Raw genomic sequence first — 72089 nt, 5'->3', positions numbered from 1 at the left:
ACTTTCGTGAGTTTTACTACTTGATGCGACCTGGTACACTTGCCGGTTAGTTTGTGTCGAATCGATTTTCCCTCATCAATTATCTGGATTCTAAGTTCCTAAAGATGTCAACACTTCTGAGTTTTAATGGATAGTGAGATGCCAAAACTGTTCAGAAGCAAAAAGCTACTAAGTCCCGCTCATCTAATTGAAACTAAGCTTCATTGAATACTCTGAGATTTATTGTACCTTACTCTTCTTTTTATCCTACTTTATTTTTAGTTTCTTAGGGACAAGCAACAGTTTATGTTAGGTGTTGCGATGAGCGGATATCTTATACGCGTTTTGGCATAATTTTCATATAGTTTTTGGTATATTTTATTTATGTTTTATTAATTTTTCATAGATTTTAGTGTAAAATTTACATTTTTGGATTCTACTTTGAGTTTGTGTGCTTTTATGCAATTTCAGGTATTTTCTGGCTGAAATTTAGAAGCTGGAGCAAAAGTCTGATTTAGAGGCACAGAAAGCATTGCAGATGCTATCTGGATTTGACCTCCTTGCACTTGAAAGAGCTTTTCTGGAGCTACAGACATCCAAATGGAGTGTTCTTAACAGCTATGGAAAGCTAACATTCAGGGCTTTCCAGAAATATATAATGGATCATACTTTGCTTCAGAATTAAAGGTCCAAAACTGGCGTTCAACACCAACCATCTACCCCAATCCAGGCGTCTAGCGCCCACAAGGGGGTAGCCAGCGTTCAAACGCCCAAGAAGGACCCCCAAGCTAGCATTCAATGCCCAAGGAGCATCTTAGCACGTATATCTCAATCAAGCTCAGCCCAAACACTGACCAAGTGGGCCCCATAAGTGGATTTTAGCACTAAAAGACTGTTTTACCCTTCTTATGTAATTCTTAGTCATTAGCTTAGTATTTATTTGAGAACTTTTACACTTTTCGGGAGACATCAGCCATATTTCGTTTTTTACATTGTATTTTCTATCAGTATGAGTTTCTAAACCTCCTAGTTTGAGGGGAGGAGCTCTGCTGAGTTTTATGGATTAATAAAAGTACTATTGTTTCCTTTTAACTCGTGTTTTATTCTCTATTCTGAAATGTATCTTTGTTCTTCATCCTTATGAATGCGTTGAACCGGCACAAGGTTATCTCATTCTAGATGGGTTCAGAGTGAGTCTTTTATTGGACAACAATCAACCACTAGCTTGATCATACATCTCTTTGACGGCTATTCCACGACTTCGTTGGGGACTTCTCGAGACACCAATTCAGCCGAGGTACGGGAAGATTAGAGTCTTTGTGGTAGAGGATAGAACCAAAGGTGCAACATTCTCTAATCTAGATGATTCGATCTTGTCTGTGGCATTTTGAGTAAGATCACTAAGGAGAATGAACTGCAGGAGCTTAACCCTCAATCAGAATGGATCCGCACTAACCCTGGGGTTCAGATCTGGAGGAGCATTGGCGACTTCTCAACCGGCGTTGATCACATACAGCCTGCCATAGAAGAAATCATTCACAGTTGAAGAAGATAGTAAGTTGGCATGGTGTGAAAATCTACTCAAAATCTAAAGTTGGCATTTTCACAAACACCTTGTGTGCATAAAAGGAAAACATGGAAAATTGCAAAGTAAAATAGAAAACTTTAACCAACTATCAACAAAACCAAATATAAACAAGCAATCAAACAACGGAGGCAAGAAACATAAAATTCATTGATCAAAACTTCAAGAAACACAAAATTGCAAGTATGACCAAGTAACTTGAACCAAAAGGGAATGAAAGTAAAAGTGCTATAATTAAAGATGAAATTGAGAGTACTTAGAATTAAAGAAGAAAAATCCAAAATCAAGGCTTGCTATAAAATGCTATAATGAAAATGGAAATAAAAATGAAACCCTAAGAGAGTAAAGCTACACCACTCCTACTCCTACTCCTAATTACTCCCTAAAATCGTCTAACTGAGCTCTTCATAATGCATCCTTCATAAGTGTTGAATTCTTCTTTATATAGCACTCCCATGCAGCATTTCAGCTTTCCAAAAATGAACCAAGGGCCTCCAAATACGCACAGCACGTGTTTCATTAATGCAATCACGTGCAGGGACCTATGCGGACGCACAAACGTGTGCATCCGCACACTCGGCTGAAAGTTGACCTGTGCGTACACACAGGTGCTTGTGCGCATGCACACTTCGCTGTGTGTGATTTCCTTGTTTTCTTCATGTTTTCTCCCTTGTACATGCTTTCTTCCATTTTTAGCCATCCATTCTTACCTCTAAGGCCTGAAATCACTCACAAACCATATCACGGCATCGAATAACCTAAAAGTGGAATTAAAAATCACTAATCTAAGTATTAAAATGCATGTTTTCACATTTAGAATCAAATTGGGGATCAAACACAAAAGCATGCTATTTTGGTGATTAAGTGTGAGTTCATGTGCTAGAATCTATTCAAATCAAGCCGAAATACATCGGAAAAATATGGACTCATCAATTCCCCCACACTTAAACAGTAGCATGTCCTCATGCTAAACCAACAAGGAGAGTGATCAAAGGGGTAATCAACTTATTAAATGCAACTATCTATATGCATGCAAGTATGGATATACTATATATACCTTTATATCTATAATGTCCTATTGATTTGGTGAAAACAAATAATTAAATTCCAAGCATGTATATATGTATAGGGCTAAGCAAAGAATTAGTTCAATGCAACAAAATCTAAAGAATTGATTCAACTCATCAAAATTAGGCACTTGCAAGAATGCATGATAGGAGAAGTGAAAACATAGAATTGAGTAATTAAACCCTCACTAGGTGTGTATACACTCTAAGCACTCGGTGTTTAGGGTCAATTCACTCAAATCTCCTTCCAATCATGCTTTCAAGGATTTGCTTTTCATCTAATAATCAACAAACAAGTGATGTATGAATGTAATTATCATGAGGACTTCATATGGTTGTAATGGGGTTAGGGTAAAGGTGGGCTAAATATGGCCAGTGGACTAAAATGATTGAATCCTTGATTAGTTTAAGTTCCCACTCAACCTATATCAACCAAATCAAACAAAAAATGCAACCTAACTTCCCATCACACTTTTTATACACATTCATGTATGCCTTTCTCACCAGAAACATCACATATGCAATTCCTTTATCCATTTGTTTACTCTTTAGGGTGCCTTTGTGCCCTTTTTATGATGAAGAGTTTTTTTTTTTTTTTAGAATTGCATATGGTTAAGTAGTTCATACATGAATGTTCCTATTTTCCATAATTTTCAATGAATACCTGAATTAAACATTTTCTTTTGCTACCAAAGTTTCCCAAAAGATTCCCCCACACTTAAATGAAACACACTTCTTCAACCTAAGCTGATCAAGGATACAATCCAAGGTAAATTATGGTTTTCCACTTAAGGTTGTGATGTGCTAATATCAAGAACAATGGGGTAAATAAAGCTCAAAGGGGTTAACAATGGTAAATGCAAAGGGTAGGCTATATGGGAAAAGTAAGCTTTTAAACAAAGATGGCCTCAATCATGCTCAATGCATTTCAAAACATCAATCATTAGAAATAAAGAATCAAGCAGAAATAAGATTACAATCATAGAAGAGATATAGCACACAATGAACAAAATTAGTGGTTAAAATGTGCAACCACTCAATATAGCCCAAAAGCTCACAAGGTAATTGTTCTTTACTCTTCTATGTTCCATAAGAAATCCATTCAAGCAAGTTTGAAAAACAATTTTTCCATTCAATTCAATTCACCAAAATTATTTCCTATATATGTTTGTATGTATGTTGTGATGGATGCAAAATTTTTTAAAATTTCCTAGTTCTTTCCCTAGTTTTCAACAAGCAAAAAGTAACATGAACAATTAGGATCAAACCGAGCTAGGCATAAGCTATTCACATCATCGAATCACAATCCATATCTATACTATATACCAAGCAATATAAAATGAAATATGCATGTATATACCAAAATGAAAGTGCAATACTAGATATAACTAGAAGCAACTAATATATATATACCAAAGTAAAATGCACAGGAGAGAATGTTTACACCCAAAATGTCGTAGATCCTCCCCCACACTTAAGTCATGCACTATCCTCAGTGCTTAAAATAATCAATCGGGGGGGGATCATCCATGAGAAGCTCCACCGTCAGATGGTGGTGGGTGATGATGATGATGGTGATACACGATGATGGCTTGGGATGTCACTGGGGTGGTCTCAACTGCCGGCTGCTCAACTGCCTGGTTAGCTGTGTCGGCTGCTTGCTCCTCAGATGCTGGCTCCTCGGCCTCAGGCTCTGGTGTATCTGGAGGAGGTGGCCCAAGGTCTCTACCCTCAATCTTCGCCACTATCCACTAGAAGAGGCAGGCGTTGCGGCGCTCGAGGTGGTGGAGAGTCTCCAAGAACTCCCGACCCAGCTCATAGGGTGTCTGGAGTCGGGGTGTGGGCACAGGAGGTGCTGGAGGTGCCGAGGGCTCTGCTGAGGATGATGGTGGCTCAGTGGTCTTCCTCTTCTTCTGTGGCGGTCCATCGTAGTCGCCGTATGGTAGAAATGGCTATTTACTGATGTAAATAGATGTCCGGTCTGTTGGGCGTCGGTCCACTCTAGATAGAGCTGCTAATCTAGTGATCAACGATGGGAAGTGTTCTTACCCTGGGTCAAGCTATCCGACCCGGACTAATTAAAGACAAAGCGACCGACCTCTTCAGGTCGGGACCCCCGATCTCTTCTTTAAAAGAGTTCAGCCAAATCAACATAAGAAGCCCAAGCAAGCCCAAACAAAGGGACACAACCCAATCTAAATGCAGCCAAAGCCTAGAAAGATAAAGGCGGTCCCCCTAAAGATAAGATAACTTCACTAAAAGATAACATAAGATAACTAACTTATCTTATCTAAGAAGGTCAGCCCACACTACTATAAATACACTGGAGCACCCAGGTATAACTAATACTCTGATTCTACACATAAACCTGCTTAAAGCCCATGCTAACTGAAGCATCGGAGTCTCTTGCAGGTACCACCACCCTCCGGTGACAAAGGATTAGTAGCATCTCCAACACCACCATGGCCAACAAGTCGGACACGACAGCTCCGGACACCACAGCAGATCTCATTCGAGATCAACCTTCAGTTTCAGGGAACCCTCAAAATATTGGCGCCATTGCCGGGGAACCCGGATGTCATCCCATCATTATGGCGGACAACATTGACAATGACCATGAGTCTGATCTAGAAAACAGGACCCCACACAAGGACGCGGACATCACCTCCAAGGACACACCTCAAAACGGAGGAGATAAGCAACCCCCAAACACAGAAATTCTGCATGCCCTACAAGCTCAACAGGAACGTCTCAAACAACTTAAAAAAGAAGATGAACACCAGCGCGAAGCCGAGAGGGACCTCCGGAGAGAAACTAGATGACGCCGAGAGTTAGAAGACAAACTCCTAAAGCTCGAAGTTGACCTCAAAGCTAAAACAGTTCAGACCAATCACGATGACAACTATCACAGAGATCAAGACCCATTCACCAAAGAAATCATGAAGACTAAAATCCCAAAGGACTTTAAAGCTCTTGACATCATCTTGTACGACGACACATCAGACCCAAGCCACCACCTCAGCAACTTCCGAAGCCGAATGTACCTCACCAATGCCTCGGATGCCCTTCGATGCAAGGCCTTCCCAACCACCTTAACAAAGACAGCCATAAAATGGTTTGACAGCTTACCCCCTAGATCCATCACTAGTTTTGATGACTTAGCCAAAAAATTCCTCGCCAGATTCTCCATCCAAAAGGACAAAGCCAAACATACCCCAAGCCTACTAGGAATCAAGCAAGGAGATCGAGAAAGTCTTCGCAACTACATGGAAAGATTCAACAAAGCATGTCTGGAAATACAAAGTCTGCCCACAAAAGCAGCCATTATGGGTCTTCTCAATGGCTTGAAAGAGGGACCTTTTAGTCACTCCATATCAAAAAAGCATCCCTGAACGAAGTATAAGAACGGGCAGAGAAGTATACTAACATGGAGGAGAACTCTCGATTAGGAGGAACATCAAAATCTGGATTCTCCTACCCCCCCTCGAGACAAGGATAAAGAGTCCAAGAAAAAAGAAGAATAATCCAGTGAAAAACCCAGAAAATACCATAATTACACCCCTCTTCGGGTGTCCCTTGTGGATCTTTACCGAGAAATATGCAACACTAAAAAGATCCCACCACCTCGCTCAATTAAAAGCAAGAAAGGAGGGGCAAATTGGACAGAGTACTGCGAATACCATCGAATTTACGGACACTCTACTAACGAATGCTTCGACTTAAAGAATGTCATAGAAAAATTGGCGAGAGAAGGGCGACTAGACTGATACTTAGTCAACAAAGCAGATGAGCCAAGAAAAAGAAGAAGAGACGAAGAGGTTGGACGGGCGGAATGACCACTTTACACTCCTGAGAGACATATTCATATGATAAATGAGGATTTGCAAGAGGAGGAATCTCTAAATCATCTCGTAAAAGACACCTCAAAAAGGTACATCATGTTGGGGAAGGAGGGAGGTCATCCGACCTCCCCACTATTACTTTTACCCGAGAAGACGCAGCAGGCATCATCCCAGGACATGATGATCCCATGGTCATTACTATCATATTAGCCAATGCAAATCTCCATCAGACTCTAATAGACAAAGGAAGCTCTGCGGATATCTTGTTTAAATCCAAGTTCGACAAACTCGGCCAACAAGATAAAGAGCTCATAGGATATCTGAACAGCTTGTTCGGACTAGAGACACTCCAATCCAACCCCTTGGATATCTTTCACTACACACGACCTTCGGAAAGGGAACTCGATCAAGGACACTTAGCATAGACTACATCGTAGTCAACGTAAGCTCAGCTTATAACGCCTTAATAGGTCAGACAATACTGAACTAGCTCGCCATAGTAGTCTCAACTCCACATCTATGTATGAAGTTCCGAATCCCAGAAGGGATCGTCACGATAAAGGGTGACCAGAAAATCACGCGATGCTGTTACAACAAAAGTTTGAACCTTAGAGGCAAAGGAGAAGAGATCAACACAGTCGAACTCGCAGAAATATAGTAAAAATACATAAAAATAGCAATGTATAAGTACTGAGAAAATAAAAATAAAATAAAGAGAAAAATACAAAAAAATAATAAAGTAAAAAGAGTCTGTAGTGGTTCACCAAAAAATATACGCTAGAGATGGCGACCTCCCCACACTTAATATGAAGCATCGTCCCTGATGCTCACTCAAGCAGGGTGTGAAGGGGGTGTCATCACTAGAAGGATGGGTAGCTGGAGTCTCTGTGGTGGTGGTCTGAGGATCTGCCTGCTGCAGAGGAGGTGCTGACTGAATAAGGATCTCTGGGTCTGCAGCCTGAATCTGAGGTGAAGCCTCCTGATGTGAAGCAGCTTGCTCTGTGCCTGCCTGCGCAGCCCCTCTCTGTGGATGGGTCTCCGCCTCGTGATGGCTCTGATGGTGTGTCAGGCTCGGAAGGGATGTTGCTGCCAGAACGGATCATCAGCTTCAGGTGCTCATAGCGTCGCTTACTGCAACACTCAGATCTCTCGTATCGTCGCCGGTTGCGGAACTCCATCTGGTCTAGCTACTGAAACAGACGGTGCACTAAGTGATAAACTGGCTCTGAGGCAGGTGGAGGTGTAGTGGTGATAGTAGGGGTAGCTGTAGAAAAAGAGGGGCCGGCAGATGGTGTGGCTGTCTCATCAGTAGGAGTGGAGAATGGAGGTCTGTAGCCCAAAGCCAGAAAGTTCCTGCTGTGAGGGATAATTTTCTTGCATTCTGCAGTAGGTGGCTTCTCATCAGCATCCTCCCAAGTCATGTCAGCTCGACGGCCAAGCTGTGTAATCAGATATGGAAAGGGGAGAGTGCCTCGGACGTAGACCCTGGCCATGTAGTACCGAATGAAGCATGGCAGGTACAGGTCCTTACCCTCCACCACACACCATAGGAGGGTGATCATAGCGGCAGGTAGCTCCGTCTCGTGAGTACTCGGCATAATAAAGTTGCTTAGGATCTGATGCCATAGCCGAGCCTCATCGTTCAAGTATGCCCGCTTGATTTCTTTAGGCATGGTGGTGTTCTGACCCATGACCCATGGAACAGTCGGGTCAAGGGCTAGCCTTGCCTTGACGGCATCCCAGTCAAATTTCTTGAAGCGCATGTCCTCCTCAGCCTTTTGATAACCATCTGGCTGATCGGATTTAGGCAGGACATCCTCTATGGCCTCTTCAGTGACCAATATCTGCTTCCTTCTTAGGTTTACTGCATCTAGGGAAGTTTTGAAGTAATTGCAGTAAAATTCCCTTACCTAAGATGCATTGACCTCAGTCAGGTGTCTCTCCAGGAAGAACGAGCCTCTTTGTTTGATCTGATCAGAGGTGTATTGCTGGAGTTCTTCTGGCATCTTCAGAGTCTTCTCGAGGTACAGGTTCCTGGAGGTTGCAAACACCGGATACTTCAGCTCGCAGTATCGGTTTGCAAACTTAATTGGATCAGTAGCAGGGAGTAGCTGGTCAGCCTTCTCCTGCGGGGTAAAGTGTTTCTCCCGTCAGGAGTCATCGTGCATGATGTCAAGGATGGACATGGAGGATTCTCCTCTTTTCCGTTTGCCAGTTGTTGCCTTTCCCTTTCCTTTTCTTTGGGTGTCAGACATCTTAAAAAATAGAAAACCAGGATATAATAAAAGTAGAAAAAACATGTATGCAAATCACAAAATAAACATATAGTGGCAAAGGAGCAGTGGAGTAATGAAAATGAGTTAAGTAAATGTGCATTAAGGATTAAATAGGAGTTAAAAGTCCGAGAAGAAAAATTAATAATCCAAAATGTATTAGAAATCATGTTAATTAGGAAAAATTATCATCATGTCTTGGTTAGAAGGTTAAAGAGAAAAGTGAAAAACCAGAAGAGATGTTTTGAAAGGTTAGGTTGGTTAGGAATGAAAAAAGAGTTTAGGAAGTTAAAATTAGTGAATTAGTAAAAAGTGGGTTAGAGTAAGTGGCATGATGATCATTTTCTAAGTAACAAGCATTCTCAAGTAGAAGCTACAGTTAACTCATATCCAAACAAGGGAATTAGGTTGATGATGAATCAAAAATTGGAAGCTAAACATCAAAATGTAGATTATGAACCAGGAAATCAAAAAGAATAAGAAAGCTTGCCCTGGTATTTATGAATTGGTTTGGTAAAAGCAGAGTTTAAAGTGCCAAAACCAAGACATGAATGGAAACAAAACAGTTTACAGAAAATTGGGCAGCATTCCGGCTAAAATTGGATGTTCCTGGAAAATAAACAGTAAGTAGGATAGTTCATATGAATTAAAAAAAACTGCAATTAGATATAATTAGCGTGAACAGGAAAGAACATTTGCAATAGCAGCATGAACAGTAAGAACATTATATGAAAAATACTAACATCACAGCAACAGCAGAATTGCGAAAATTATAAAAAAAGAAGCACAAACAGCGCAATTAATCAGGCCTAAATCCACTAACCACATCCTAGGCTACCTAACCACCTAGAATCCACTACAACATGCATATCTAACTAGCCTAATTAATAACATAAATAGAAAAATATGTAATTAACTGGGAATTGAAAGAAGGGTGGCGTTCGGCGGAACCTGGTAGGCGTATGAATGAGAGTGGGTCAAAGAGATGGCTGGGGGATGGTGGTGGTGGCGGACGACGCGGCGGTTGAGGGTGGTTTGTGCGGCGGTGGTTGTTCGGAGGCAGGGGGTTTTGGGTAGGTTAATGGGGGTAGGGGTTAAGGGGGAAGGAGGGGGGGTTGTGGGTGGTGGGTGGAGGCGCGGCGGTGACGGCGGCGCGGTGGGGGTGATTATCCGCGGTGGTGGCAGCGGTGGTTAAGGGAAGAAGAGAGAGAGAAAAAGAAGAAAGAGAGGGAAGGGAGAAGGGGTGGTGCGGCGGTGGTGGGGTCTGGGTGGTCGACGGTAGGGCGGTGGTCGGTGGTGGTGGCTGGAAGTGGATGGTGGTGGGTGCAGAGAAGAGAGGAAGGAAAAGGGGGTTGGGGGGCGCGAATGGGTAGGGTTCGCGTGGCTTGGGGGGTTATCGAATTTGAATCCACGCGATCACGTAGGGAACGCGGTCGCGTGGCTGGGGTGGAATGGGGGGGGTGATGCGATCGCGTTAGTGATGCGATCGCATGGAATGGGTAAAAGGATGAATGACGCAGTCGCGTGAGGCATGCGACCGCGTCGCTGGAAAATGTGCTAAATGTGCAATTCCAGCATCATTTCAGCGCAACTCTCTGTCTCCTTTGGTGTGTTGTGCAATCCACGCGACGCAATCGCGTCGCTCACGCTGTCGCGTGGGATTGGTGTTGTGCAAGTGACGCGATCACGTCATGGACGCGACCGCGTGGATGGTTTTGTGCGAAACGCACAACAGCCGCACGATTCCAGCCCAACTTTCTGGGCATTGGATCCTTACGCCGATTTTCAGGTCACGCGGCCGCCGGAATGACGAGGACGCGTGGGGGTTGTTTTTCGCAACTGACGCGATCGCATGAGTGATGCGGTCGCGTCGCACGCCTACTCTCTCTCTTTTTTGTGTGCAGGTATGCAATTATGCAGTATGCAATACGAATGAATAATATTCAGGTTCAGTTGAAAAGGAAAACAAAAATAAATAACACGAAATAAAACTGAAAAAGAAACGACCATACCATGGTGGGTTGTCTCCCACCTAGCACTTTTAGTTAAAGTCCTTAAGTTGGACATTAGACGAGCTTCCTGTTATGGCGGCTTGTGCTTAAATTCGTCCAGAAATCTCCACCAATGTTTGGAATGCCAATGGCCTCCAGGGTCCCAAACTAGACATGTAAAGCTTCTGAGTGTCTTCAAGCAGATTGTCAGGCTCCCGGGGTGACGAATGTCAGAATAGATTCCAGGATCCGAAACTTTGCTTTTAAATCCGCCTTTGTCTTGATCTATATTTTTCCATCCGGGCGGATCAGAAAGTAGAATTTTACCAAGATGACCAAACGTTTTCCAAGATCCATTCGATTGATCATGATGCCAATCCGTGCACTTCGAATTGAAGCATGAAACCTTATTGAACCTTGTGCACCAGCTCTGAGTGCGAGCAATTTCCCTCTTACTCTTAAAGCCGCAAAGAGATCTAAGCTGGCCATCTGTTTCAAGCAACCCATATTCAAGTGGAAAAATAAAGCTAAGGGTTAAGGATTGTACCCATTTGAAGCTTGTATTGGGTGGTAATGGCCTTGGGATAGGTGTTTCCAGTGGTTCTGTAAGTTCTACTCCCTTGTGCTCTTTGGTGAATTTCTTCACTTCCTTGCAGACTTCTTCAATTGCATCCATGTCCTGATCAAAGCCTTCTATGTCTTCCTCGTCACTTAAGTCATAAACGGGAGGTTGAGAGAAATCTACCTCCGCATCATCTTCGTATTCACTTGGGGAAGATTCTTCGATTTCAGAGAATTCACTTGCTGATGCAAGTTCATTACTGGGAGAACTCGACTTGAGATTATCATCATCAAGGAAACTTGCTTCTTGGATTATTCCGTCTAGTTCTTTATAAAAGACTTGCTTTGGGAGTTGTGCACTATCCTCCTTAGCATCAATTGTAACGTTTTTGACAGAATTCTCCATAACTCGGGATTCCCATGGAAGTTCAGCGTTTCCTAAGTCTTCAACCAACTCTACTTCGTTTACAATGACAGCTTCCTCTACTTGTTCCAGTACGAAGTCATGCCCTGTTCTGTCCACTGGAGTTTCTAGTATCACCTTCATGCTACGCTCTTCTTTAGATTGTCCACATGAGGCTGTGGGAGGTCCTTGAATGTTCGAACGTCTAGAAGATAATTGACTTACAGCTTGCTCCAGTTGATGAAGGGTTGTTTGAAGTTGATCTACTGTTTCCTTGAGGCGAACCTCTGATTCTCGGAATGATAAATTTGGACGTGGTACATGGGGAAGTGGTGGTGTTTGGTAGTAATTGGATTGGAATCGGGGTAAATGAGGATCATATGGTGGTGAATGGTGAAAAGGAGCTTGTGAGTGTGATGGTTATAAGTTACGTTGAGAGGATGGCCTATAAGCACAGGGTGGGGCTTGTTGGTAACTACAAGGTTGTCCACCATGTCTATTGGCTTGGTATGCATTGTAGAATGGTCTTTGTCCATGATATCTTGGAGGGTGTTGTTGCTTAAAGGGTTGATCAGATCCTCTTGGCTCCATCCATCTTTGATTGCTCTGACCATGATGCATGTTCCTGTTATAACTTTCACTCCTTTCAACAATATTAGAACCAAACTCAAAGCGAGAGGGGTGAGGATTCATAGTAGCTAATAAAAATAAAAGGAGAAAATAAGAATAAATAAACAAGTAAAAGAAAAATATTTACAATAACCAGTAATAAGGCACTCGATTGCAATTCCCCGGCAACGGCGCCATTTTGGAGAGACGGAAGATTGATGGTTTAGAGGTTATAATAAACTCTCGTTGCAAGTATAGTTACTAAACCAAGCAATCAACCTTTCTTACAAACGTTTTGGTTGTCACAAGTAACAAACCCCTTTAAAATTGATAACCGAGTATTTAAACCTCGGGTCGTCTTCTCAAGGAACTGTAGGGAAGTATGTTCTTATTATTGGTTATGAAGATTGTAAATCGGGGTTTTGAAGATGAGGAACAAGTAATTTAAATTGCAATTAAAATAAGTAAAAGATTGTAAGTAAATAAATAACTGTAAAACACACTTTTGGCAAGGTATGAGAAATTGGAAATCCTATCCTAGTTATCCTTATCAATGATGATGAAAATTGAATCTTAATTCCACTTAGTTAACCTTTACTAGAGCAAGGGAAGGTCAAGTGACTAATTGGTTTGATCTTCAAATCCTAGTTAATTCCTAGAAAAAGATTGGGATTATTGAAGTTCAATTCAATTAACAAAGATAACAATTATCGATCATGTTGAGTTTGATAACTCCTGAGTTACTGATTTCTTAACCAAGACCAAAGGGAAAAAAGTAAATCTACTGGAATAAAAATGTCTTCAGTTTGGAAGCAACAGTAACATAAATAAAAGAGAGCAATAATAAAATGAAATACCTCAAATAACATTAATTCAAAGAATAATCTATAACATGGAAGAATTCATAAACTAAATTAAGAAGATTAATAAAAAGGAATGTTGAACCTGATAAAAAGAGATAATCCTGAAAGCAAAAGAAATCCTAATTCTAAATCCTAAAAGAGAGAGGAGAGAACCTCTCCCTCAAAACTACATCTAATTCATGAATACTAACTAATTGGAGACTCTCCTATGAATGGATGCATTCCCCCACTTCATAACCTCTGATCTGTGCCTTCTGGACTTGGATTTGGGCCAAAAAGGGCTTCAGAAATCGCTGGGAGCATTTTTTGTACTTTCTGGTGTGTAGCCTCTGTCACGCGTCCGCGTGGGTCACGCGGTCGTGTCATTTGGAGTTTTTCTTATCACGCGGTCACTTCAGTCATGCATCCGCGTCATATGCGTTTCGCTTATGGTGCGCGATCGCGTTAATCACGCGGTCGCGTCACTACTATTTCGCGTTGGCATGCGGCCGCGTCGTCCATGCGATCGCGTCACTGCAAGTTTCTTCAAAAACTCCGTTTTAGGCTTTCCTTCCAATTTTGTATGTTTCCTTTCCATCCTTTAAGTCATTCCTGCCTTAGAAGATCTGAAATTACTCAACACACGAATCACGGCATCGAATGGTAATAAAGGGAAATTAAAATTATTATTTTTAAAGCATAGGAAACATGTTTTTCACATACATCACATAATAAGGAAGGGAAAGTAAAACCATGCAATTAACATGAATAAGTGAGTGAAGAATTGAATAAATCACTTAAATTGAGCACAAAATATATCATAAAATATGGGTTTATCAAGGATGTTAGAGTAAATTTTAGTGCTCTTGGCTTAGGAAGATAACTCAGGAACTCTTGAGTTACTAATGTCCAAGTAATTGATGATTGGGAGCCATTAACTCTAGATCTCACTAATTGAATTGGTGGAGAGCTAGGACTTATGGACTTTGATTGATATAGCTCATTTGCTTTCCCTTACTAGTTAGAGGGTGATTTAATGGGATTGATCCTTGCCAAATCTCATGTTGTGGTTAGTGATAGGCATAGAGATCCTTGATCACCAACCCTTGCCAAGACCTTTCTAGTTTGTTTATTTCTTTGCCATTTATCTTTGATGTCTCTTATCAAAAATCCCCAAAAATATACCTTATAACCAATAACAATAACACTTTATTGCAATTCCTAGGGAGAACGACCCGAGGTTTAAATACTTCGGTTTATAAATTTAGTGGTTTATACTTGTGACAAACAATCTTTTGTATGAAAGGATTATTTGTTGGTTTAGAAACTATACTTGCAACGAGAATTCATTTGTGAATTCTAAACCGTCAATATTCCAATCATCAGCAGTCGAATTGTCCGAATTCGACCTTCAATATGAAGCTCAGACCACCATCAAATCACAGTATCTGGCCGACTTCATCGCTGACTACACTGATACCCCGGGAAAACCCACAAAATGGAATCTCTATGTGGACGGCTCTTTAAACAAAACTGGGAGTGGCACAGGTGTAATAATAGAAAGTGATTCGGGAACCCAAATCGAACTCTCACTAAAATTTGAATTCTCTGCTTCAAATAATCAAGTTGAATACGAGGCATTACTAGCTGGTTTGAGGCTGGCTAAGGAGGTAGGAGTTCAAAAACTTATCATCTTCAGTGACTCACGAATACTTACATCACAAATAGAAGAGAACTACCAAGCTAATGATCCCACCATGAAAAATTACCTAGACAAAACCAGAGAACAGCTCAGACAACTTGGGGAATATGAGGTCCAACATATACCCCGAGAGCAAAACGCCCGAGCTGACACCCTTTCAAAGGTAGCCAGCACCAAACCAGGGGACAATAATAGAAACCTCATCCAAGAAACGCTGCAAAACCCATCAATCTCAGAAGAATAAAAGGTTCTAACCATATCAGTTCAGGATCAAGGGTGGATGACTCCCATAATCAATTACCTCAAGTCAAAAGCACTCCCCGTAGATAAAAATGAGGCAAAGAGGTTGATACAAGAAGTACAGTACTACACTATAGTGGGCGACATCTATATAGGAGAGGGATTTCAAGACCCCTCCTAAAATGTGTAGCGCCTTCAAATAGAAGGGAAGTCCTAGAAGAAGTACACAGTGGCATGTATGGCAACCACTTGGGGGCACAAGCCCTTTCAAAAAAGGTACTCCGAGCTGGATTCTTCTGACCAACCTTACAAAGAGAAGCGACAGAGTTCGTCAAGACATGTCCATCATGTCAAAAGCATGCTAACTTCCACATCGCTCCACCAGAAGAGCTCATTAGTGTAATATCACCTTGGCCGTTCGCAAAGTGGGGGCTAGACCTCCTCGGACCCTTTCCCCAAGGATCCGGACAAGTCAAGTTCCTCATTGTAGGGGTAGAATATTTCACAAAATGGATTGAGGCAGAGCCCCTAGCTAATGCCACTGCCCAAAGAAGTCAGAAATTTCTATATAGGAACAGTATCACGAGGTTTGGGCCCATACTCTATTACCACGGATAATGGCACTCAATTTACTAACACAGGTTTCAGGAACTTGGTAGCCGACTTGAAAATAAAGCACCAATTCACATCCGTAGAACACCCACAAGGTAACAGACAGACAGATGCTGCCAACAAAGTCATACTAGCTGGGTTAAAATAGAGACTACAGGACGCAAAAGGGAGCTTGGGCTGAAGAGCTCCCCCAAGTCCTATGGGCATATCGGACAACTTCACACTCCACCATAGGAGAATCGCCCTTCTGACTTGCTTACGGAATGGAGATAATGATCCCAGTAGAGATAGAGGAACGATCCCCTAGAAGGATCCTCTACAATGAAGAGGCCAATACCAAAAATCAACAGATAGAACTCGACTTAGTTTAGGAAGTCCGAGAAAGAGCTCGGATTAGAGAGGAAGCATTAAAGCGATGAATGACTTCAAGGTACAATCAAAGGGTAATCCAGAGAAGCTTCGCCAACAATGATCTCATCCTAATTCGAAACGACATCGGAGCAGGTCGGTCAGGAGAAGGGAAGCTAGCAGCTTACTAGAAAGGTCCCTACCGAGTTAATTAAGTACTGGGAAAAGGCTACTACAAGGTGTCCGACCTCGAGGGACGAGAGCTACCAAGGTCATGGCACGCCTATAATCTAAGAAGGTATTATAGTTAGAAAGTAATAAAGATCTTAGGTCAAGGCGCACTCTTTTTCCTGAAAAGGTTTTTTAATGAGGCACCAAAACCGAGATCTATAGAATTGCCCAACTTAGAAGGGTAAACACTCATATGTATATATTCCTATCTACATGCCTATTTTTCTACTTGAATGAAGTTTTTCAGATTCTAAAATTCCCTACCAAGACGCATTAATCTGAGCGCAAAAATTCACTGCCTGATCACCACAAGGTCGGCGAGGTGAAAACCAAATTCACCGCCCGATCACGATAAAGTTGGTGTTCATACCCTGGGTCGAACTGTACGACCTGGGCTAATAGAAGACAAGTCGACCGACCTCTTCAGGTCAAGATTACCCGAGCTCCTCTAAAAGAGCTTGGCTAAATCGATACAGGAATCCCAAACAGGCCCAATTAAGGGAACGAAGCCCAATCTAAGGGCAGCTAAAGCCTGAAAGGATAAGGGCGACTCCCCTTAAGATAAGATGACTTCACTCAAAAGATAAAGATAAGATAACTAGCTTATCTTATCTAGAAAGATCACTCTACACCATTATAAATACACTGGAGCACCCAGGTATAACTCATACTGTGATTCTACAAAAAACCTGCTTAATACCCTTGCTAACGTGAGCATCGGAGTCTGACGTGGCAGAAATTGGCGAATTAAGAATTGTTATAAGATATACGTTGCAAGTATAGTTCTTAACCAACCAGAATTCTGCTTATCAATTTAGAAGGGTTGTCACAAAAATTAAAATTAAAATACTGGGAGTATGAATCCCAGGTCGTCTCCCAACGAGTTACAAAAAAGTGTGCTATTTTATTAATCAGATGTTTTCAAAAAGGGTTTGAGTTGAATAAACAGGAAATTAAATTGGAGAAATTAAGTAATTTAAATAAAAGCCTTGACTGGGAGTAGATTAGTTGGAAGCCCTATTCTTGTTGAAGTACTCTCAAGATTAATTGATATTGAAGGTTGTTCTGTTTAGTTATCCCTTACTAGGTAAGGGAAAGTCAAACAAGTTGGAATGCTGTTTCTATTCACAAGTTCCAATTCGCTCAATTGAAAAGGATTAGTGTCAGTGACTAGAGAGCATTCCAACAAGAAACCCAATTACAATTTTTCTTTTAAGCATCCCAACTCAAGGGTTCCTTTCAATCAACTCCCCATCAAGTTAGGGAACTACTCGCTCATTGTGAATGTAGAACTCATAACATAGGAAAGGGAATTAAAGAAAGACATGATAAATAAAACTCAAAGGAATCAATTAAAAATAAAAGTAATTCTTATATTAATAAATTCTAAAATAATCCAATAGTAAAATTGAGTAAATTAAAGGACATGGAAGTGTAAAGCCAAGTAAAGAAAACGAACTAGAATGACGAAGTCTTGATGAGGTAATAACTCTTCTCAATATCCCAATGCAAAGAGCAATAGAAATAAAAATCCTAAGAACTATAAATGTGTAGAGAGAAAACCTAGAGGAGGAGTAAAACTAGATGTAAAAACTAAAAATTGTGTGGAATGAATGTTGTTCTGGTTTCTGCATGTTCTCTGGCTCTAGTCTGCTTTTCTCGGCCGAAAACTGGGTCAAAACAGGGCCCAAAATCGCCCCCAGCAAATTCTGCAGATTATGCAAATCGCGCACGTCACGCGATTGAGTCATTCATGCAGACGTGTCATTCATCGTTTTGCTTTGCCACGCGGGCGCGTCGTCCACGCCTCTGCGTCACTTATGCTATTACAATCCGCGCGGTCGCGTGAGCCATGCGGCCGCGTCACTTCTCGCTTGTCATCTCCTTAATTTCTTGTGTTCCTTCCATTTTTGCAAGCTTCCTTTCCAATCTCCAACTCATTCATGCCCTATAGAGCCTGAAACATTTAACACACAGATCACGGCATCGAATGGAATAAAGGAGAATTAAAATACATAATTAAAAGTCTCTTAGGAAGCAAGTTTTCAATCATGTAATAATTTTAGGAAGGAATTATAAATGCATGCTAATCATATGAATAAGTGGGTAAAGATAATGATAAAACCACACAATTAAGCACATTATAAACCATAAAATAGTGGTTTATCAACCTCCCCACACTTAAACATTAGCATGTCCTCATGCTTAGTTGAAGGAGATAAAATAATGAGTAGGAACATGTAAAACTCATGCAATGCAATGCAACCTATATGTGTGAATGCAACTATATGATTCTTGTCCACTTGATCAATAGTAAATAAGCTCTTCAAAACAATTACAAATCAAATTCCACTAATTCAATTCTCGTACAGTAAGAACAGATAAAAATGCAAGAAGGTAGCTCATGAAAGCAGAAAACATAGAATTTTAAACATTGAACCCTCACTGATGATGTATGTACGCTCTAATCTCTCTAGTGTATAGGGCAATCACTCTATCCTTCTCTGATCATGCTCTCTAATTTTTTTTTGTTCTTCTCCTAATCAATCAACAACATCTAATATACCAATGCAGACATCATGAGGTCTTTTCAAGGTTGTAATGGGGCCAAGGTAATGGTAAGGATACATATATGGCTAAGTAAGCTTATAAACTAAATCTTTAATTAACCCAAGCTTTAACATAACATATATATATTCTATATAACTTTAGAATTCATACCTAGCTACTGAGAATTTCCCTTTCACATTCCACACTCATGTATCAACTTTTTATCTTAATTTTATCATACATGCATTGATCTTTGGATTTTTAACTTAACATTGGGGTAACTTTGTCCCCTTATTTATTTATTGAATATTTTTTTTTCAACATAAACATAAAAATAAACATAGCTTATCAATGCACATAGATTTTCGATTCTTATAGTTTCACATGAGTAGGTGTCCAAATTTCCATTATATTATCATGACACATTTCCTTATTATCTTTTGTTCCCACAATTTTCCATACTTAATTAGCACACATGATGAGCAGATAATTTATACGCTTTTTGGCATTGTTTTTAGTAAGATCTAGTTACTTTTAGGGATGTTTTTATTAGTTTTTATGTTAAATTCACATTTCTGGACTTTACTATGAGTTTGTGTGTTTTTCTGTGATTTCAGGTATTTTCTGGCTGAAATTGAGGGACTTGAGCAAAAATCAGATTCAGAGGTTGAAGAAGGACTGCTGATGCTGTTGGATTCTGACCTCCCTGCACTCAAAGTAGCTTTTCTGGGGCTATAGAACTCAAAATGGTGTGCTTCCAATTGCGTTGAAATGTATACATTCAGGGCTTTCCAGCAATATATAATAGTCTATACTTTGGCCGCATTTAGACGACGCAAAAGGGTGTTGAACGCCAGTTCTACGCTGCAGTCTGGAGATAAACGCCAGAAACACGTCACGAACCAGAGTTGAACGCCAAAAACACGTTACAAACTGGCGTTCAACTCCATGAATGACCTCTACACGTGTAAACTTCAAGCTCAGCCCAAGCACACACCAAGTGAGCCCCGGAAGTGGATTTATACATCAATTACTTACTTCTGTAAACGCTAGTAGCTAGTTTAACTATAAATAGGACTTTTTACTATTGTATTTTACATCTTTTGATCATTTTTAGATCTCTAGCCCTCCATGGGAGGCTGGCCACTCGGCCATGCTTACCCTATATTCACTTATGTATTTTTCAACGGTAGAGTTTCTGCACTCCATAGATTAAGGTGTGGAGCTCTGCTGTTTCTCATGATTTAATGCAAAGTACTACTGTTTTATATTCAATTCAACTTATTCTGCTTCTAAGATATTTATTCACACTTCAACATGAATGTGATGAACGTGACAATCATCATCATTCCCTATGAACGCGTGCCTGACAACCACTTCTGTTCTACCTTCGATTGAATGGATATCTCTTGGATATCTAATACAGGGGACCGAGTCTGAGTTATTAAGTGTCTTCGTGGTATAAGTTAGAACCCATGGATGGCCATATCTGAGATTCGGAAAGTCTAAACCTTGTCTGTGGTATTCCGAGTAGGATCTGGGAAGGGATGGCTGTCACAAACTTCAAACTCGCGAATGCTGGGCGTAGTGACAGACGCAAAAGGATAGTAAATCCTATTCCAGTATGATCGAGAACCTCCAGATGATTAGCCATGCAGTGACATCGCATTGGACCATTTTCACAAGAGAGGATGGGATGTAGCCATTGACAACGGTGATGCCCTTACAGAAAGCTTGCCATGGAAAGGAGTAAGACTGATTGGATGAAGACAGCAAGAAAGCAGAGGTTCAAAGGAACGAAAGCATCTCTATACGCATATCTGAAATTCTAACCAATGAATTACATAAGTATTTCTATCTTTATTTTCTATTTATTTATTATTATTATTCGAAAACTCCATAACCATTTGATATCCACCTGACTGAGATTTACAAGGTGACCATAGCTTGCTTCAAGCCGACAATCTCCGTGGGATCGACCCTTACTCACGTAAGGTTTTATTACTTGGACGACCCAGTGCACTTGCTGGTTAGTTGTGCGAAGTTGTGAAGTTATGTTTGGACCATGGTATTGTGCACCAGTTATTGGCGCCATTACCAGGGAGAGAACGAACAACAAATTTTACAACCTCAGAGTAACAATTTTGCATTCCAAGTTTTTGGCGCCGTTGCCGGGGATTGTTCGAGTTTGGACAACTGACGGTTCATCGTGTTGCTCAGATTGGGTAATTTTCTTCCAATTTTGTTTTCAAAAAGTTTTCAAAAATCTTTCAAAAAAATTTTTTTCCTTTATTTTCGAAAAAAAAAATTTTCCCTTTTGTTTTCGAAAATTATTCTAAATTTTTAAGAATGAATTCTAGTGTTTCATAAAGCATGTTAAAGCCTGGCTGGCTGTAAAGCCAGGTCTAATTCTTTTGGATAGTGGGTTCCAACCATCAGCATAGAGGCAAGTTAATTTGATAACTAATGAGCAGTATATCTGAGTTACATACTAAAGCTTGACTAGCTATTAAGCCATGTCTAACCCTCAGATTGGAGCTTTAGACTAAAGAGCACAAGATTCCTGGAATTCATATTAAAAATTTTAGAATCCTTATTTTTCTTTTTCATATTAAATTTTTGAAAAAATCCAAAAAAAATTCATAAAATCATAAAAATAAAAAAAATATATTTTGTGTTGTTTGCATGAGTCTTGAGTCAATTTTTAAGTTTGGTGTCAATTGCATTTTTTTTAAAAAATTCTTTGCATTTTTCAAAAATTCATGCATTCATAGTGTTCTTCATGATCTTCAAGTTGTTCTTGGCCAGTCTTCTTGTTTGATCTTCATATTTTCTTGTTTTGTGTCTTTTCTTGTTTTTCATATGCATTCTTGCATTCATAGTGTCTATACATGAAAAAATTTCTAAGCTTGGTGTCTTGCATGTTTTCTTTTCTTGAAAATTTTTCAAAAATAAGTCTTGATGTTCATCTTGATTTTCAAAGTGTTCTTGGTGTTCATCTTGACATTCATAGTGTTCTTGCATTTATCACATGTTTTGATCCAAAATTTTCATGCATTGAGTCTTTTTGATGTTTTTCTCTTTCTTCATTAAAAATTCAAAAATCGAAAAATATCTTTCCCTTTTTCTCTCATAAATTTCAAAAATTTGGATTGACTTTTTCAAAATTTTTTAAAATCTAGTTATTTTTATGAGTCAAATCAAATTTTCAATTTAAAAATCTTATCTTTTTCAAAATCTTTTTCAAAAATCAAATCTTTTTCATTTCTTTTATTTATTTTTGAAAATTTTAAAAATATTTTTTAAAATTCTTTTTCTTAATTTTACATCATATTTTCAAAAATATCATCAACAATTAATGTTTTAATTCAAAAATTTCAAGTTTTTTACTTACTTGTTAAGAAAGATTCAAACTTTAAGTTCTAGAATCATATCTTGTGATTACTTGTTAATCAAGTCATTAATTGTGATTTTAAAAATCAAATCTTTTTCAAAACTAATTTCAATCATATCTTTTCAAAAATATCTTGTCATCTTATCTTTTTCAAAATCATATCTTTTTAAAATATATCTTTTTCAAAAAATTTGATTTTAAAATATCTTTTCTAAGTTCTTATCTTCTTATCTTTTCAAAATTGATTTTTAAATTTGTTTCAATTAACTAACAAACTTTTTGTTTATTTCTTATCTCTTTCAAAACTACCTAACTAACTACCCCTCTCTAATTTTCGAAATACCTCCCTCTTTTTCAAAAATTCTTTTTAATTAATTAATTGTTTAAATTTTAATTTTAACTTCAATTCTCTTTTAATTTTTGAAAATCATTAACTCTTTTTCAAAATTAATTTTCGAAAATCCTCTTTCTCTCTCATCTCCTTCTATTTATTTATTCATCTACTAACACTTCATCTCACCCAAATTCGAACCCCCTCTTCCATCTGTGTTCGAATTTTCTCTTCTTCCCTTCTTTACATTACATTCTTTTCTTCTTCTACTCACACAGGGGAACCTCTATACCTGGGTAAAAAGGATCCCTATTATTATTATTTTTCTGTTCCCTCTTTTTCATATGAGCAGGAGCAAGGACAAGAACATTCTTGTTGAAGCAGACCCTAAACCTGAAAGGACTCTGAAGAGGAAACTAAGAGAAGCTAAAATGCAACAATCCAGAGATAACCTTACAGAAATTTTCGAACAGGAAGAGGAGATGGCAGCCGAAAATAATAATAACGCAAGGAGGATGCTTGGTGACTTTACTGCACCTAATTCCAATTTACATGGAAGAAGCATCTCCATTCCTACCATTGGAGCAAACAATTTTGAGATGAAACCTCAATTAGTTTCTCTAATGCAACAAAACTGCAAGTTTCATGGACTTCCATCTGAAGATCCTTTTCAATTCTTAACTGAATTATTGCAGATCTGTGATACTGTTAAGACTAATGGAGTAGATCCTGAAGTCTACAGGCTCATGCTTTTCCCGTTTGCTGTAAGAGACAGAGCTAGAATATGGTTGGATTCTCAACCTAATGATAGCCTGAACTCTTGGGATAAGCTGGTCAAGGCTTTCTTAGCCAAGTTCTTTCCTCCTCAAAAGCTGAGTAAGCTTAGAGTGGATGTTTAAACCTTCAGACAGAAAGAAGGTGAATCCCTCTATGAAGCTTAGGAGAGATACAAGGAACTAACCAAAAAGTGTCCTTCTGACATGCTTTCAGAATGGACCATCCTGGATATATTCTATGATGGTCTGTCTGAATTAGCTAAGATGTCATTGGATACTTCTGCAGGTGGATCCATTCACCTAAAGAAAATGCCTGTAGAAGCTCAAGAACTCATTGACATGGTTGCTAATAACCAGTTCATGTACACTTCTGAGAGGAATCCTGTGAGTAATGGGACGCCTCAGAAGAAGGGAGTTCTTGAAATTGATACTCTGAATGCCATATTGGCTCAGAACAAAAATATTGACTCAGCAAGTCAATATGATTTCTCAGAGTCTAAATGGAATGCAAGCTGCATCCAATAGTACTCAAGAGGCATCTTCTGAAGAAGAGGCTTATGATCCTGAGAACCCTGCAATAGCAGAGGTGAATTACATGGGTGAACCATATGGAAACACCTATAATCCCTCATGGAGAAATCACCCAAATCTCTCATGGAAGGATCAACAAAAGCCTCAACAAGGCTTTAATAATGGTGGAAGAAACAGGTTTAGCAATAGCAAGCCTTTTCCATCATCCACTCAGCAACAGACAGAGCACTCTGAACAAAATACCTCTAATTTAGCAAACTTAGTCTCTGATCTATCTAAGGCCACTGTGAGTTTCATGAATGAAACAAGGTCCTCCATTAGAAATTTGGAAGCATAAGTGGGCCAGCTGAGTAAAAGGATCACTGAAATCCCTCCTAGTACTCTCCCAAGCAATACAGAAGAAAATCCAAAAGGAGAGTGCAAGGCCATTGAATTGACCATCATGGCCGAACCCATAAGAGAGGAGAAGGACGTGAATCCCAAGGAGGAAGACCTCCTGGGACGTCCAGTGATCAATAAGGAGTTTCCCTCTGAGGAACCAAAGGACTCTAAGGCTCATCTAGAGACCACAGAGATTCCATTAAACCTTCTTATGCCATTCATGAGTTCTGATGAGCATTCTTCTTCTGAAGAGAATGAGGATGTCACTGAAGAACAAGTTGCCAAGTTCCTTGGTGCAATCATGAAGCTGAATGCCAATTTATTTGGTAATGAGACTTGGGGAGATGAACCTCCTCTGTTCACCAATGAACTAAATGCATTGGATCAACTGAGATTGCCTCAGAAGAAAAAGGATCCTGGAAAGTTCCTAATACCTTGTACCATAGGCACCATGACCTTTGAGAAGGCTCTATGTGACCTTGGGTCAGGAATAAACCTCATGCCACTCTTTGTAATGGAGAAACTGGGAACCTTTGAGGTACAAGCTGCTAAAATCTCATTAGAGATGGCAGACAATTCTAGAAAACAGGCTTATGGACAAGTAGAGGACATATTAGTAAAGGTTGAAGGCCTTTACATCCCTGCTGATTTCATAATCCTAGATACTGGGAAGGATGAGGATGAATCCATCATCCTTGGAAGACCCTTCCTAGCCACAGCAAGAGCTGTGATTGATGTTAACAGAGGTGAACTAGTCCTTCAAATGAATAAGGACTCCCTTGTGTTTAAAACACAAGGTCATCCTTCTGTAAACATGGAAAAGAGGCACAGTAAGCTTCTCTCAAAACAGAGTCAACCAGAGCCCCCACAGTCAAACTCCAAGTTTGGTGTTGGGAGGCTACAACCGAACTCTAAGTTTGGTGTTGAACTCCCATATCCAAACTCTAAGTTTGGTGTTGGGGAGTTTCAACAATGCTCTGAACATCTGTGAGGCTCCATGAGAGCCCACTGTAAAGCTATTGACATTAAAGAAGCGCTTGTTGGGAGGCAACCCAATTTTTATTTAATTATATTTTTTATTAGTTATATGTCTTCATAGGTTCATGATCATGTGGAGTCACAAAAACAACTGAAAAAATTGAAGAAAAATAAAAAACAGCAGAGGAAAAATCACACCCTGGAGGAAGGACTTACTGGCGTTTAAACGCAAGTAAGGAGCATCTGGCATTGAACGCCAGAAACAAGCAGCATCCTGGTGTTCAGACGCCAGAAATGCACACTGAGGAATAGCTGGCGCTGAACGCCAGAAACAAGCATCTGGCTGGCGTTCAGCGCCAGAAATATGCTGCATCTGGGCGCTGAACGCCCAGAACAAGCATCAATTCGGCGTTTAAACGCCAGAATTGCATGCAAAGGCATTTTACATGCCTAATTGGTGCAGGGTTGCAAATCCTTGACACCTCAGGATCTGTGGACCCCACAGGATCAACTCAGCATCTGTGGACCCCACAGGATCCCCACCTACCACCACTCACTCTCTTCCCTCTACTCAATGTTCATCCTTTCTTCCCAATAAACACTCTTCCCCAAAATTCTTCACCAATCACCTCAATCTCTCTTCCCTATCACCACTTCACCACTCACATCCATCCACTTTCCCCATAAACCTACCTCAAAAACTCCACCTACCTTTAAAATTCAAAATCAATTTCCCACCCAAACCCACCCTATATGGCCGAAACTAAACCCCCCTCCCCTCACTATATAAAGCCCTCCATTCTTCCTCATTTTCACACAACACAACCTTCTCTTCCCCTTCTTAGCCCAATACACATCTTCCTCCTCTCCTCCATATTTTCTTCTTCTTTTTCATCTATTCTTTCTTCTCTTGCTCGAGGGTGAGTAATATTCTAAGTTTGGTGTGGTAAAAGCATAAGCTTTTTGTTTTTCCATTACCATTGATGGCACCCAAGACCGGAGTATCCTCTAGAAAAGGGAAAGGGAAGACAAAAGCTTCCACCTCCGAGTCATGGGAGATGGAAAGATTCATCTCCAAAGCCCATCAAGACCACTTCTATGATGTTGTGGCCAAGAAGAAGGTGATCCCCGAGGTCCCTTTCAAGCTCAAGAGAAATGAGTATCCAGAGATCCGACATGTAATCCAAAGAAGAGGTTGGAAAGTTCTAACAAACCCCATCCAACAAGTCAGCATCTTAATGGTCCAAGAGTTCTATGCCAATGCATGGATCACTAGGAACCATGATTAAAGTAAGAACCCGAACCCAAAGAATTATCTTACCATGGTTCATCCATCGCTCCATCATCCCCACTAGCAACCGATCTGAAGTTACTGTGGATCGGGCCATCATGATTCATAGCATCATGATTGGTGAGGAAGTAGAAGTTTATGAAGTTATCTCCCTTGAACTCTACAAAATAGCTGAAAAGTTCTCCCCCTTGGCAAGGCTAGCTTTCCCTCATCTTATTTTCCATCTAAAAGCAATGAGGGAGGAGCAACAAAGACAAGGAGGAGACATAGAAGAGCTCAAGGACATCATTGGTTCCTCAAGGAGAAAACGCCACCATCACTAAGGTGGACTCATTCATTGTTCTTACATTCTCTGTTTTTTGTTTTCTTTATGTTAAGTGCTTATCCATGTTTGTGTCTTATTACATGATCATTAGTATTTAGTAACTTTGTCTTAAAGTTATGAATGTCCTATGAATCCATCACCTCTCTTAAATGAAAACTGTTTTAATTCAAAAAGAACTAGAAGTACATGAGTTTCGAATTTTTCCTTGAACTTAGTTTAATTATATTGATGTGGTGACAATGCTTCTTGTTTTCTGAATGAATGCCTGAACAGTGCATGTCTTTTGAAGTTGTTGTTTAAGAATGTTATATATGTTGGCTCTTGAAAGAATGATGACAAGGAGACATGTTATTTGATAATCTGAAAAATCATAAAAATTGATTCTTGAAGCAAGAAAAAGTAGTGAATACAAAAGCTTGCAGAAAAAAAATAAATAGCGAAAAAAATAAAAGAAAAAAAAAGAAAAAGCAAGCAGAAAAAGCCAAAAGCTCTTAAAACCAAAAGGCAAGAGCAAAAAGCCAATAACCCTTAAAACCAAAAGGCAAGGGTAAATAAAAAGGATACCAAGGCTTTGAGCATCAGTGGATAGGAGGGCCTAAAGGAATAAAATCCTGGCCTAAGCGGCTAAACCAAGCTGTCCCTAACCATGTGCTTGTGGCGTGAAGGTGTCAAGTGAAAACTTGAGACTGAGCGGTTAAAGTCAAGGTCCAAAGCAAAAGAAGAGTGTGCTTAAGAACCCTGGACACCTCTAATTGGGGACTTTAGCAAAGTTGAGTCACAATCTGAAAAGGTTCACCCAGTTATGTGTCTGTGACATTTATGTATCCGGTGGTAATACTGGAAAACAAAGTGCTTAGGGCCACGGCCAAGACTCATAAAGTAACTGTGTTCAAGAATCAACATACTGAACTAGGAGAATCAATAACACTATCTGAACTCTGAGTTCCTATAGATGCCAATCATTCTGAACCTCAATGGATAAAGTGAGATGCCAAAACTATTCAAGAGGCAAAAAGCTACAAGTGCCGCTCATCTGATTAGAGCTATGTTTCATTGATAGTTTGGAATTTATAGAATATTCTCTTCTTTTTATCCTATTTGATTTTTAGTTGCTTGGGGACAAGCAACAATTTAAGTTTAGTGTTGTGATGAGCGGATAATTTATATGCTTTTTGGCATTGTTTTTAGTATGTTTTTAGCAGGATCTAGTTACTTTTAGGGATGTTTTTATTAGTTTTTATGTTAAATTCACATTTCTGGACTTTACTATGAGTTTGTGTGTTTTTCTGTGATTTCAGGTATTTTCTGGCTGAAATTGAGGGACTTGAGCAAAAATCAGATTCAGAGGTTGAAGAAGGACTGCTAATGTTGTTGGATTCTGACCTCCCTGCACTCAAAGTGGATTTTCTGGAGCTACAGAACTCAAAATGGCACGCTTCAAATTTCGTTGAACAGTAGACATCCAGGGCTTTCCAGCAATATATAATAGTCTATACGTTGGCCGAGTTTAGATGACGCAAAAGGGCGTTGAACGCCAGTTCTATGCTGCAGTCTGGAGTTAAACGCCAGAAACACGTCACGAACCAGAGTTGAACGCCAAAAATACGTTACAAACTGGCATTCAACTCCAAGAATGACCTCTACACGTGTAAACATCAAGCTCAGCCCAAGCACACACCAAGTGGGCCCCGGAAGTGGATTTATGCATCAATTACTTACTTCTGTAAACCCTAGTAGCTAGTTTAAGTATAAATAGGACTTTTTACTATTGTATTTTACATCTTATGATCATTTTTAGATCTCTAGACCTCCATGAGAGGCTGGCCACTCGGCCATGCTTACCCTATATTCACTTATGTATTTTTCAACGGTAGAGTTTCTGCACTCCATAGATTAAGGTGTGGAGCTCTGCTGTTTCTCATGATTTAATGCAAAGTACTACTGTTTTATATTCAGTTCAACTTATTCCGCTTCTAAGATATTCATTCGCACTTCAACATGAATGTGATGAATGTGACAATCATCATCATTCCCTATGAACGCGTGCCTGACAACCACTTCCGTTCTACCTTCGATTGAATGGATATCTCTTGGATATCTAATACAGGGGACCGAGTCCGAGTTATTAAGTGTCTTCGTGGTATAAGTTAGAACCCATGGATGGCCATTCCTGAGATCCGGAAAGTCTAAACCTTGTATGTGGTATTCCGAGTAGGATCTGGGAAGGGATGGCTGTGACGAACTTCAAACTCGCAAATGCTGGGCGTAGTGACAGATGCAAAAAGATAGTAAATCCTATTCTAGTATGATCGAGAACCTCCAGATGATTAGCTATTCAGTGACAGCGCATTGGACCATTTTCACAAGAGAGGATGGGATGTAGCCATTGACAACGGTGATGCCCTTACAGAAAGCTTGCCATGGAAAGGAGTAAGACTGATTGGATGAAGACAGCAGGAAAGCAGAGGTTCAGAGGAACGAAAGCATCTCTATACGCTTATCTGAAATTCTAACCAATGAATTACATAAGTATTTCTATCTTTATTTTCTATTTATTTATTATTATTATTCGAAAACTCCATAACCATTTGATATCCGCCTGAATGAGATTTACAAGGTGACCATAGCTTGCTTCAAGCCGACAATCTTCGTGGCATCGACCCTTACTCACGTAAGGTTTTATTACTTGGACGATCCAGTGCACTTGCTGGTTAGTTGTGCGAAGTTGTGAAGTTATGTTTGGACCATGGTATTGTGCACCAGTTATTGGCGCCATTACCAGGGAGAGAACGAACAACAAATTTTACAACCTCAGAGTAACAATTTTGCATACCAACACACAATTCTATCTTAAGCTAACCAAAGATTCAATTTGGGATATATAATTGTTTTTCTGGTTAAGGCTAGTAATGTGGTAAAATATAGAACAAATGGGATTTAAAGGCTCAAAGTGGCTAACAAAGGTAATTGAAAGGGTAGGCTTAATTTGGATAAGTGAGTTTAAAAAAATAAATGGCCTCAATCATATGCAAGCATATAAATATATTAAACATTGGACATATAGGATGAAACAAAATATAGATTACAATCATAGAGAAGTAACATACAAGACAAACATCATTATACTAAGTGTGCTAATAATACCCAAAATCAAAACTTCACTTAGTGTGATCTATTTCATCATATTTACCCTGTATATTAGCTAAAATTCACCTATGCTTGAGATTTTGTTTCATGCAGAGATTTTTCATGCTTTTGCTCCTTTATCAACAGAAATTGTATGAAAACTGAATTAAAATCTACTGAAAAAGCATAGAAAAATAGTCCATAATGCTCTGGCATCACTGAGAGTCTTGAATCAGAGCTGGAAGACATCTTTAAAGATGTTCAGCCTGATCTGGAGGAATCAGAGGAATTGAAAGAGCCTCTGAAACTTCCTCAGGAAGAGGAAAAATTTCATAAACCCGAGCTCAAACCATTACCACCATCCCTGAAATATGCATTTCTGGGAGAAGGTGACACTTTTTCCGGTGATCATAAGCTCTGCTTTAAATCCCCTGGAAGAGGAAGTACTACTTCAAGTGCTAAGGACACACAAGACAGCTCTTGGGTGGTCCATAAGTGATCTTCAGGGCATCAGCCCAGCAAGATGCATGCACAAGATCCTATTGGAGGACGATGCTAAGCTAGTGGTTCAACCACAAAGGCGGCTAAATCCAGCCATGAAGGAAGTGGTGCAAAAAGAGGTCACCATGTTACTGGAGGCTGGGATTATTTATCCTATTTCTGATAGCCCCTGGGTGAGTCCTATCCAAGTTGTCCTCAAAAAGGGAGGCATGACAGTGGTTCATATTGAAAAAAATGAACTGGTTCCTACAAGAACAGTTACAGGGTGGCGCATGTGTATTGACTACAGAAGGCTCAATACAGCCACCAGAAAGGATCATTTTCCTTTACCATTCATAGACCAGATGCTAGAAAGACTAGCAGGTCAAGATTATTACTACTTTTTGGATGGCTATTCAGGCTACAACCAAATTGTAGTAGATCCCCAGGATCAAGACAAAACAACATTCACATGCCCATCTGGAGTATTTGCCTACAGAAGGATACCATTTGGGCTATGTAATGCACCTGCAACCTTTCAGAGATGCATGCTTTCTATCTTCTCTGATATGGTCGAGAAATCTCTGGAAGTCTTCATGGATGAATTTTCAGTATTTGGAGATTCATTCAGCTCCTGCCTTGACCATTTAGCACTTGTTCTGAAAAGATGCCAAGAAACTAACCTAGTTTTAAACTGAGAAAAATGTCACTTTATGGTGACTGAAGGAATTGTCCTTGGGCATAAAATTTCAAACAAGGGAATAGAGGTGGATCAAGCTAAAGTGGAAGTAATTGAAAAATTACCACCACCTGCCAATGTTAAGGCAATCAGAAGCTTTCTGGGGCATGCAGGATTCTATAGGAGGTTTATAAAGGATTTTTCAAAAATTGTAAAACGTCTGAGCAATCTGCTAGCTGCTGACACGCTATTTGTGTTTGACACAGAGTGTCTGCAGGTGATTCAAACTCTGAAAGCTAAGCTGGTCACAGCACCAGTTATTTCTGCACCAGACTGGACATTACCATTTGAACTAATGTGTGATGCCAGTGATCATGCCATTGGTGCAGTACTGGGACAGAGGCATAACAAGCTTCTGCATGTCATTCATTATGCTAGCCGTGTTTTAAATAATGCCGAGAAAAATTACACAACCACAGAAAAAGAATTGCTTGTAGTGGTTTATGCCATTGACAAGTTCAGATCATACTTAGTAGGATCAAAAGTGATTGTGTATACTGACCATGCTGCCCTTAAATATCTACTCACAAAGTAGGATTCAAAACCCAGGCTCATAAGATGGGTGTTGCTACTGCAAGAGTTTGATATAGAAATAAGAGACAGAAAAGGGACAGAGAACCAAGTGGCTGATCATCTGTCCCGGATAGAGCCAGTAGAAGGGATGAACAAAAGATTTATAAAGCTGCAAGATTTATACCCAAGGAGCATAGCAGGCAACAAAAGAAAAAATTAATTACTGATGCAAAGTACAACTTGTGGGATGAACCCTATCTCTTTAAGAAATGTGGAGACGGAATAATCCGTAGGTGTGTGCCTAGAGAAGAAGCGCAGAAGATCTTATGGCATTGCCATGGGTCACAATATGGAGGCCATTTCGGAGGTGAGCGAACAGCCACCAAGGTCCTCCAATGTGGCTTCTACTGGCCTACCCTCTATAGAGATTCCCGAGAGTTTGTACGTAACTGTGACAGTTGCCAGAGGACAGGTAATCTGCCTCATGGTTACACCATGCCTCAACAGGAAATCTTGGAGATTGAGTTGTTTAATGTTTGGGGTATTGACTTCATGGGGCCTTTCCCACCATCATACTCAAACACATATATTCTGGTGACAGTGGACTATGTATCTAAATGGGTAGAGGCAATTGCAACACCCACTAATGATACTAAGACAGTGCTGAAGTTCCTCCAGAAACATATCTTCAGCAGGTTTGGTGTCCCTAGAGTACTAATCAGTGATGGGGGCACTCACTTCTCCAATAAACAGCTCTACTATGCTATGGTCTGATATGGAATTAGCCACAAGGTGGCAACTCCATATCATCCACAGACAAATGGGCAAGCTGAAGTCTCTAATAGAGAACTAAAAAGAATCCTGGAACGGACCGTAAGTACCCGTAGGAAGGATTGGGCAAGAAGCTTGGATGATGCTTTGTGGGCATCAGAACAGCATTCAAGACTCGTATAGGGACCTCTCCATACCAGCTTGTGTATGGTAAGGCCTATCATCTGCCCGTGGAACTGGAGCATAAGGCCTACTAGGAAACCAGATTCCTAAACTTTGATGCCAAATTAGGTGGAGAAAAAATATTGCTCTAGCTAAATGAGCTAGAGGAATTCAGACTCACTGCTTTTGAAAATGCCAAGCTTTACAAAGAGAAAGCAAAAAGGTGGCATGACAGAAAGCTATCATCGAGAGTCTTTGAACCAGGACAGAAGGTTCTGCTGTTTAACTCTACGCTCAGATTATTCCCCGGGAAACTGAAATCCCGGTGGAGGGGACCGTATGTGATTACAAGTGTGTCACCATATGGCTATGTGGAGCTTCAAGACATTGATTCTAATAAGAAGTTCATTGTTAATGGACAGAGAATCAAGCATTATCTTGAAGGCAATCTTGAGCAAGAATGCTCAAAACTGAGACTAGATTAAAAGCTCAGCAAGGTCCAGCTAAAGACAATAAAGAAGCGCTTATTGGGAGGCAACCTAATTTTTACTTATCTATGTTAATTTTCTGTTTTCCTTATTTTTATTTTATATTTTCTTTAGGATGATGATCATGTAGAGTCACAGAAATCAAAGCAAAGTCAAAAACAGCATTAAAAACAGCTCATCATGGAGAAAGAGCTTACTGGCATTTAAATGCCAGTAAGAAGCATCAGACTGGCGTTTAACGCCAGAAATAAGCATCAAGCTGGCGTTAAACGCCAGAAACAAGCACCAAGTTGGCGTTCAACACCAAGAAAGGGGGAAAAGCTGGCATTTAACGCCAGAAACAAGCAGCAATCTGGCGTTAAACGCCAAGATTGCACTCTAAGGGCATTTTGTGCGCCTCAATGGAGCAGGAATGCTAAGTCCTTGACCCCTCAAGATCTGTGGACCCCACAAGAACCCCACCACTTCTTCTCTCCTCTTCACACCTTTCCATAACACTCTTCTCCATACTCACTTCACCACTCACATCCATCCATCATAAACCCCTCATACACACTATCACCCTCCCTTGGCCGAACCCACCACACATCTCCATCTCCTCCTTTCTTTCTTCTTTTGCTCAAGGACGAGCAAACATTTTAAGTTTGGTGTGGAAAAAGCCCCGCTTTTTAATTTTCCATAACCATATGGCACCTTCCATGAGATTAAAGAATATCAAAGAGCTATGAGGGAGGAGCAACAAAGGCAAGGAAGAGACACAGAGGAGCTCAAGAGCACCATTGGTTCTTCAAGAGGAAGAAGACACCACCCTCACTAAAGTGGTCCCGTTCCTTAATCTCCTTGTCTATTTGTTCTTCTGTTTTTTCGATTTATATGCTTTATGTTTTATCTATGTTTGTGTCTTTATTACATGATCATTAGTGTCCAGTGTCTATGTCTTAAAGATATGAATGTCCTATGAATCCATCATCTTTCTTAAATGAAAAATGTTTTCTGAAAAAGAAAAAGAAGTACATGAATTTCAAATTTTAAAATAGTTTAATTATTTTGATGTGGTGGCAATACTTTTTGTTTTCTGAATGAATACTTGAACAGTGCATATGTCTTTTGATATTGTTGTTTATGAATGTTAAATATGTTGGCTCTTGAAAGAATGATGAAAAGTAGAAAAATGTTGATTGATAATTGGAAAAATCATAAAATTGATTCTTGAAGTAAGAAAAAGCAGTGAATACAAAAGCTTGCGAAAAAAAAGAAAAGAAAAATGGCGAAAAAAGAGAGAAAGAAAAAGAAAAAGCAAGCAGAAAAAGCCAAGAGCTCTTTAAACCAAAAGGCAAGAGAAAAAATCCGGTAACCCTTTAAACCAAAAGACAAGGGTAATAAAAAGGATCCAAGGCTTTGAATCAGTGGATAGGAGGGCCCAAAGGAATAAAATCCTGGCCTAAGTGGCTAAACCAAGCTGTCCCTAACCATGTGCTTGTGGCGTGAAGGTGTCAAGTGAGAAGCTTGAGACTGAGCGGTTAAAGTCGTGGTCCAAAGCAAAAAGAGTGTGCTTAAGAGCTTTGGACACCTCTAACTGGGGACTTTAGCAAATCTGAGTAACAATCTGAAAAGGTTCACCCAGTTATGTGTCTGTGGCATTTATGTATCCGGTGGTAATACTGGAAAACAAAATGCTTAAGGTCACGGCCAAGACTCATAAAGTAACTGTGTTCAAGAATCAACATACTGAACTAGGAGAATCATTAACACTATCTGAATTCTGAGTTCCTATAGATGCCAATCATTCTAACTTCAAATGATAAAGTGAGATGCCAAAACTGTTAAGAAGTAAAAAGCTAATAGCCCCGCTCATCTAATTAAGACTGATCTTCATAGATATTTTTGGAATTCATTGTATATTTTCTTCTTTTTATCTAACTTTGTTTTTAGTTGCTTGGGGACAAGCAACAATTTAAGTCTGGTGTTGTGATGAGCGGATAATTTATACGCTTTTTGGCATTGTTTTTACATAGTTTTTAGTATGATTTGATTATTTTTTAGTATATTTTTATTAGTTTTTAAATAAAAATCACATTTCTGGAATTTACTATGAGTTTGTGTGTTTTTCTATGATTTTAGGTATTTTCTGGCTGAAATTGAGGGACCTGAGCAAAAATCTGATTCAGAGGCTGAAAAAGGACTGCAGATGCTGTTGGATTCTGACCTCCCTACACTCAAAGTGATTTTTCTGGAGCTACAGAAGTGAAAATGATGCGCTCTCAATTGCGTTGAAAAGTAGACATCTAGGGCTTTCCAGAAATATATAATAGTCCATACTTTGTCTGAGTTTAGATGGCGCAAACTGGCGTTTAACGCCAGTTCTCTGCCCTATTCTGGCGTTAAACGCCAGAAACAGGTTACAAGTTGGAGTTAAACGCCCAAAACAGGTTACAACCTAGCGTTTAACTCCAGAAACATCCTAGACACATATAAAACTTAAGTCTCAGCCCCAGCACACACCAAGTGGGCCCTAGAAGTAGATTTCTGCACTATCTATCATAGTTTACTCATTTTCTGTAAACCTAGGTTACTAGTCTAGTATTTAAACAACTTTTAGAGATTTATTTTGGATCTCATGACATTTTCATGTTTTACATTGTATCTCTATGGCATGAGTCTCTAAACTCCATGATTGGGGGTGAGGAGCTCTACTGTGTCTCGATGAATTAATGCAATTACTTCTGTTTTCTATTCAATCACGCTTATTTCTATTCTAAGATACTCGCTTGTACTTAACTGTGATAAATGTGATGATCCGTGACACTCATCATCATTCTCAACCTATGAACGTGTGCCTGACAACTACTTCCGTTCTACCTTAGATTGAGTGTGTATCTCTTAGCCTCTTGGTTCATGATCAGAGTCTTCGTGGTATATGCTAGGATTATTGGCGGCCATTCCTGAGATCTGAAAAGTCTAAACCTTGTCTGTGGTATTCCGAGTAGGATCTGGGATAGGATGACTAAGAAAAACTTTAAACTCACGAGTACTGGGCGTAGTGACAGAGGCAAATGGATCCTATTCCAACATGAGTGAGAACCGACATATGATTAGCCGTGCGGTACAGTGCATTTGGACCATTTTCACTGAGAGGATGGATGGTAGCCATTGACAACGGTGATCCACCTACATACAGCTTGCCATGGAAGGAGACCTGCGTGCGTGAAGAAGAAGACAGTAGGAAAGTAGGGATTCAGAAGACAGAGCATCTCCAAAACCTCAATCTGTTCTCCATTACTGCATAACAAGTACTATTTAATTTATTCTTTTTATTCTTCATAAATATAATCACTCTTATCATTAATCTCCTGACTAAGATTTACACGAAAACCATAGACTGCTTCAAGCCAACAATCTCCGTGGGATCGACCCTTACTCACGTAAGGTATTACTTGGACAACCCAGTGCACTTGCTGGTTAGTGGTACGAGTTGTGAAGAGTGTGATTCAAAATTCGTGCACCAGTGATGCTGTTACAATAAAAGTCTGAACCTCAGAGGCAAAGGGGAAGAAATCCACACCATCGAACTTGAGGGAGTTTGAGGTCGGGAAGACCTTCGCCCACAACCTGAAAGCGAAATCAAAGAAGTCTAGATCGGAGATACCCCGGACAAAACAACAAATATCGGGGCAACCATAAAGAAAGAGGTGAAGGAGCCCCTGATACAGTTTCTAAGAGATAATGTTGACCTCTTCGAATGGAAGGCCACAGACATGCCGGGCATAGACCCCAAGCTAATGTGCCATAAACTGGCAGTATACCCAGGATCTCGGCCAATACAGCAGAAGCATAGGAAGCTTGGACCAGAAAGATCCTAAGTTGTGGAAAAACAAGTACAAGCTCTACTGGAGGCAGGATTCATAAGAGAAGTCATGTACCCCATATGGCTAGCCAATGTTGTCTTAGTGAAAAAGTCAAATGGGAAATGGCGGATGTGCACTGATTACACCGACCTCAACAAAGCTTGCCCAAAAGATCCCTATCCACTCCCAAATATCGATACTCTAGTGGATGCCTCCTCCGGATACAAGTACCTCTCGTTCATGGATGCTTACTCAGGATACAATCAAATCCCAATGTATCCACCCGATCAGGAAAAAACCTCATTCCTAACTCCAAAAGCAAATTATTGTTATGTCGTCAAGCCATTCGAACTTAAAAATGCAGGAGCTACTTACCAAAGACTAATGAACAAAGTCTTCACAGACCATATCGGGAAACTCATGGAGGTATATGTAGATGACATGCTGGTAAAAACACAAATTGAAGAGTTGCTACTATCCGACCTTACCAAAGTGTTTGACATTATAGGAAAGCACGATATGCGACTCAATCCAGCAAAATGCACCTTTGCAGTAGAATCTGGCAAGTTCTTGGGCTTCATGCTCACACAAAGAGGAATTGAAGCAAACCCGGATAAATGTCAGGCAATACTCGATATGAAAAGTCTAACTTGCGTCAAAGAGGTACAATAACTCAACGAAAGACTGGCAGCCTTGTCTAGATTTCTAGCTGGATCGGCCATAAGATCTCTCCCCTTCTACGCCACTTTAAGGAAGGGAAAGAGGTTCGAATGGACAATGGAGTACGAGCAGGATTTCTGGGATTCCAAAAAGTTCCTGGGACAACCATCTATTCTAACTCGACCACGAGAAGGAGAACCACTTGTATTGTACCTCGCAGTAGGAAGTCGGCGATAGCCTCAGCACTAGTCCGAGAAGACGGGAATGGGCAACAACCCATCTACTTCGTCAGTAAAGCTCTCCAAGGGGCAGAACTGAACTATCAAAAGATAAAAAAGTTCGCTTACGCCCTCATACTAACTTCTCGATGACTTCGTCCCTACTTTTAAGCTCACACCATCAAGGTTCGGACTAACCAGCCCATAAAAGGTATCCTACAGAAAATGAATCTAGCCGGAAGAATTTTACAATGGGCACTCGAGCTATTAGAGTTCGATCTCCAATACGAAACTTGAACGGCCATCAAGTCCCAATATCTGACCGACTTCATTGCTGAGTACACGGACACTCCGGGAATTCCCATATAATGGAATCTCTACGTAGACGGCTCCTCGAACAAAACCAGAAGTGGAGCAGGTGTGATAATAGAAAGCGACCAGGGAACCCAAATCAAACTTTCCCTCAAATTTGAGTTCCCTGCTTCAAACAACCAAGCCGAATATGAGGCATTACTAGCTGGTTTGAAGCTGACTAAGGAGGTTGGAGCTCAAAAGCTTATCATTTTCAGCGATTCATAAGTAGTCACCTCACAAATAGCAGGGAGCTACCAAGCCAAGGATCCCACCATGAAAAAGTACTTGGACAAAACCAGGGAATAGCTCGAACATCTTGGGGAATATGAGGTCCACCACATACCTCGGGAACAGAATGCTCGAGCTGATGCACTCTCAAAACTAGCCAGCACCAAACCAGGGGGCAACAATAGAAGCCTCATCTAGAAAATACTACAGAACCCGTCAATCTCGGAAGAAGAAAAGTTCCAAGCCATAACAGGTCTAGATCAAGGATGGATGACTCCTATAATTAACTAACTCAAAACAAAAACACTCCCCACAGATAAGAAGGAGGCAAAGAGGTTAAAACGGAAGGCACAATACTACACCATCATAAATAACACTCTATATAAGAGAGGGATTTCAACACCACTGCTAAAATGTGTGCTGACTTCCAACACAATGGAAATTTTAGAAGAAGTACAGTGGCATCTGTGGAAACCATCTCGTAGCACGAGCTCTCGCCAAAAAAGTACTCCGAGCCGGATTCTATTGGCTGACTTTACAAAAAGAAGCAACAGAGTTCGTAAAGATGTGTTCACCATGTCAGAAACATGCTAATTTCCACATCGCCCCACCAGAGAAACTCACCAGCATAACCTCACCCTGGCCATTTGCAAAGTGGGGACTCGACCTCCTTGGGCCCTTCCCTCAAGGATCAGGACAGGTCAAGTTCCTCATCATAGGGATAGTCTATTTCACCAAGTGGATTGAGGCAGAACCCTTAGCTAACGCCACTGCTCAAAGAAGTCGAAAATTCCTATATAGAAACATCGTCAAAAGGTTTGGGGTTCCTCACTCCATTACCAGAGATAATGGTACTCAATTCAAATACGCAGGCCTTAGAAGATTGGTGGCCGACTTGAAAATAAAGCACCAATTCACTTTTGTAGAACATCACCAGGCTAATGGACAGGCAGAGGCCGCCAATAAAGTCATATTAGCTGGATTAAAATGGATACTATAGGACGCAAAGAGAGCCTGGGCTGAGGAACTCCCACAAGTCCTATGGGCATATCGGACCACTCCACACTCAACGACGAGGGAATCACCCTTCCCACTAGCTTACGGAATGGAGGCAATGATCCCAGTGGAAGTTAAAGAAGAGTCCCCCAGAACAATTTTTTTACAATGAAGAGGCCAACCCCAAACTTCAAAAAAAAGAGCTCGACTTACTTCCAGAAATACGGGAAAGAGATCGGATCAGGGAGGAGGCGTTAAAACATCGAATGGCCTCAAGATACAATTAAAAGGTAGTACAATGAGGTTTTGCCAATAACGACCTCATCCTAATCCAAAATGATATTGGAACAAGTCGACTTGGAAAGGGAAAATTGGCGGCTAACTGGAAAGGACCTTACCGAGTCACAGAGGTATTGGGAAAAGGCTACTACAGGGTTTCCGAACTCGAGGGGCGAGAGCTACCAAGGTCATGGCACGCCTGCAACCTAAGAAGGTATTATACTTAGGAGGTAATAAAGATCTTAGACCAACGTGCACTCTTTTTCCTAAAAAGGTTTTTTAACGAGGCGCCAAGCCAAGATCTATAAACTGCCTGACCTAGAAGGGTAAACACCCATATGTATATTGTTTTCCTATTTGTCTACTTTCTATTTGGAATAAAACTTTTTAGATTCTTTCTACAAATCCTCTCTACAGGTCGGCAAGGTGAAAAATAAATTCATCGCCCGACCACGATGAAAACCGAATTCATCGTTATCAACAAAGGTCGACAAGGTGAAAACTAAATTCACTGCTCGATTAAAGATAAAACTACTGATCGGCAAGGTGACATTCAAACTCATCGTCTGATCATGATAAAATCGACAAAGTTATAAAAAAGTAATCCATAAGCTGAGGCCTGGCCAGCCCTGACTAAAAAATGGATTACTAATAACTTAAGTATGGACCGACATGAAGAAGTCGAACCAATCTACCAAAGCAAACAAAAAGTTATAAAAAATAATTCATAGAAAGAGGCCTGACAAGGTCTGAGAAAAATGGATTGTTATAACTTGGGATGGACCGACATAAAGAAGTCGGACCAGACCGATCAAAACGACAAAAAAAGTTATAAAAAAAAAGCAATTCATAGAAAGAGGCCTGATCAGCCCTTATGAAAGGTGAATTACTAGAAATAACTTAGAAACGACCGACATGGAGAAGTCAGCCCAATGCGATTAAAGCTACAAGAGTTATAAGTAGTAAATCGATAAAAAAGAGATCCGGTGAGATCCAATTTAAAAATGGATTACTCGCACAACTCAACGAAAGGCGTGCGCTAGAAGGGACACAGCTCAACCCAAAGAAAGCCACGACCTCTCCCAAAATCAAATAAAAAGGGTTCTATGAGAATACTAAAAAGAACGGTCAAACAAGGCTAGCCTCAAAAAAGCACTTCGACCAAAACCGGAAAGAAACCAACACTAAGGAAATCAAAAAAGAGTTCGGACAAAAAGCTCCAACACTCTTGAAGATTCCTGGAAATGCCAAAAGATTACAAAGAAAATCAAAGCTATTATCATTAACACTCAGAAGGCCACCCGAAGGTCGACCTCAAGAGTTCAAAAAAGCATCTATTTTTCCAGTAAAAGTTGCTAAAGAAAAAGCAACTATAAAAGTCACAGTCAAACACAAATTATCAAAATAAGAGTTCAAAAGCCCACAGACCGGGCTATAAAAGATACATAAGCAATACTACAAAGGCTTCAAAGATTCTCCTGTGGCGGCATCTCGAGGTGAAGGAGGACGAGTTTGGAGGGGGACAGCATCAACGGTCCCATCCTACCGGTTCAGGATCTAGACATCAGGATTCGACTCAAGATGGTCGACCTCAGCTGTAGGAGTTGGAGAAGTCGGGACAGTAGAAGTCTTGGTGGATGGCACGGGAGGTGGATCTACATCATCCTCATCTTCATTCGGGACAGGAACAATCTTCCCATTTTCCACAATATTGTCCAAACTGAAGAGAGACAGGTTGAGATCGGAAGTAAGAACTCGGACCTGATCTTTCAAATTTTCATAAGCAGAAGTCACACTGCCCACGAGATGACCCTGAAGTTTGGCATTATTAGCCTGAGCAGACTCCAACCTCTCCCTGAGCTCTACCATCTCGCCATAAGTTAGGACATAGCTCTCCTTATGCTTTTGAGCTATCTCCTCAGCCAGATTTGTAGAAGCCACCGCAGTAGTAGCCCGAATCTTCTCACCTTCCAACTCCTTTTCCAGCTTAGCCACCTTCACCTCGAGCTCCTCCTTTAACCCCTTGATCCTGTCATATTCTAACTTGGCCTCCTCCATAAAAGCCTTTGTCGCACGAACTAGAAGATCCAGGGCAGTTCGAAATAAAGCTGCCCCCATATCTGCCATTTTAATACTGCTCCGGGTAATGAAGTCCAAATGACGAAGAATGGATACATCGTCAGTAGGAACAACACCATAAGGAGCAATTTGTTGATCAACAAACTCGACAACATCAATCGGGGGCATCCAGATTGAAAGGCTCAACAGTCCTCTGTCTTTTTGGAGGAGGAACGGCAGTAGGAGAAGAGGTAGCAGTAAAGGCATGGGGAAGATCAACCAAGTGGACCTGAGGAGTAGGAATCACCCTCTTCGGCCCAGAAGTGCTCGATATCGGCTTCTTAGGAGGAACCTGAGAAGATCCTTACCCAGTGGCCTTAGCCGAGATGTTCTGGGCAGTTGTAGCTTTCCTCGCCTTCTTAAAGGCCTTCATGGAATCATTAGTCTTAGCCATCTATGAATAAACAAAAGGGGATTAGCAAAATACAAGTTACATATCGGAAGAAAACAAGCAAATTAACAAAGACAAACAAGTACAAATAAAGTCGACCGCTACCTTGCTCAGCTTGGAGAAGTGAGGGATCCCCTAAAAACCTCTTAGTATCAAGATGAGGAGGTTGCCCCCAATTCTCCTCCAACACATTCACAAAGGCCTGTTCGACCTCATCCAGAATCTCCCACGAGTATCTAGAGACTACAACATTCTTTTGCCAACATAAGGGGAAGGCATGTTCATTATTCGACTCCAAGAAAAATGGCCGAGCTCCTTCAATAGCTCAGACCTTAAAGTAATAATTCTTAAAGTCCCTAAAGGACTCATCATACATGGAAAAAACTTTCTTTCCCTCTGCAGATCAGAAGGAAACCCAAGAGGCTTTCTTTTTTGAGGAGATCCCATGCTTAGTCAAAACAAAGAGGTATAGAAAGAGAGTTTGAGAAGGCATGACATCCAATTCTTGGCAAAGCAATTGAAAAATCTTCATAAAGCCCCATGAGTTCGGATGGAGCTAGGACGGAGCTACATTGCATGACCACAGCAAATCGGTCTCAAAAGAGGTAAAAGGAAGGGTAATGTTCATTTGGCTAAAAAAGTAGTCGTAAGCATAAAAGAAGGGGCGTTCCCCCTAAGTCAGAGAAGGGAAGCAAACCCTCTCGTCAGAGTCTAGCGCTACCAGCTCATAGTTCTTCTCCTGATCCCTACTACTACAAATCCGGTGATATTTCCTAAGCTCCACACAGTATTCAGAATTGACCACCGAGACGCACATCAAGACGAGGGAGTCCAGCCAGTCAGACATGCCCTCAGGAACTTTGGAGGAGGTCTCAACAATATTTTTGCGAGAAGACATGGGTCAACTAGTCCTACAGTAAGAAAAAGGAAAATGGTTACTACCAAACAACTCGGGCAAATAAGAAAACAGCTCGACAAAACGGATATAACTCGATCTAAGGCATACAGGGCAGTAGCATCAGCAAAAGGAAACCCAAAGGATACAACCCAAGGTCCAGGGGCATCCTTTGGAGGCAGTAACAGATCGAGGACTCAAAAAAATCTACAAAGACTACATCCTAACATATCTCAGCAAGAAAATACCTTCTTTTAACAAAAGACATTCCGTGAAGAAAGTCACGTATCAAAAGGTCATCAAAGGAAACTATCAAACATCAAACAGGTCAAGTAAGGGCGCAATCTTTTTGACAAAACAAGACATTATTCCAAAAGCTTCAGCAATCAAAGAATATGGTCAGAAACAGTAACAACACACAAAGCCCTAAAAATATCAACCATCAGAAAAGGTTAAAAGGATCGTAGATAAGTTGAAGGAACTCCAAAAACATGCATCATAGCAACAATCAAGCACAACAACACAGAAAAAATTCAAGTTTTCCAACATAAATTCAAGCAAGATCAAAACTTTTCCAAAAAATAGAACAATGTGAGCATGAAAAAGAACAGCGCAAGAAGTAAAAGAAGAAAGAAAGAAGAAGAAAGAAAACCAACCTGCAAATGGGAGGAGACGAAAAACATGGAGAGATTAAAAGTCTCACCAGACGATCACCTTTCAAAAGAAGCGAAGCACCAACAGTCACCTCTAGAAACAAGGAGAAGCGCGAAGACGTGAAAACTGGGAGGCAAGCGAAAATGAAGAGTCCTAGGCGAGCCAGAAAACAGAAGGGTTTCAGGAAGCAAAGAGAGAAAAGTGAAAGCATAGTTCTTTTTTGGCAATTCAGAATGAAAAAAAGGAAAAAACGGCAAAAAGAGGAGTTAATAAGTTATTAAAAACCCTCGCACGTTCCCAAAGCAAGAGGCGCGTGTTTTTCAAAATTAAAGGAGTGTGAAGAAACGCTCCACATTCAAATGAAAGCTCTACAAAAAGGGATCGACAATGCTCGAGCTTGGCTTCAGAAAGATCGAAGTCCTAAACTAGGACCCGACCTCCAAAGGAAGACCACGCTCAAGCAGGGGCACTCTTCATACCCTAGGTCGAGCTGTACGACCCAAGCTAATAGAAGACAAGTCGACCGACCTCTTCATGTCAGGATTACCCGAGCTCCTCTAAAAGAGCTCTGCCAAATCGCTACATGAAGCCCAAATAGGCCTAAATAAAGGGACGAAGCCCAATCTAAGGGCAGCTAAAGCCTAAAAGGATAAGGCGACTCCCCTCAAGATAAGATGACTTCACTCAAAAGATAAAGATAAGATAACTAGCTTATCTTATCTAGAAAGATCACTTTACACCATTATAAATACACTGGAGCACCCAGGTATAACTCATACTCAGATTCTACAAAAAACCTGCTTAGTACCCTTGCTAACTTAAGCATCGGAGTCCCTTGCAGGTACCACCACCCTCCGATGATGAAGGATCAGCCGCATTACAAGTCCAACAAGTCAGACGCGACAGCTCCGACCACCACCCACAAGTTAGATCCGTCATCTCCGACCAGCACAGAAGATCTCGTCCGAGATCAACCTACAGTTTCAGGTAACCCTCGGAATAGTCGGTAAGGTAAAAACCAAATTCACCACCCGATTACGACAAAGTCGGCAAAGATGAAAGTAGAATTCATCGCATGATTTCTACAAGGTCGGCAAGAAAGTGAAAACAAAATTCATTGTTCGATTTTGACAAGGTCGGCTAAGATGAAAGCGATAAAAATATATTAATTCAAGAAGTTTTTTAAAAAAGTACTCCATAAAAAGTGGCCTGACGAGGTCTAACTAAAAATGAAGTACTAGAAATAACTTGGCTACGACTTGGGCTGGCAAGAGAGGTCGGCCAACAAAAGTTACATCTTGGATGGACAAGAGAAGTCGGACCAGCAAAAAGTGTGTGCTAAAAGGGACATGCTTTAGCCCGAAAAAGCCACGGCTCCACGACAAGGCTATCAAAATTGTCCAAACTAACTAAGAAAGTGTTCAACCAGAACGCTAAAAAGTTATCCAACAAAGTTAGCCCAAAGACCATCTCGCCCCAAATAGAAGATGGACTAAACAAAGATCTAATCAAAAGGAGGTATGGTGACCAAGTGCCAAACACTCTACAAAACATCTATAATAGTTGTAAAAATACGGACAGTATAGAAACATACACTTCAAAATAAAAGACTCAAAGGCCACCTGAAAAGCAAGCCTCAAGAGTTTAAAAGTGTTTTGTTAAAGTCGCATAAAAGCAACTACGAGTCAAAGAGGTCTACCATCACAAAAAACAAGAGTTTAAAAAGCCCACAAATCAGGCTATACAGACAAAACACAAAACAAATCATAGAGGGTCCAAAGTTTTTCCAGTAACAGCATCCGTGGCTGAAGGCAGAGGAATAATGTTCATAGGGGTGGCATCCACAGTCCCGTCATCCCGATTAAGAATTTGACAATCCAGATCAGGTTCAGGATGGCCGAGCTCAGTAGAAGGAACCAAGGAAGTCGTAGTTGCAGGAGCTTTGGCCGGAGGCACAGGGGAGGAGGCTCATCATCTTCGTCGTACCAAGCGGGCACTATTTTACCATCTTCTACCATGTTATCTAGGCTAAAGAGAGTCAGGTCGAGTTCAGGAGCAAGAACTCAGACCTGTGCCTTTAGGTTCTCATAAGCACCTGTCACTGTATCTACCAGATGGTCCTGGAGATCAGCATAATTCACAAGAGCAGACTCAAGCCTTTCCCTTAGCTCCAACACCTCGGCATAAGTGTGGGTATAATTCTCTTTATGTTTCTTTGTCATCTCCTCAGCCAATTTTGCAGTCGCCTCAGCCTCGACAGCTCGAGACTTCTCTTTCTCCAAGTCCAGCTCTAGCTTAGCAACCCTAGCGTCCAGCTCATCCTTTAAACCTTTAATTCTATTAAACTCAGACTTGGCATCCTCAAGAAAAGCCTTTGTTGCATGGACGGGGGAACCCTGGACAGTGTGATATAAGGCCGCGCCCATATGGCCCATCCGGATACTATTACTAGTAATAAAATTCAAGTGTTGAAGGAGGGATACATCATCCATCGATAGTCGACCAAAAGGAGCAATTTGATTGTCACCAAACCCCATGGCATCAAAATCTGGGGCATCCTTGTCGAAGGGATCCACAGTTTTTTGTTTTACCACAGTCTTCTGTTTTTTGGGAGGAGGACCAGCAGTAGGAGAAGAAGCACCACCAGAAGTCGAATGGGGAGGATTAGAGGGAACCAAGCGAACCTGGGGAGTTAGGATGACTTTCCTCAACTCTGTAGTGTCCGAGGTCGACTTCTTCAGAGAAACATGAGACGATCCTTCTCCAGAAGTCTTGGCCGAGATGTTTTGAGCGGCCATTGCCTTCTTGGCCCTACGAAAAATGTTTCATAGAATCAGCAGACTTCACCATCTCTAAAAAAGCAAAAAACAAAATCCAGTTACAAGAAAGAACAAATACAGATCGGCAAAACAAACAAATGTAAAAAAGTCTCCATACCCAGTTCAGCCTTAAGAAGAGAAGCATCCCCTAAAAATTTTTTCGTATCTAGATGGGGAGGCTCTCCCCAATTTTCCTCTAACACCTTCACAAAGGCCTGCTCGACCTCATCCAAACTTTCCCAAGAATACCTAGATACGACCACATTCTTTTTCCAGCATAAGGGAAAGGCAGGCTCATTGTTCTCATCCAAAAAGAAAGGGTGAACACCCTCAGCAACTCGGACTTTAAAATAATAGTTCTTAAAATCCCTAAAGGATTCATCGTACATAGGAAAAACTTTCTTGCCTTGAGCAGCTCGAAAAGAAACCCAGGAGGCTTTCTTCCTCGCTACCCTAGGCTTTGTCAAATCGAAAAGGTAAAGAAAAAGAGTCTGGGTAGGTCAGACATCAAGTTCTTGACACAGAAATTGGAAGATTTTAATAAAGCTCCAAGAGTTCAGGTGGAGCTAAGACGGAGCTACGTTGCAGGACCACAGCAACTCGGTCTCGAAGGGGGTAAAAGGAATAGTAATATTCAGTTGACTAAAGAAATAGTCTTAAGCATAGAAAAAGGGACGCTCTTCTGGAATCAAAGAGGGAAAGCTAACCCTCTCCTCAGGGTCAGGAGACACTAACTCATATTTCTTTTCTTGATCCCTATCACTACAAATTCTATGGTGCCTCCTAAGCCACACACAATACTCAGAGTCAGCAACGGTAACACACATCAACACAATGGAGTCCATCCAATTAGACATGCCATCCAGTATCTTAGTAGACATCTCAACAATATTTTTGCCAGAAGACATAGGCCAACTATTCCTACAGGAAGAAACAAAGAAAAGATGGGTTACTACCACACAACTCAGACAAATATGAAAACAATTCGGACAACAATGTATGAATGACAAGTATCAGACACGGTAGCAAAAGGGAAAACCCATGATTCACACTAAAATCCAGGGGCACCCTTTGGAGGCAGTAACAAGGCAGGAACCAAAAAAGAAGGAAACCAACGGTCTACGCCCTAACCATCTCACAAACAATCCTCTTCTAGTAACATCACAAAGCAGTAAGAAATTTCATCATCATCAATAAGGACCATCAAGACTACAATCTTTCTTCACCAAGATGGTTCAAAACAAAGGAGTAAACCCATAAATGAAAACACGCAGAAATGAAAGATGCAGGAACGGCCCTAATAAAACCCTAGCAAAGCAAAAATCAGCCAGGCACACATCATAGCAAAGGAAATACAGGGATCACCACAAAAGATGCAAGCTTTTTCAGATAACCATCATTTATTCCTCGAAAAGGTCAAAGACTCTCAAGACAAAGCACATGTGATGAGCGGATAATTTATACGCTTTTTGGCATTGTTTTAAGTAGTTTTTAGCATGATTTAGTTAGTTTTTAAATAAAAATCACATTTCTTGACTTCACTATGAGTTTATGTGTTTTTTTGTGATTTCAGGTAATTTCTGGCTAAAATTGAGGGACTTGAGCAAAAATCTAATTTAGAGGCTGAAGAAGGACTACAGATGCTGTTGGATTCTGACCTCCCTGCACTCAAAGTGGATTTTCTGGAGCTATAGAAATCCAATTGGCACGCTCTTAATTGCGTTGGAAAGTAGACATCCAGGGCTTTCCAGAATTATATAATAGTTCATACTTTTTCTAAGTTTTGACGACGCAAACTAGCGTCAAACGCCAACTTCCTGCCCTATTCTGAAGTTAAACGTCAGAAACAGGTTGCAAATCAGAGTTAAACGCCAGAAATAGGCTACAACCTGGCGTTTAACTCCAAGAGAAGTCTCTACACGTGTAAAGCTCAATGCTCAGCCCAAGGAAACACCAAGTGGACCCCGAAAGTGGATTTCTGCATCATTTACTCATTTCTGTAAACCCTAGTTACTAGTTTAGTATAAAAATTAACTTTAGTGATTTATTTCACATCTTTTGATAATCTTTTGGATAATTTTATATTCAGAGATCACGTTTAGGGGGCTGGGCATTCGGTCATGCCTGTACCTTTATCACTTATGTATTTTCAATAGTGGAGTTTCTACACCACATAGATTAAGGTGTGGAGCACTGTTGTTCCTCATGAATTAATGTAAAGTACTATTGTTTTTCTATTCAATTCAAGCTTATTCTTATTCCAAGATATTCACTCGCATTTCAACCTGATGAATGTGATGATCCGTGACACTCATCATCATTCTCACCTATGAATGCGTGCCTGACAACCACTTCCGTTCTATCTGCAATAGCTTGGCGTTTATCTATTGGGCTCCTGGTTCAGATCAGAGTCTTCGTGGTATAAGCTAGAATTATTGGCGACCATTCCTGAGATTCGGAAAGTCTAAAACTTGTCTGTGGTATTCTGAGTAGGATCTGGGAAAGGATGACTGTGACGAGCTTTAAACTCAAGAGTGTTGGGCGTAGTGACAGACGCAAAAGGATCAACGGATCCTATTCCAACATGATTGAGAACCAACAGATGATTAGCTGTGTGGTGATAGCACATTTGTTCCATTTTCACTGAGAGGACGGACGGTAGCCACTGACAACGGTGATCCCCAACATGGAGCTTGCCATGGAAAGGAGTATGAATGATTGGATGAAGGCAGTAGGAAAGCAGAAATTCAGAAGGAACAAAGCATCTCCATACGCTTATCTGAAATTCCTACCAATGAATTGCATAAGTATCTCTATCATATTTTATATTTTATTTATATTTTAATTATCAAAATCCCATAATCATTTGAATCCGCCTGATTGAGATTTACAAGGATGACCATAGCTTGCTTCAAGCCCACAATCTCAGGTGCACTTGCTGGTTAGTTGTGCGAAGTTGTGAAGAAGAATTGAGATTATGATAGTGCATACCATGTTTTTGGCGCCATTGAGATCACAATTTCGTGCACCAACATGCAACAGCTGAGACATACAAAAAAAATGACTAAACAAAAATAATAAAAAAGGAAGAGAAAGTACCAACCTGTAGAGGAAGAAGAGACGAGCGTGAGGGAAGGATCCAGAGGAAACAGCAACGAAGAAACACCAAGAGAGGAAGAATGGAAAATGCAAAGACAGAGGGTCGAGAGAAACAAAGTGAAGCTATAAAGCAAAAGCGAAAAAAAAGGAAGAAAGAAACTGAAAGATGAGACTTCAAAATTCAAAGTAAAAGGAAAAGAGGGAAAGAAGGGAAATGGAAAAAGGGGAGTTAATGAGCATTTAAAACCTCGCACGTTCCCAAGGAAGCACAACGCGCATAGTAATTAAACATGAAAAAAGAAAAAACGCTCCGTATTCAAAGGAGACCAGCAGGAGTTATACGAAGATCAACAAAAGGCTAAATGCTCGAGCTCGACTTCTCCGAAAGATTGAAGTCTGAAGACGCGACCTTAAAGGTAAAATCGAGCTCAAGTAGGGTACTGTTCATACCCTGGGTCGAGCTATTCGACCCGGACTAATTAAAGAAAAAGCGATCGACCTCTTCAGGTCAGGACCTCCGATCTCTTCTTTGAAAGAGTTCGGCCAAATCAATATAAGAAGCCCAAGCCGGCCCAAACGAAGGGACACAGCCCAATCTAAATGCAGCCAAAGCCTAGAAAGATAAAGGTGGTCCCCCTAAAGATAAGATGACTTCACCAAAAGATAAGATAAGATAACTAACTTATCTTATCTAAGAAGGTCAACCCACACTATTATAAATACACTGGAGCACCTAGGTATAACTCATACTCTGATTCTACACATAAACCTGCTTAAAGCCCATGCTAACTTAAGCATCGGAGTATCTTGCATGTACCACCACCCTCCGGTGACGAAGGATCAGTAGCATCTCCAGCACCACCAAGGCCAACAAATCGGACATGACAACTCTGGTCACCACAGCAGATCTCATCCGAGATCGACCTTCAGTTTCAAGTAACCCTCGGAACAGGAAGTGAATGTTGTATTTCTGCTACTGGTTCACCTTCCACATCGACTCTTTGATAAGGGGAAGAACAGATATCCTCTTCCCCTCTAAAATAGCCCACAGCAAAACTGCAACATGAACTCTGATGTGCGTGGCATGAGTGCTAGGAAGAATGTAGTCGGTAATGATCTGCTGCCAGATCCTTACCTCCGGATTAAGATCAGTGCACACAATGCTCTGCGGGGTCGCATTTTCTCCCCTGCTGTACTCCCAATTGGCCTCAGATGTGCCAATCTTCCTCAGAACGACATCCAATGACAGCTTGCCCGATAACAAAATCCTTCATTATCTGAATGTAAGCATCACGAGCCGGAGGAATATGCGGAATGTCTAATAGGGCCTCTAATGCAGTATCAGAGGTGTCCAGAGTGACACCTCTGAGAAAAATAGTTGGGACATCCCTCTTTAGGAGATTCGCGTAAAATTCCATGACCTGGTGTTCATTAACTTCCACTGGATCGAATTTTACGAATTTTCAATGGTAAAAGTTTAATCTGTTCAAAACTTGGTCCGCATATTTCTCAGGCAAGTTTAGCTTTCGCTCATAGTGAAAGGCTTTATTTTCTATTTTTTTGTATTGTTCTTGGGCTTCTGAATTGATAAATGTATCTGGTAAGGTACTTGGAGGCGCGGGAAGAGAGCGAGCCAAAGGATTGGCTTTCTCTTTCCCTTGCGAGTCATCCTGAAAAAGACAAAAACAGAATACAACTCAAGAGAACAGATAAAAATCACAGGAAGAAGAAGGATATAATCAACCAATTCCAGTAAGAGCCAATTAAGGTAATCAAATGCTCAATCAAGGGAACACATATACAAAGCAATGAAATGTTCAAAAGATATGTGTTTCCCCAAGATCAAGCAACCTAAGTAGCAATTGAATGAGTGAACAACCAATGAAAGCATATATATGTCTTAGGTGCATTATGTAAGTGAATTTTGAATTGGAAGAAAGTGATTATTGCCCTGTTGCATTTGAATCCAAAGTGTTATCAAAACTTATGCATAAAAGGCAATAATCAACTTGGCAATTTAAATCACCTGATTATTAACGGAATAAAAATAGTCGAATGGTCACATAGCCAATTCTTGTTCCCAAAAGCAATGTCAATTGAAATCAAGTTTCATTTCTCAAAAAGATTTACAAAGGACAAGTAATTGTACATGATCATATATGTTCAAGAACACATGAGTAAGCAATTAGTCAATTCACGTAAACAAACATTGTATGTACTGCTGCAAAAGGCACCAAACAGATTTCAAGATGTATAAGTTTCAAGCTAGTTTGGTGTCAAAACAAAAAGGCATGGCAGTCAGTACATAATGCAGTAAATCAGCATGCAATGCACTTTCAAATGCATCAAACAGAATGAGTTTCAGCCTGGTAATGTACCCAGCTGCAAAATTCAGGTTCAGTTTGATGTCTTAGCAAAAATTAACAACTAAGTGCTTAGCCAGCAAATCATCAAGTGAAGTATGATATGCACAGGGACAATGAACACCAAACAGAAGAAACATAGTTGAAAATTTTAATTCCAAATTGGTATTCCAACTCAAACACAGGGTGCATAAACCATTCGATCTCAAGCAGTATTTACATTCAACAGAATATTGTACAAGTACGAAATGAACAATGTGGAATGGAAGAAATTTCAAATTGAAGGTAATCAGGCGAAGGAATTGAATAAAAAATTCCATTCAAGCATATTAACAAGCATAATACGTGTAGGTTATGTGCAGAATATAGTTCAGCATACATGGCAGCATTCATAGTTCAGTCAGAACAGCATGCAGTCCCAGAAAAAAATCCAAAAGACCCAGCCAGCATCAACAACATTCAATCCGAAACAGAAGTCATCTAACCTAAGGCCACCTAGTGACTAAAACAAAATTAAAGATAGAATGAAAAACATGTAAAATAAAGCAGTAGAAATGGAGCGTGAGCAGGGGAACAGGGGGTGAAACCTGTAATGCAGAAGGAAGGAAGGGGAAAGGGATGATCGGAGAAGGAGGGAGGTGCGCGGTCGCGACGCGCAGGGGTCCGCCGCTGTAGGTGGTTGCTCGCCGGAACTTGGAAGTGCGACTTAGGGCTGTGGCACAGAGGGGTTCAGGCGGGACACGGAAGAGAGAAGGGGAAATGTAGATGCGAGAGAAGAAGGAAAGTGGAGAGAGAGAGGGGCAACGGCGGCGTAGTGGTGCGCGGTCACCGGCGGTGGCGGTGGTTGGTGGTTGCAGGGTTGATGGGTGTTGGTGTTTAGAGAAAAGAGGAGGAGAAGCAGATGGAAAAAGGGATGTCATTTGGAAACTGAAGCGCGACACTCCCCCTCTTTGAATTAACGTTCGAAAAAGGACCTGTTCCAAGAAAGAAAGGAGGGTATGCACTCGCACAAGGTTGTGCGGACTCTGTGGCAGAAGATGTAACGCGTCCTGTGCGGCCGCACAAGAAGGTGTGCGTTCGCACAGAAGAAGAAAGGGGCTTGGGTTCCCTCGCTAAGAGGTGCGGTCATCGTGACTAGAGGGGTCCCTACAAGCTGTGCGGGCGCACAAGGCTATGTGCTCACACAAGTAGCTAGCTAATTTTTTTTTTAAAGGGTGATCAGGTTGAAGTGTGCGGACGCATGCAAGGTGTGTGATCGCACAAAGAGAAAGGAAGGGTTGTGTTCAGACGCACAAGTGGTGCATCCGCTGTGAGCAGAGGGAGTGTTTAGGGGTGTGCGCGTGCACAGGTGCGGGAAAACAGGGGAACTGTGCGTGCACACAAGGCTGTGTGGACGCATAGGTCTCTGTTCCTGCAACAAAAATTTTGGCTCTAAGGCACCAAACTTGACACCCAAAATAGGTTTTCATGTCCCAAAACCTCATAAAAGTCCCAAAAGCACATTATTTCACTAAAGTTACTTAACAAACGTCAAAATAAATCCAACAAACCAAGCAATATGGCCAATTATTCACAAAACAAAAGGTAAAAGAGAGAAAGTTAGATGGATATTACCATGGTGGGGTGTCTCCCACCTAGCACTTTGGTTTATAGTCCTTAGTTGGACTTGGTGAGGAGATCCCTGTTAGGGCGGCTTATGCTTCCACTCCTCCTTGAATCTCCAACCAAGTTTGCTATTGATTCGACCTCCGAGGTCCCAATTAGATTGCATCAAACTCATGAGATATTTCAAGCTAGCAATCAGGATCCAACTTTGTTGACTCTTGGAATTAATGCCCGGATCCCATACTCTAGTCTTTTGTTCATCCTTTTCTTGATCTTCATTCTTGCACTTGAATGAACAATGCCTTAAATCACCATTAGAACACTTGTGCACTACCCGGAATCCACTAAATTGACTCTTGCACCATAACTGAGTTCTAAATGTTGGATTGGCTCCTTTGATAAACTTTCCATTACTTTGCCAATTACATTCTTCTCTTCACCATCCACTACTCCAAGAAAGGTTCAAAGTTGACCATCCGTTTCTAAAACGGCATATTGATGTGGGGCTAGAAAGCTTGTTAGAGAATTCTTCACCCACTCAATTCACTCTTGTACAAATGCTTTTACCTCTTGGCAACTAAAATCTTCCTCAACCTCGTTTGAATCTTCTTCATCATCACTGAAGTCATAAATTGGAGGTTGTGTGAAGTCCACATCAACATCTCCTTCGAAATCTAATATTGGAGGTTTATGAAGGTCATAGAAGGAATTACCCAAGTTGGACAAAAAATCTTGAATGACGGAATCCTCTTGATCAATTCCTACCAACTCTTCATTTATCTCCTGTTGTACTTCATGTTGTGACTTGACGTCTTCTTCTTGATTTTGTAATTCTTCTTTCACTTCACACTTTTCACTTGGTCTCACACATTCATCCGCTAGAATTTCTTGCTTATGGCATGAACGCAGTGAAGCTAGATGATCCACAGCTTTTGCTAAGGTAGACTTGACTTGCTCTTGCTTCTTCCGGAACTCTTGTTGTTCTTGATTGAGCATGAAAAGTACTTCTTCTGTGGCTTGATCCATATATAAAGATGAAGATTGAGGTGATGAAGGTTGACAATCAAACTCATGAGGGAAAGGGTTTTGGCTTTGTGTGTAGTGAGGGGACGGTGTGTAAGATTGGTGATTAGGAAGGTAAGTGTTTGGGTTCCATTAGGGTGCATTGTGGTGATGGTGTGAAAAAGTCATCAAGAAAAATAGGAAATGGAACAACCAAAAAGTGCTATTTACACTATTAACATATTTACATCAACCAAAAGATATAACACCGATTGCAGTCCCCGGCAACGGCGCCAAATTTGACGAACGACCAATTGCACGGGTTTGGATTTTCACACTAAAAATAGGATTTGATGTTGTAGGTATAGTTCAAACCCAACAATTGATCATCAATCAAATAATAAACTCAAAACAAAATAACCGAGAGGATTTAGCTCCCGGGTCGTTCTCCCTAGGAATGAAATCGAAGTGTTATACGCTTTCGGTTGTGAGGACAAAGAGGGTTTTTTAAATCAAGAAATGAAATATTGAAAGAACTAAGCAATGAAAGAACTAAGAGATGAGCAAAACTGTATGTAATGTAAGCAACAAGAAAATGAGATCAAAATTAACGAAAATGCTATGAATGTAATAAAAGAGCCTTGACTTGGGAATGAGGTTCTAAGGGATCCTATCATTGCCATAACCACAACTATGGTAATTACCATGAGTCAATCTCGCCTAGTTAACCCCAACATTAAGGGATAAGTCAAGAAAGCATAATTGACCTTAATCCATAAGTCCTAACCAACTTACCGAATTGGTTGAAAAAAGGCTAGTGTCAATGGAAACAAGAGTCAACTAACTACCCAGGAATTGCCATTAAATGTTGGACATTATGACTCTAGTATCCTAGGAACTCAATTCTCAAGCCAAGGTGTGAAAATCTACTCAAAATCTAAAGTTGGCATTTTCACAAACAGCTTGTGTGCATAAAAGTAAATCATGGAAAATTGCAAAGTAAAATAGAAAACTATAACTAACTATCAACAAAACCAAATATAAACAAGCAATAAAACATAAAGGAGGCAAGAAACAAAAAATTCATTGATCAAAACTTCAAGAACACAAAATTACAAGTATGAACAAGTAACCTGAACCAAAAGGGAATGAAAGTAAAAGTGCTATAATTAAAGATGAAATTGAGAGTACTTACAATTAAAGAAGCAAAATCCAAAATCAAGGCTTGCTATAAAATGCTACAATAGAAATGGAAATAAAAATGAAACCCTAAGAGAGAAAAGCTACACTACTACTACTCCTACTCCTAGTTACTCCCTAAAATTGTCTAAGTGAGCTCTTCATAATGCATCCTTATCCTTCATAATGTTGAATTCTCCTTTATATAGCACTCCCATTCAGCATTTCAGACTTCCAAAAATGAGCCAAGGGCCTCCAAATTCGCGTAGCACGTGTTTCATTAATGCAATCACATGCAGGGACCTGTGCGGATACACAAACGTGTGCATCCACACACTCGGCTGAAAGTTAACCTATGCGTACGCACAGGTGCTTGTGCACACGCACACTTCACTGTGTGTGCTTTCCTTGTTTTCTTCATGTTTTCTCCCTTGTACATGCTTTCTTCAATTTTTAGCCATCCATTCTTGCCTCTAAGGCCTGAAATCACTCACAAATCATATCACGGCATCGAATGACCTAAAAGTGGAATTAAAAATCACTAATCTAAGCATTAAAATGCATGTTTTCATATTTATAATCAAATTGGGGATCAAACACAAAAGCATGCTATTTTGGTGATTACTTGTGAGTTCATGTGCTAGAATCCATTCAAATCAAGCCAAAATACATGGAAAAATATGGACTCATCAGGGTCCCACAGGACAGACTTGCCTTCTGGGAAATTTTCCCTCCCAGCTATCGTGTGGCTGGCTGGAAGAGTGGAGGTGTACGAGTATTACTTGCGGTTCGGGCGTCACGTGCTCGTCGGGTCAGCCGCTCGGGCCGGAGCATTATGCCAGCTGGGCCGGGTCGGAACACGGCCCCCAATGCGCAAGCTAGGGTCATGAGCACCGTTTTTGGCGCGTTCTAGCTACCTTAGGTTACACCGTCACTGGGTCGGCTGCTCGTGATAGGGGCGTGCCCCCAACGCGCAAAGGGGTATCGCCGTTTCAGGGGAATATCATTCATCTCCTCATTCTTTGTGATGGGCATTTAATGCTCTTAACTGCTGATTTAAACGCTTGGCGAAATGTCCACTCTGCTCTTGCCTTTCGCATTACTAAATTATCAGTTACGCTTCAGTTTTGTGTCTCCCCCTACTTGCGCTTCAAAACACTCTCCCTTTTCTCATTACTCTTTCCTCCTTTTTGCAACTTCTTTCTGATTCTCTGAGTTTAGGAGCTTCAATCTGCTCTTGTTTGATCAAGGCTTCTTTCTACTAAATCTTCGCTCATCATTTCCTGGTAAGTCTCATCTTTTCCTTCCTTCTGGTGGATGAACCTTACATTGTCATTGCCTTTTTTCTGCTTCGAATGCGTATAGTTGCTTGTTGTTGCTTATTTTTCGTAGCTTTTAGGCCATGCATGTGTGTTTTTTGGATTGCTCCACTGTTAGTTAGGTTCTAGAAGGGTTACCATTAGATTTTTGTTTTTTCACCCCTTACATAACTGTAGATATGCTTCCTGCAACTTGTAGAATTAGTTCCGGGTTTCCCTTTTCCCGAGCTCCCGATCTTATTGACCGAGAGGTACCCCCTGTAGGTATGGCACAGAGTCCCATGGCGAGGGCCCCGGTGGATCGGTACGCGTGAGTCATGTCAGACGTGAAGGACACTCCTTCGCGAATAACTGTAGAAGAGCTCACAGAGTTCCTGATAGTATGAGAATTTGCTCGATGGTCTAGATTTTCTTCTTATAGAAGGGGATTACTTCGTTGTAAGCATAGCCCCAAACCAACAAACAACTCTGACATCAAATTAAAATATGGTTTTGTCACACGTACAAACCCCAAATAAGAATTAACCGAAGTATTTAGACTCCGGGTCGTCTCACGAGGATAGTAATGAAGTGGTCAATTATTGGCTATGAGAATGTAAGGGGGGTTTGATTAATAAGAGGGCAAGAAATTAAATAAGAAAAATTTAAATGACAAAATGCGTACATCAAGGAAGTAATTAAAAGAAGCAAGATAAAGAACTCTTGGCTAAGACTTAGGTAATTGAGATCACTATCCTTGTCAACAATTCAAACAATGATAATTATGCGGAACTGAGCTCATTAGGTCTACTCATTAAAGCCTTAAGTACGTAATGTCTACTCCTAGGCTTGGAGTACGTCAAATGGCTTGATCAACATCAATCCATAAGTCCCAACCTAGCTACCAATTAACTTAGTAGTAGGCTAGAGTCAATGGTTATCAAATTGATCCCTAAGGGTTCTAGAATTACCAATTCAATGAAGCCAAAGGACTCAAGATCACTCAATCCCCTTAGCCTAGGCCAAGGGTCAAGAGAACTACTCAAAAACTTTAGGAAGCATTATATCAAACACCTAATGTGCAATAAAAGTAAACATCACAAAATGCTAAAATTAAAGAGACCCATAACTTTCATAAGTAGGAAGTCAAGAATAGCAAGCAAGATCACATAAAAGAAACATAGAAACATGAAATTGCATTAAAAGGAAATTAGATCTAACAATGTTCATCAACATACATGAGGGCAAAATGAGAAATTAACATTGCAACTAAGGAAATCAAGATGTAGAATTGAGAAATTGTAAAGGAAACAAGATGAAATCAAGTAATTAATTCAAGATCCAAAATAATCTAACCTAATCCTAACCTAATTCTAGAGAGAAAAAGGAGCTTCTCTCTCTAGAAAGCTAACTAAAGGCTCATGTTGACTAACTAATTGCTCCCCCTTTGCTTGGACTTCAATTCTGCATGAAATACACTCAGAAACAAGTTGGATTTGGGCCTGGGTAGCTCAGAAATTGCCCCTGGCGTTTTGCCTTTAAGTGGGTCACGTGAGAGTTTTGGCGCGTACGCGCCATGTGCGCGTCTGCGTCGACTGGCTATTTCTTCATCCGCGCGTACGCGGCATATACGCGTGCGTGTCTCTATGTGAAATCACTTATGCGCGTGCGCGCCTTGTACGTGTGTGCGCCCATCGATGCATCCCCAATCCTTGTTTCTTCATGCATTCTCCACTTTGTATACTTTTCTCCTCATTTCTTCCATCCAATACTTGCCTTATGAACCTGAAATCACTCAACAAACACATCAAGGCATTGAATAGAATTAAAGTGAGTTAAAGTCACCAATTTAAGGGCCTAAAAAGCATGTTTTTACACTTAAGCACAATTCAAGGGAGAATTACAAAACCATGCTATTTCATTGAATAAATATGGGAAAAGGTGGTAAAATCCCCTAAAATAAGCACAAGATGAACAACGAAATTGGGGTTTATCAATTCTGCCAAAATGACCAACTGTGTAGAGGGGGTCCCGAGGAGGATAATTACGACGTATTTGTTCCCAGGGACTGGGAACGAATATGCCGCCTTAACTTAAACACTCCCCGGGTTGCTGAATGGATGTGGTTGTACAAAGCCATGTTCACCAGCTTGGAGGTTCGCATACCCTTTTCTCCTTTCCAAATGGCGCTACTGAACCGATGTGATGTGGCGTTGTCACAACTACATTCAAACAGTTGGGCCTCCATCCGATGCCTCGAGATGGTCTATGATGACTTGCATCTTTTACCCTTTTTTCTTATCTAAAAAGGACCATAAAAGAGCATAATCCCATTTAATCAGTGCAATTTACCAACTAATTGATGAATATTATGGTACATTGCTTTGAAATGGATTTGTGCTGAATTTCAGGTGAAAAAGGCAACAAAAAGGGAAGAAAAAAACAAGACAAAGCTGGGCATGTGAAACTGTCATGCCAGTTGGAACAAACGCCATAAAAATGTATGGGCGTGGCACGCCAGTATTGAATTCCATAAAGGACTCTCAAAGCCCTTACATGGCCGTGGCACGCCAGTGTAAGTTTCTAGAGAGCAATAATGAAGGCCACAAAAGGGGCGTGGCACGCCAAGCCCATCACAAACTATGGGTGTGCCACTTGAACCATTGGGCGTGGCACGCTAGTTCATCAAATCAGAGGGGACAATCACTTGGGCGTGCCACTTGGTATAAAGGCGTGGCACGCCAGTACAAGTTTCCAGAGAAGAGGTTGAAGGTCCAAAAAGCTGGGCGTGCCACTTGGTGTCGAAGGCGTGGCACGCCAGCTCTCAATCCTCACTTGGGCGTGCCACTTGAGGACCCAGGCGTGGCATGCCAACACTAAAGAAGGCCAAAGCAAAGCTGGGCGTGCCACTTGGTGTCGAAGGCGTGGCACGCCAGCTATTAGACCAAGGAAGAATGCTAGGCGTGGCACGCCACAAACTGGGCGTGGCATGCCAATTCTATTTTCCAGAGAAGGGAATGAAGCACATATAAGGGGCGTGGCACGCCAGACCCTGGGCGTGCCACGCTAGTTCAACTTTCCAGAGAGGAGAAGAAGAAGGAAAAGGCCTGGGCATGCCACTTGGGCTCGAAGGCGTGGCACGCCAGGGCAACTAGAGTTAAGGAAGACCCTGGGCGTGCCACTTGGGCTCGAAAGCGTGGCACACCAGGGAGACCAACACATGGAGCGTGCCACTCGAAGAGCTGGGCATGGTGCGCCAAGCTAAATTGGAGGCTAGGTATGGCACACCACTCAAACGCCTGTCACACGCCAGCCTGGAAGGTCATGCTTATTGAGTTTTCCTTTCCCTCCAAATTGTAATTTTCTTTTCTCTTTTGTATTTTCTTTATTCTAGTGCAAGGAGTAGTATAAACAACCCCTGAAAGTACTCAGAAAGGGGTTGGTTGTTGAGTAGATTTTTGTAAAAGTTTAGTTATAAGATTTACTTTTCACATCATCTCTTCCATCTCTTGTAATTTTCTCTAAGCTATGAGTAGCTAAATTCCCTCTCATTGAGGGAAGGAGCTCTGTTGTACTTGATGGATTAATGATAGTGAATTTCTTCTTCTCTTCATCTTCTCTTTGATTTTTTGCACACAGAATTGCAATCACACTTTTCACAACTCCGCACAACTAACCAGCAAGTGCACTGGGTCGTCCAAGTAATACCTTACGTGCGTAAGGGTCGATCCCACGGAGATTGTCGGCTTGAAGCAAGCTATGGTCATCCTGTAAATCTTAGTCAGGCGAATTCAATTGGTTATGAGGTTTGGATGATTAAAAGATAAATAAAACATAAAATAGGATAAAGATACTTATGTAATTCATTGGTGGGAATTTCAGATAAGCGTTTGGAGATGCTTTATTGCTTTTGAACCTCTGCTTTCCTACTGTCTTCATCCAATCATGTGTGCTCCCTTCCATGGCAAGTTGTATGATCCTCTCGGATGAAAAATACCAGGTACGGTTTCTGCACAGCTAATCAACTGTCGGATTTCTCGTCACGGATGAAAAATACCAGGTACAGCTACCGCACGGCTAATCATCTGTCGGTTCTCACTAGCGTCGGAATAGGATCTCTCTATCCTTTTACACACTGTCATTGTGCCCAACATTCGCAAGTTTGAAGCTCGTCACAGTCATCCCTTCCCAGATCTTACTCGGAATACCACAGACAAGGTTTAGACTTTCTGGATCTCAGGAATGCTGCCAATTGGTTCTAGCCTATACCACGAAGGTTCTAATCTCACGGACTCGGTCCGTGGATTAGAGACCCAAGAGAATATACTCCGGCTTTCGTCCAATGACTACGTTGAACATCATTTAGACCGCTTGTGGTTGTCAGGCACACGGATCTTGGCTAAGCGAGTAACGAAGATAGTGGGTGATTGTCATGGGTCACCCCTTCATTCTAACTTAACTGAATTAAGTACGAGAGCATATCTTAGAAAAGAAGTAAGCATGAATTGAAAGATAAACAATAGTACTTGCATTAATTCATGAAGAAGATCAGAGTTCTGCACCTTAATCTATGAGGTGTAGAAACTCCACCGTAGAAAATACATAAGAGAAAAGAGGTATAAGCATGGCCGAATGGCCAGCCTCCCAAATGTGAAAATCGCATAAGATGTGTTCCAAAACTCTCTGCGAATACAATAGTAAAAATTGCTATTTATACTAAAACTAGTTACTAAGGATTACAGAAAATAAGTAACTAAGTGCAAATAGTACAGAAATCCACTTCCGGGGCCCCCTTGGTGTGTGCTTAGGCTGAGCATTGAGCTTTACACGTGCAAAGGCCATTTCTAGAGTTAAATGCCAGCTTGTATGCTAGTTTAGGCCATCAAATCTCGAATAAAGCATGGACTATTATATATTACAGGAAAGCCCAGGATGTCTACTTTCCAACGCAGTTGAGAGCGAGCCAATTAGGCCTTCGTAGCTCCAGAAAATCTACTTCAAGTGCAGGAGGGTCAGAATCCAACAGCATCTGCAGTCCTTTCTCAGCCTCTGAATCAGACTTTTGCTCAGATCCCTCAATTTCAGCCAGAAAATACCTGAAATTACACAAATGTGATTTTTGGATAAAAACTAATAAAAATATAATAAAAAGTAACTAAAACATACTAAAAACTACCTAAAAACAATATCAAAAAGCGTATAAATTATCCGCTCATCACAACACCAAACTTAAATTGTTGCTTGTCCCTAAGCAACCAAAAACAAAATAGGATAAAAAGAAGAGAATATAAAATAAATTTCAAAATATCAATGAAGATCAGTTTTAATTAGATGAGCGGAACTAGAAGCTTTTTGCTTCTGAATAGTTTTGGCATCTCACTTTATCCTTTGAAGTTCAGAATGATTGGCATCCATAGGAACTCAGAATTCAGGTAGTGTTATTGATTCTCCTAGGTTAGTATGTTGATTCTTGAATACAGCTACTTTATGAGTCTTGGCCGTGACCCTAAGCATTTTATTTTCCAGTATTACCACCGGATACATAAATGCCACAGACACATAACTGGGTGAACCTTTTCAGATTGTGACTCAGCTTTGCTAGAGTCCCCAGTTAGAGGTGCCCAGAGGTCTTAAGCACACTCTTTTTGCTTTGGACCACGACTTTAACTGCTCAATCTCAAGCTTTTCACTTGACACCTTCACGCCACAAGCACATGGTTAGGGACAGCTTGATTTAGCCGCTTAGGCTAGGATTTTATTCCTTTGGGCCCTTCTATCCATTAATGCTCAAAGCCTTTGATCCTTTTTACCCTTGCCTTTTAGTTTAAAATGGTTATTGGATTTTTCTGCTTGCTTTTTCTTTTTCTTTCTTTTTTTCTTTATTTTTCGCCCTTTTTTTCGCAAGCTTTGTGTTTTTCACTGCTTTTTCTTGCTTCAAGAATCAATTTTATAATTTTTCAAATTATCAATAACATTTCTCTTTTTTTATTATTCTTTCAAGAGCCAACAATTTTAACATTCATAAACTTTACTGTAAAAAATATGCACTGTTCAAGCATTCATTCAGAAAACAAAAAGTATTGCGACCACATCAAAATAATTAAACTATTTTCGAGATAGAATTCGAAATTCATGTACTTCTTCTTCTTTTTCACAAAACATTTTTCATTTAAGAAAGGTGAAAGATTCATGGAACATTCATAGCTCTAAGATATAGACACTAGACACTAATGATCATGTAATAAAGACACAAACATTGACAAAACATAAAGCATAGAAACTAAAAAACACTAATTATCATGAGTAGGCTCTCTTGTTTGCTCCATCCTCTTTTTAGTAATGGGTTTGTCCTCATCATTGAGGATGTCTTCCTCTATGACAATTCCTGCTGAATTGCATAAGTGACAGATGAGATGAGGAAAGACTAACCTTGCCAAAGTGGAGGGCTTGTCAGCCACCTTGTATAGTTCTAGAGGTATGATCTCATGAACTTTCACTTCCTCTCCAATCATGATACTATGGATCATGATAGCCCGATCCACAGTTACTTCGGATCGGTTGCTAGTAGGAATGATAGAGCGTTGGATGAACTCCAACCATCCCCTAGCCACGGGTTTGAGGTCAGGCCTTCTCAATTGAACTGGCTTGCCTTTTGAGTCTCTCTTCCATTGTGCTCCTTCCACACAAATGCCTGTGAGGACTTGGTCCAACCTTTGATCAAAGTTGACTCTTCTAGTGAAAGGATGAGGATCTCCTCTCATTATTGGCAAGTTAAGTACCAACCTTATAGTTTTCGGACTGAAATCCAAGTATTTTCCCCGAACCATTGTGAGCCAATTCTTTGGGTTCGGGTTCACACTTTGATCATGGTTCTTAGTGATCCATGCATTAGCATAGAACTCTTGAACCATTAAGATTCTGACTTTTTGGATGGGGTTGGTGAGAGCTTCCCAACCTCTTCTCCGAACCTCTCATCGGATCTCCGGGTATTCACTCTTTTTGAGCATGAAGGAGACCTCTGGGATCACCTTTTTCTTGGCCATAACTTCATAGAAGTGGTCTTGATGGACTTTTGAGATGAATCTCTCCATCTCCCATGACTCGGAGGTGGAAGCAATTGCCTTTCCTTTCCTCTTTTTAAAGGTTTCTCCAGCCTTAAGTTCCATTAATGGTTATGGAAAAACAAAAAGAGGAGCTTTTTTTCCCACACCAAACTTAAAAGGTTTGCTCATCCTCGAGCAAAAGAAGAAAGAACGGAGGAGAAGGAGAAGAAATAAAAGAGATAGAGGGGTGTTTTAGATTCGGCCAAGTGGGGTTTAAGTATTTATGATGTGTGAAATTGAAGGTGGTAAGGAGGCTTATTTATAGGGTAAGAGAGAGAGGGAAGTCGTGTATGAAGGGGTTGGGTTTGGGAGGGAAATGTTTTGAATTTGAATGGTGGGGTAGGTGGAGTTTTATGATGGGTTTTTGGGGAATAGTGGATGGATGTGAGTGGTAAAGAGATTATGGGGAAGAGGGTAGGATTTGATAGGTGAATGGTGTTTGGGGAAGAGTGTTATGGAAACGTGTGAAGAGGAGAGAAAGAAAGCTGGGGTAGGTGGGGATCCTGTGGGGTCCACAGATCTTGTGGTGTCAAGGAATTCTGGTCCCTGCACCTTTCTGGCATTTAAACGCCCTCTGTGTGCCATTTCTGGTGTTTAACGCCATCTCTGCTACCTTTTCTGGCGTTTAACACCAACCAAACACCCTTTTCGGGCGTTAAACGCCAGTCTGTCTGCCAATTCTGGGGTTTAACGCCAGCCAGACAGCCAGACACCCTTTTCTGGTGTTAAACGCTAGTCTGTCTTCCAATTCTGGCATTTAATGCCCAGAATGCTGCCAGACTGGGCGTTAAATGCCTATTCTGCTATCCTTACCGGCGTTTAAACGGCAGTAAGCCTGTCTTCCAGGGTGTGCTATTTTTGATGCTGTTTTTTATTCCACTTTAATTCTGCAGCTATTTTTGTGACTCCACATGATCATCTACCTAAAGAAAACATAACATGACAATAGAAAATAAATGTCTATAAAAATAAATATAACTAAATAACATTAGGTTGCCTCCCAATAAGTGCTTCTTTAATGTCAATAGCTTGACAGTGAGCTCTTAGAGAGCTTCACAGAGACTCAGAGCTTAATGGTGGCCTCCCAACACCAAACTTAGAAGTTGAGTATGGGGGCTCTGTTTGACTCTGTATTGAGAAAAGCTTTTCATGCTTCCTCTCCATGGTTACAGAAGAAGATCCTTGAGCCTTAAACACAAGGTAGTCCTCATTTAATTGAAGGACTAACTCTTCTCTATTCACATCAATCACAGCCCTTGCTGTTGCTAGGAAGGGTCTTTCAAGGATAATGGATTCATCTTCATCCTTCCCAGTGTCTAGGATTATGAAATCAACAGGGATGTACACGCCTTCAACCTTTATTAAGACATCCTCTACAAGTTCATAAGCCTATTTAATTGATTTGTATGCCATCTCTAGTGAGATTCTTGCAGCTTGTACCTCAAAGATCCCTAGTTTCTCTATTACAGAGAGTGGCATAAGGTTTATTCCTGACCCCAGGTCACACAGAGCCTTCTCAAAGGTCATGGTGCCTAGGGTACAAGGTATTACGAATTTTTTGGGATCCAGTTTCTTCTGAGGTAATTCCTGCTGAACCAGGGCATTCAGTTCATTGATGAGCAATGGAGGTTCACCCTCCCAAGTCTCATTACCAAATAACTTGGCATTTAGCTTCATGATTGCTCCTAGATACCGAGCAACTTGCTCTTCAGCAATATCTTCATCCTCTTCAGAGGAAGAATAATCATCAGAGCTCATGAATGGCGATAGTAAGTTCAGTGGAATCTCTATTGTCTCTGTATGAGCCTCAGATTCCTTTGGTTGCTCAATAGGGAACTCCTTATTGGTCAGTGGACGTCCAGCAAGGTCTTCCTCACTGGAAATCACTGCCTTTTTACTCTCTCTAGGTTCGGCCACTTTGGATATAGCTATGGCCTTGCACTCTCTTTTGGGATTCTCTTCCGTATTGCTTGGGAGAATACTAGGAGGGATTTCAGTAACTCTTTTACTCAGCTGACCCACTTGTGCCTCCAAATTTCTAATGGAGGACCTTGTTTCAGTCATGAAACTGAGAGTGGTCTTAGATAGATCAGAGACTATGGTTGCTAAGTCAGAGAGGCTCTACTTAGAATTCTCTGTCTATTGCTGAGAAGATGATGGAAAAGGCTTGCTATTGCTGAACTTATTTCTCCCACCATTATTATTATTAAAGCCTTGTTGAGGCTTCTGTTGATCCTTCCATGAGAAATTAGGATGATTCCTCCATGAAGGATTGTAAGTGTTTCCATAGGATTCTCCCATGTAATTCACCTTTTCCATTGCAGAATTCTCAGGGTCATAAGCTTCTCCTTCAGAGGAGGCTTCTTTAGTACTGCCGGATGCAGCTTGTATTCCAGTCAGATTCTGAGAAATCATATTGACTTGCTGAGTCAATATTTTATTCTGAGCCAATATGGCATTCAGAGTATCAATCTTAAGAACTCCTTTCTTCTGAGTTATCCCATTATTCACAGGATTTCTTTCAGAAGTGTACATGAATTGGTTATTTGCAACCATCTCAATGAGTTCCTGGGCTTTCGCAGGGGTTTTCATCAGATGAAGAGATCCACCAGTAGAGTGGTCCAATGACATCTTGGACAATTCAGACAGACTATCATAAAATATACATAAGATGCTCCATTCTGAAAGCATGTCAGAAGGACACCTTCTGATCAATTGCTTGTATCTTTCCTAAGCTTCATAGAGGGATTCACCTTCCTTCTGTCTGAAGGTTTGGACTTCCACTCTATGCTTACTCATCTTTTGAGGTGGAAAGAATTTGGCAAAGAAAGCATTGGCCAACTTTTCCCAAAAGTTCAGGCTTTCTTTAGGTTGTGAGTCCAACCATATCCTAGCTCTGTCTCTTACAGCAAAAGGGAAAAGCATAAGTCTGTAGACCTCAGGATTAACGCCATTGGTCTTAACAATATCACAGATTTGTAAGAATTCAGCTAAGAACTGATGAGGATCTTCCAATGGAAGTCCATGAAACTTGCAATTTCTGCTACATTAGAGAAACTAATTGAGGTTTAAGCTCAAAGTTGTTTGTTCCAATAGCAGGAATTAAGATGCTTCTTCCATAGAAGTCGGAAGTTGGTGTAATAAAGTCACCAAGCATCTTCCTTGCATCTCCACCATTGTTGTTGGGTTTGGCTACCATGTCTGCTTCTTTTTCGAAATTTTCTGTAAGGTCCTCTCCAGAGTGTTGTGCTTTAGCTTCTCTTAGCTTCCTCTTTAGAGTCCTTTCAGGTTCAGGATCAGCTTCAACAAGAATATCTTTATCCCTGTTTCTACTCATATGAAAAAGAAGAGAATAGAAAATAAGAGGAATCCTCTATGTCACGGTATAGAGATTCTTTTATGTGAGTAAAAGAGTAGAAGAATAGAAGAATGAGAATAGAAAGGATAAGAGGAATTCGAACACACAGAGAGAGAGGGTTCAAATTATGAGTATAAGAGAAGTGTTAGTGAATAAATAAATAAATAGAAAGAGATGAGACAGAGAGTATTTGAATTTTAAGAAGAGGGAGAAGAAAAATATTTTTATTTTTATTTAATTAATCAAGTTAGAATTCAAAATTTAAGAAAAGAATTAAATGAAAATCGAAAATTAAATAAATTAATTAATTAAGAAGATTTTTGAAAAATTTGTTATTTAGTTTTCAAAAATGAGAAGTGAAAAAGTAGTTAGGTGGTTTTGAAAAAGATAAGAAATAGTAAACTTTTTAAAATTAAAACAAACAAATCAAGTGGTTAATTGAAAAATATTTGAAAAAAAATTTTGAAAAGATAAGAAGTTAAAAAAATATTTTGAAATTAAATTTTGAAAAAAGATATGATTGAAATTTATTTTGAAAAAGATTTGAAAAAAATTAAAAAGATTTGATTTTAAAATTAAAGTTGATGACTTGACTAACAAGAAACTAAAAGATATGATTCTAGAATTTAAAGATTGTACCTTTCTTAAGAAGAAAGTAACAAACTTGAAATTTTTTGATTCAAAACATTAATTGTTAGTAAAGTTTAGGAAAATATGAAATAAAATTAAGGAAAAGATTTTGAAAATTTATTTAAGAAATTTGAAAATATTAAGAAGAAAAATGAAAAAGATTTGATTTTTGAAAAAGATTTGAAAAGATAAAATTTTTAAATTGAAATTTTGACTTGACTGACAAGAAACAACTAAATTTTTAAAATTTTTTGACTAAGTCAACCCAAAATTTCGAAATTTATGAGTAAAACCAGGAAAAGATATTATTTTTTATTTTTTTAATTAATGAAGAAAGAGAAAAACAACAAACTGACACAAGACATAAGAATTTAAGATCAAAACAAGAAAAATATGCAAAAACACTTTGAATATCAGGATGAACACCAAGAACACTTTAAAGATTATGATGAACATCAAGAACATATTTTTGAGAATTTTTAAGAAAATAAAGACATGTAAGACACCAAACTTAAGAACTTTTGTACTAGGGACACTAACAATTTGAAAATGCACAAGAAAAACAATAAAAGACACAAAACAAGAAAAATTAAAGAACAAACAAGGAAAATCATCAAGAACAACTTGAAGATCATGAGGAACATAATGCATGAATTTTCGAAAATCTAAGAAAATTAAAAAAAATGCAATTGACACCAAACTTAAAATTTGACACAAGACTCAAACAAGAAACATAGAATTTTTTTTTTGGTTTTTATGGTTTTATTAAAGTTTTTTGTATTTTTTTCAAAATTATTTTGGAAAAAGAAAATAAAAAAATTCAAAATTTTTAATAAGAATTCCAGGATTCATGCACTGTTATTCTAAAGCTACGGTCCAAAAGAATTAGACATGGCCAAATGGCCAGCCAAGCTTTAGCGTAACAAATATAGACATGTCCTTTTGATGACAAGTCATCCTAGCCTATTTTAACTAGTCTTTTTCTCTTGTTTTCATTAGAATTATGCACTTTCTTGAGCTACAAGCAAGCCAATTAGCTAGATTTTCATGTTTCCCTTTATTGAATCAACCATGTATGAATTCATGCCATTTCATGAGGTTTTATGCTATAATTGTTGCATATTATGATAGAATGAATATCTCATGATTATGAGCATAGCTTTGATGTGTTTGGTTGATTAATGATAGGTGAAGAAAGCTTGGAGAAAGGTTGAAGCAAGAAGGAATGGCTAGGAGTGAAGAGAGGACAATGGAATAAGTGAAATTGAACCAGGAAGCAAAAAGCTGGACCTAAAGTTAGCATCAAACTTTTGCACAAACTTTTGGTTGAAAAGTTAGCCCCAACGTTAGCCCCCTAACTTGGAGGCTAACGTTGGAACTTGAAAATCACTCCCTGGGTATCAAAAGTTTGCGCCAACGTTAGCCCCCTAACTTTGAGGCTAACGTTGGCACATGAAATTCACCCCTGGGCACCAAAAGTTTGCGCCAACGTTAGCCCCCTAACTTTGAGGCTAACGTTGGCATGAAGAAAACCTCCCTGGGCACCAAAAGTTTGCGCCAACGTTAGCCCCCTAACTTTGAGGCTAACGTTGGCACATGAAAATCACAAGGAGGAGCAAAAGTTTGCGCCAACGTTAGCCCCCTAACTTGGTGGCTAACGTTGGCGCCACAAGTACTCAAGGCAAGGCCAACGTTAGGGCCAAAGTTAGACCCCTAACGTTGGCAACAACGTTCATATCAGCAAAGTGGTGTTAGCTGATATGAAAAGTTGGAGCAAAAGTTAGACCCCTAACTTTTGCTCAAACTTTTGGTCCAACTTTTGCAAAACTCAAACCCGGTTCAATTGGTTCACTTTGGTTCCTCTCCAAACTTCAAGAGCAATCAACCAAGGCCTCTTTCAACCCAATTCCACCAAGAGCAAAGGCCCAACTCAAGGCTTGAAGATCATTTGAAGAAAGTGTATAAATAGGATAGAATTCAAGTTCTTCGGATAGCTTTCTTTTGGAATTTTCATAATAGTTTTCGGAGAGCTTTTGATATTGAGTGATCTTTAATTTCTTTGTCTTGGGGAAGGAGAATTCACTTCTCTTCCTCTCAGTTTTATTGCTTTCAATTTCAATTACAATTGTCTTGGATCTTGGGTTGGAGAATTGAAGAAATTCTGTTTCAATCTCATCCTTGGATCTCTCTGTTTATTTACTGCTTAATTGAATTTCCGTTTCTGTTACTTGCTTCTCATCTACTTTCATTGCAATTTATAATTTCCTTTGCAATTGTTCTTGTTGGATCTAGGAAGGCATTGAGATCTAGACTTGGTTTTCTAGTCTCTGGGTCCTGAGATCTGATTTCCCATTTTCAATTCTCTGTTTACTGCTTTATATGTTCATTTACTTTTCTGTTTCAGATCCGATTCAATCTCAATTCCCTTTTACTCTTCTGTTTAATGCAATTCAACTTTTCCTTGTTTAAATTCTGCAAATCCAATCCCCAATTCCCTTTACAATTCCAGCCGTTTACATTTCTTGCACTTTAAGATTCCGCTATTTACATTTCTTGCATTCTAAGTTTCTGCTATTTAATTTCTTGTTCTTTAAGATTCAGCACTTTAATTCCCTGTTCTCTTTACTTCCATGCAATTTAATTTCTGCACATCACAAAACACTCAACCAAATCTTGATTCGCTTGACTAAATTAACCACTAAGCTAAAATTGCTCAATCCTTCAATCCCTGTGCGATCGACCTCACTCCCGTGAGTTTTTATTACTTGATGTGACCCGGTGCACTTGCCGGTTAGAATTGTGTGTTTTGGGAGAAATTTATTTTTCACCAAAATACTCATCAAGTTTTTGGTGCCGTTGTCGGGGATTGATTAGATTGACAATGATTAAGTGAGGTGGTGATCTAGATCAAGCACTTTTTCTTTAATTTTGATTAACCCACTAACTGTTTGATTTTTTGCTTAAACTAACTAACACTTCAATCTAGCAGTAAATTGAAGTGTCACTGGTTTTGTGCATTTCTCATGCTCTGCTTGTATGTCAGGTACAAGAAGAACCATACCTAATTTTCATGAACAAGACGAAAGAACTCTCAGGAGATTAAGAAGAGCTGAAAGAGGGAAAAATATTATTGGAGAAGAGGAATCAGACGAACAATTCCAAGAGATGGAGGAACATTTAACCAATCCACCAGGTGGAGAAGACAACAACAATGGCAACCCACCCCAGAGGAGAGTTTTGGCTTCCTATACCTTTGCAAATCCCAGACATTGTGGGAGCAGCATCTTGGCTCCAAATGTTAATGCTAACAATTTTGAACTGAAGCCACAACTCATCACTTTGGTTCAGAACAATTGCTCTTTTGGTGGAGGACCACTTGAGGACCCACACCAACATTTATCCACTTTCTTAAGGATATGCAACACTGTCAAAACTAATGGAGTGCCCCCTGACAGTTACAAACTGATGTTATTCCCATTTTCTCTCAGGGACAAGGCCACTCAATGGTTGGAATCGTTTCCAAGGGACAGCATTAACAACTGGGATGATTTGGTAACTAAGTTCCTTCCAAAATTTTATCCACCTCAGAGGATTATAAGGTTAAAGGCTGAGGTTCAAACATTTACACAAATGGAGGCCGAACCCATCTATGAGGCATGGGAGAGGTACAAGGATCTGATAAGGAAATGTCCCCCTGCCATGTTTAATGAGTGGGAGAAGCTTCAAAACTTCTATGAAGGCTTAACACTGAAATCCCAGGAAGCTTTGGATCATTCAGCTGGAGGTTCCTTGCAACTCATGAAAACTGCAGAAGAGGCTCAAGAACTCATTGATATGGTGTCCAACAACCAATATTTCTTTGCTCATCAAAGAG

At 40.3% G+C, this 72089-nt stretch overlaps 1 non-coding gene across 1 annotated transcript; it reads right to left on the bottom strand.

Annotated features, from left to right (window-relative positions):
- Nucleotides 1-23438: 23438 nt before the first annotated feature.
- Nucleotides 23439-23546, bottom strand: LOC148561410 (small nucleolar RNA R71). Its single transcript, XR_015886427.1, has one exon. It is a non-coding gene; the product is annotated as a small nucleolar RNA R71 (small nucleolar RNA).
- Between the last annotated feature and the right edge of the window lie 48543 nt (nucleotides 23547-72089).

This window comes from Arachis ipaensis, chromosome B6 (assembly GCF_059453495.1).
Source record: "Arachis ipaensis isolate K30076 ecotype BB chromosome B6, ASM5945349v1, whole genome shotgun sequence".
Lineage (NCBI taxonomy): Eukaryota > Viridiplantae > Streptophyta > Magnoliopsida > Fabales > Fabaceae > Arachis > Arachis ipaensis.
Note: the sequence above shows the minus strand (reverse complement) of the source record. Positions and strands in the feature narration are given on the sequence as shown.